Here is a 65670-nt window from a genome sequence, read left to right as displayed (position 1 = left end):
ATATTTCCATGTAAAAAATAACTTTTAGTAAATATTTGTTATTTTTTATTCTTTTTCCAGAGAATCCGAATCTGCTATTAAAATAGGGGTTGGCATCGGGTTTTTTTTAAACCTAGCCTGAAGCAAAATTTTTATCGTATGTTATAGTTGCCAGAAAAGAAGCATTTTATTTGAAAATTGCCTACTCCTTTTGATTTACATCTCGTTGCAAAAACGAAACCTTGTTTACATTTGGTGTTCTAATTGTATTTTACATATTTTAAGTTGTATTTGACACAATTTTTTCTAGTCGTATTTTAAACATTTATTTCTGAGATTAATTATTGATGTGCATTTATTGCAGATTAGCATCGCAAAAGCAATAACAAAAAGTATTGTGAATGATTCTTGATAAAGCAAGTGATTGAATGGAGAAAATAGCAAGGAAAAAAGACAGTATATAATGAATCAAGGAGATATTGAAACTACTTCGTCGATAGATCATTTCATGGACAAGGTCATTTCGTTAAAAGATAATTTTGTCGACAAAAATTCTCTGTCGATAAAGAAAAAAAAATTGTACTTATATAATGTTCTCCCAAAATAAATAATTTGCATTAATACTGTTTAAAATTTAGTGGGGAAAAAAGGAACAAGCTCTAATAATGGTAATGAAACTAAGGCAAAGTTCGATTATTTGTTCGAATAAGCATATTCATTCATCCTGTCCTATTGTTAATGACACTGAATAAAAAATGTAAAATTGCAGTTAAAGTAAAAATTAAGAAGATACTTTTAAGAAGTTTTTTAAGAAGTTACAGACCTGCCATAAGTATGTTTAAGCTGTTTAAATGTAATGGCAGTCAAATTAATTGAAATACTTTTATTTAAACAATAATCTAGTATAATTATAGAAATTTTTCTACCTCATTAAATATAAAAATAAATATAATAGTCAGCAGGTATGCATAGCTATTAATTTTTATGAGGTGAGGTGAAAGTCAAAATTATAGAACTTCTACTTTTTTTTAATTATAATAAACCACAACTATGAACGTTTTTTCATTTAAAAAAATTATTCAAATTATAAAGTAAAAGTATATATATATATATATATATATATATATATATATATATATATATATATATATATATATATATATATATATATATATATATATATATATATATATATATATGTATATGTATATGTATATATATATATATATATATATAATATAAACAACTGTTTTTAAGTAATTTTTTGAATTTCTCAAGAAAAATCTCACTATATTGTAAATTTAGAATTGCTTAGTTCATGCGATTTCTTATACTTAATTAAGTTTAAAGCTGTCAGAGATTTGAGAAACCGACAATAAATTACGTATTTTTGAACACCCTATGACAGAAAATAAAGCAATAAGTTTGTAATTCGCATCAATTACTTTGGTTATTATTGCTAAGTAATTTTTTGTTCTTAATAATTATCAATGGTTTTCCCCAAGTTTTATTCTGCAGTATTGCAAATTACCTTACCTTATAATAACCGGTCAGCAAGAACAAAATTAAATATGTTAAAAAAAACTTTATATATTTCAGCTTTCTTTTAAAAAGTACGAAAATTACTTAAAAAATAGATTGAAACTTTTCACGTTTCCAACATATTTAAATCAAATCTTTTCCATTGGTTACCAGATGCGATTCACGATAAAATTATGAAAAGATAATTTAAAATTTTTTCCGCACATGCGCAGTATGAAAATGACTACTATAAATATATATTGCGCATTAAAAAAAAATTTTTTTTTTCAAATTTCTAAACAATAATTTTATAATTAATTTTAAAATACTTCAAAGAATTTGTATAATCTTACTCAATAAAGCTACAGCAAAAAATCACAAGATAAAAAATTATTTTTTAATGTTTATCTTTATATAAGATAAAAACATAATAATCTAACAAAGTTTTCCATTGTTGTCGGCCGGAAAATTATATGGTAGGATTCAGTTTTCCTACTTTAATTTTCACAATGGTTTGGTTATCATCTGCATAAAATTTATATAAGTCATATAGGTATTACTTTCCTATAAATATTTTTGCATCCCTAATTTAAAGGTATTTACCAGCACTGTTGTAATTACGTTTTTGATTTTGTTTGCTTTCTAAATTAAGAATTTAAAAGGAATGTTTTTATTATTATTAGAATAACGTAATTCTGCGTTACATTAGATAAAGTTATTTAAATCGGGAAATCGTTGCATGAACTTATTAACCTTTTTTAAAATTATTATTTCTTAGTGCAAATAACATTGTAAATTATCGTTAAATGATTTAAAAAAACTTTCAACTTCATGCACAAAGCGATGAATGCAAAAATTGTGTTTAAAATATACATCTGCTCGTTTAGTAAGCAAAAATGTTAAATTACACAGTTATGAATTCACAAAATTTGTTATAACAATATACTTTTAATTTTAAATGTTATTTCAAGAACTGATTACTTAGAAAAATAATTTAAGTTCACGAATGGATCTTAATACAGTACAGAACCCGTTATCCGGAAACCAAAAAACCGGAAAACCAAAAAACCAGAACGATATTCGGTAAATTTTCCCGCCATTTTTAATAAAAGAAATTTTTTTTTCCTCATAAGATTTTAGGATTTTTCATTTTCTTTTTTAAAGATGTTTACCATACCATCATTTTGGAAATAATAATTAGTGTATTACTTCATCGTTTTTTCTTCTGTTTAAGATATTTCCAAATTTTTTTTTCCAGTTGGATTTAACAATAAAAAACGGGTTTTTGTAACGATTCAGAAAACCGGAAAAATCAGTTATCCGGAATAGCGATGGTCCCGATCGTTCCGGATAATCGGTTCCCTACTGTAGTATCATAAGGGAAGTAATGGGACGTGGGAAGTGGTTGGACAAACCACTTCTTCAAACCAAAAGAACAAACATGTTCTTTTTAGTACATACATTTTTAATTGAAACATTTCAACTGTTATATGCCAAGAAACAGCAGTTATTTGCAGCTATGTTATGGCAAATAAAAATCAAAGTATGCATGCATATATATATATATACTGGTATATACTATATATATAGTTTGCTGAGAAAAAATAATTTACAGATTTCTTTGAATGGGAGTACAAAAGCTTTCAGAAAAAGAGTGCAATATAAAATCTATTATTAAATTATAACCAACTAATTTTTGGAAAATTTCATGAAGTTAAAAATACAATAACATTTTGTCAAAATAGAAAAAAAATTACCACCAAAGAGAAATACCATAATAGAAAAATCACCAAGGAAAGACAAATATTGCGAAGAAATCTTGGGGATTGGAGAGCGGCAGCGAACAGGGGGCTTAGCCCCCTAGTATATACTATATATATATGTGTGTGTGTGTGTGTGTGTGTGTATTTTTTTTAAAAAGTTGATTATTTTTTAAAGAAAAGTTGAATGTAGGTCTCCTCTTGATTTCAGTAGCATTTTTATTTTACAATGATAAATTTAAAAAACAATTTATTGAAATTTTATTATGAGTTAAATAATGATTCAGAAAATATAATAATTTGGCAAATATTCTTCATATCCTAATTTTTTTCATTTAATGAAGTTAATATACCCATTACATAATTACATTTACAATGCCTACTCGAAAGAAATGACATCATTTCGAAACATTTTTACGAAATCAATGAAAAAACTAATCTAAATATATATTTATTAAACCTTTAGAACAACTATTAATACTATTTATTACTACAATATTCGTTAAAAATAAGTACTGAAAATGTTTTATAACATAAACGAAATTAATAAGTAAAATTTCAGTCAATATGTGAACACAATTATTTACATTGAAACCAAAATGCATGAAAATCCCAAGCATGTGTAAAACTATGAACTGTTTGGATTAAGTATGGAAAAAAAAAGAAATAAAGGGAGTTAATTCAGTTTATATTAAAAAAAATCGCGAGATTTTAAAGGAGTTATAAAGCTATATTTGTTTGTATTAAATACTAAACATACATTTCAGCCTTTATTAAATACCTTGATACAGCAAACAATAATTCTTCTTGAAGATTTGGCAAAATGATTGGTCAACATTTTGAGTCCTTCAGATTTCATTAATTGTTTCGTTTTTTCTTGCTTTATAGTCATTAGAGATCCAGATTTGAAGTGAAAAGTAGATTAGAAAACACAGTTGTCGCATATTATGTAAAATTATGAACTTTTATAGTTTTGAAGAGAAGGAAACTTAATTTTTGATACATTATTATCATTTTTTAAATATAACAAAAGATATAAAAAAACTTAATTTTGAAAGAAGACAGCAATTTTAATATAATTTTCATTGACATTAGGTAGTGAATGAATTAAAGGGGCATTAAGTCATACAATTCAAAAATACAATGGTATTTTAAATTAAGAAGAAAGGTATTTTAAAACAAAAGTATTTATTTGATAATAAAAATATCTGATAGAAGACAATTATTTACTTTGATTTTTGATTTTACTTTGACAATTATTTACTTTGATTTTTGATTTTACTTTGACAATTATTTACTTTGATTTTTTATTTTACTTTGACAATTACTTACTTTGATTTTTTATTTTACTTTGACAATTATTTACTTTGATTATTTACTGGAAGAAATGTCGGTAGACAATTGTAATAACCGACATTTATGCGCATTCGATTCAAATTATTCGAAAATATGCCAAATGCTTAAACACAAGTCACTAAATGTGTGCGTTTAAATTACGAAACTATAAACATTTAAAAAAAATAGAGATAAGCATAACAAGAGAAGTAAAAAATTATAAAACTTTTCTTAATAAATTCTTATTTAAATAATTAAATTCAGTAAGATTTGGGTCTTATCGAATATAATCGATTTTATTTATTATCTTTGCCTTCGGTGTCCTTGTTTCTTACCTTCCAAGGATTTCTTCAAAATTTGAGGGGAGATTAATCAATATTTTACGATATCGCTAAATATTTACATGACTGGCAGGGCATATAAGGGTAAAAAATGCATATCACGGGCACCAATTTAATTTTCGAGACGTGTTTAAAACAGTATTTCCCAAATAATTTTCAATTTATGCTTTCAAATATAAGGTGCCCGTCACATAAATAAATATAAACTTTAAAAGACTAAAATTTAAAAAAAAAAAACTAAAGGAAAAAATGTCGAATAAACAAAACCCTAATCAATAATAAACAATTAAAAAGAAGAAAAACGAAATTGAAATTACGAGGAACATCAAGACACTCTTCACTTTCATTCATTACACGCTTTTCACTCCATTCTTTATTTTAATTCAAACATTTGGCTAGATTAGTGACTGTTTATATCGTGTTATGAATATTCATAGTTAATTATATCCTTTAATTTTTCCCTTAAGTATAAATAATTGTATATTAATGAGTTTCTCTTATGGAAGGTTTAACTTTTGAGGAGTTTATAATAAACAAATTATTTTTTATGGCGATATTTGTTATATTGAAAGGACACAATTTCCTTTCTTTCTTACCGTCTGCAGGGTTATTCTTTCTGAAATTATTATTATTGATAATGCCTTGCTTTGTTTTGATTTAACATCTGAATTCAAAACATCTACTAATGTTTTATCCTGATAAAATTAATAAGTATACCGATAAAAAAAGTAACTATAAATTTGTAAAATAAAATTTTGTTTTAGTACTAGACATTAATGTTATTAACACAATTTAAATAAGTAATTTTTCTGTAATCTTGAAATAAAAATATTTCACTTACCTTAAAATAAATGCAATTTTTGTAAAAGTGGTAAAAAAAAAAAAAAAAAAGAGCAAATTTTTAAAAAGACTTTTCCTTACGAGCGTTAAATTTCAAATTTTAAATGGAACAAACGATCTTGTTTCGAAAGACCAAATTTATGGAAGAGTACATTACAGAAAATGGGTGTATTTAAGTCTTAATTAGTAATCAACAACCATTTTTACCCTTTTATTAAAATGGACCTATATTCACTTCACCTGCTTTTTCAAACAGCTGCTTTTACCAACACCCACAAGTTAGAAGATGGAACAAAAATACCCTAACAGCTTCTTAAAGCAGACGATTATTAAATCAATAATTTAAAATCTATTTCTCTTTTTCAAAGTGAACTTTTATCTTTGATGAACACATTAGAATAAGCTAAAGTAAGTAAAAAAGAAAAATAATAATAAGCGGGGGAAAATAGTCAAACCCCGCTATATTGAACCTTCAAGGGACCGAAATTTCGGTTCACTATAACCGGGAGTTCACTATATCCGTTACGTGGGCAATTTAACTAGTGGCTCCCAAACTCCTCCCTTTTATTACACATTATTCAAATAAATGACTGAAAAATTTTATGTAGCAGCAAAAAATGTGTTTTTTTTTTTTTTTATTACTCTTCGTTCAGCGTACAAAAAAAAAATAGTAATCTTTAGCTAATGAGCAATCCTCAACATCAGATATGGAAACACTTCCCGACTCTCAGATAATTTTTCCTGAATTTCTATTATTCGGCTTTTTAAACCTGTCTAACCTGCCATTCGAGCACATAAAAGTAGTCTCATAAAATCGATCAGCAAATTCATAGACATCTGTCCAGATACTGGAAGATTGCGGCTTCTTTGAAAGCTGAACCACTTCAGTAATGCTTTTTCAACATCCTTGTGATCTGCTTTTCTCAACTTTTTTCTGCTACAAACTGTAGATTTGGATAGTTTATATTCCCTGCAAATATCAGCTTGATTACATCCATTTTCAATTTTTCTGGTTATGACCATTTTATCATAAATGAAGAACATTTTACGTTTACTGCTCGCTATAGTTAAATTTGAGACACTTGTTTGAAGGCTTTTTTTAGCTGAACTTCAAAAAGTAATTGAAATGAGAGCTTTATCAACACATATTAGTGTCCAACCCTTAGACCAATAATGAATAATTACTCTTTATCTCTGACAGAAAATGCATATTAATCCCACTGACACCTGCATCACTGCCCACTGACAGGTGCATCATCTGCCTGGGTTGGAAACATCTACTTGATTTGTTTTGGGATGGGAAAGTAAGATAAAGGAAGCAGACAGGAAAAAAATGCTTATCGCTACCTTCCCCTCGATAGATGTTTTTAAAAATCGGTATATGTATTTATTGTGAAGTAGAAATTTTAAAATTATTTCAAAAAAATGAAAAAAGAAATCAGTCGAAGACAGAAAAAGTTCATTATATCCAACTTCATCACTTTTTTGGTTCACTATATCCACAAAAAATAACATTATACGGGTATAGCAAGGCACGGGACCGAATATTTCGTTCACTATATCCGGGAGTTCACTATAAACCGTGTTCACTATAGCGGGATTTGGCTGTATAAATAAAAAAATATACAATAGTGGATGTAATAATCTTAATTTTTGCTCAGCTATTAACAAAAGTTTTTTTTTTAATTATGCAAACAACTGCGGAAAAATTTGCATTATAGTAAAATATTCCCTTTGGTCTTATAGTGGTAGTAAATTATGTACCACTTTAGAATTTAGAAATGTGATAGAGTATATGTTTCGATTATAAGAAGAAAAAGAAATAGCATGTAATGGTGGTAGTAAATGTATTAAAATATTGACGTTTGCTTCATTTTCGTCACCACTAAAATTTGTAAGAATTGTGGCTAACCTGATTACAGGGTTGCCACGGACTGAAAAGGACTAAAAATGCAAAAAAATGATGAGTAATGAAATTCAAACTTTTATTGAAAGATATTGAATTTAGCAGCTTTTTATCGAATACTTGTTTCAGATTGCTATTTAAATAAAATGAATATATTGTTTTTGTTTTAAATGTGATTCTTTTGAAAGGTAAGTCACAGTGGTGACTATGATCAGCTAGTTTTAGAGAAAATAAAAAAGAATTGAGTTTCTATCACATTTTTGCATCCATTCTTTTTAACAGCACGCAGCAATCTCAATATCCAATAAAAAAATAAATGTGATAGACAATTCACTTTAAATTAACACACAAACGTTTTAATTATTTAAATATAACAAATGTTTACTTTTATGTTTTAAGTGCTGGCCAGGTGGCCGAGCGGTTAGCGTGTCTGACTGCGAAGCCAATGGTTGCGGGTTCGAATCCAGCTCTGGGCATGGAAATTTCTCTCTATGTGTTGTCCTTTGATGTGTGAATGTGGCTCACCCTATGAACGGGTATTTGTGGCATGGGTAATGTTGCTCGCCTCCGTAACTTAGATTCACAGGTGCCCACTGGGTAACGTTAAATAAGCAACACTTCCGGCATCTTCCAAAGTGAAGAACGAAAGTTCAGTACCTGCCGTGAAAGAAAAAAAATGTTTCAAGTAAAAAAACAAAACAAAAAATATTGTAAATTTTAGAACAATATTTTATTACTTCATGGGCAACGAAAGACTGAAACATACTGAGCTAAAAGTTGGGCGAAAATGCATAGTTAGAGGTAATAAAAGTGAACAATTCATGTAAACAAACTGTCATATATTTTACATAATAATTTAGAGCTATTTTCGAATTTTAATGATGCTTAATTAAAGCAGGAGAGAAAAGAGTTTGTCAACAAATATCAATCTAAAATACGTAGCTCATTGATTCAACCTAAACTTTGTAACTATGCTTTTTTTCTTTTCATTTTCTTAACGTTTTCTTTGATTTTCTTTAAAACTGCTATATCTCCAAACACTAAAATATTTGACCGTGTATATATTACAATCTATGAATTTGTTCGAAGTATTATTTTCAAGTAGCACTAAAAAGTTTAATAAATCAACTATTATACCGGTTTTGATTGTTTTCTAAATTAAAAGTTTAAAACTAAGAGAATTGTTTTTTATTATTATTATTATTCTAACTTAATTCTACTCTTCATATTAAGGTAAAATCATATAAATCCGTCTCTGATCTTATAAACCGTTTATAGTATATACCTGGGGTTTCCCACTTACATGAGGCCGGGGGGCCGCAATTAAAAACACCAGTCAAATGGCGGGCCGCAACTTTATTAAAATTTTATATAGGACTCTTTTACGTTTGAAGGAACATTAAATATTACTGTCAGATTTTTATCAAGTTGTACAAAACAAAAGTATTGAATTACAAATTGAAATAAGTAGATTTTTGGTTGGTTGGTTGGTTCTAATGCCACTTGCCACACGGGCAAGCCTGCTTGGTGAAACCGAGCAAATTTAAGGCAGAGTGTGTGATTCTTGTCTTTTCAGTGGCTCCATCTATGGCCAAGAATTCGACTTCTACCACATCATACGTCACACCTGTTTATAAGGCGGACCCATTCGTTCACCTCAGATCGTTATTACTTTCCTGAATCAGAGAACGATCGATTTCCAATCGAGTACCCCCAGAGGTATTGATTTGTTAAGGGGAACATGGAGGACTTTGCTACTCGACAGAATTTTGTTGTGCATCAGTCGCCAACTGTACGGGGAGTCTTCGGCCGGCGGGGTTCGAACCTGCGCAATCTCGGACATGGGGCCAGCGCCCAACCGACCAGGCTATCCCGGCCCGCCCAGTAGATTTTCAAAAATATTTAATTACATATTATGAAATTCTGGCTACAATAACTTTAGTGTGCACCTATGTATTAAATAATTAATGTGCAACTTTTTGCAATGGTGTAGGGAAATGGTGGTGAATGAAAATGAAAGGGCAATGGTGAATGAAAGGGTACACAAAAGTCATAAGTTTGGGAAACCCTGCTTTAAATGAACAATTTAAACTTTCGTGGAAAAAACGGTCTAATGCCAAGAAATAACAATTATTGGGGGGGGGTGAGCTGCAGCGAACAGTGGGCTTAACCCCCTCAGTTATTCAATAAATTTAATTGTATTTTGAAATACACTTAGAATATTTTCCCGGGTATTAATAATAGTGCATTTGTAAATTTGTAATTTATTTAAAAAACAGAAAAAAGAAATGTATAAAACTTTGATGGGAAACATTATAATATCTAGCTACTTTATGCAGAAAACGTTCGCGTTTAAGAGGTTATACGACAAATCCTTTATAGTTTGAAATATTAGGTGGTTCAACAACACTTAAGTGCATAATTTATCAAAGTTCCTAGTCAATTCCCCGGGTACTTGTTTACGAAGATTAGATTCGGTCGTCGAACTTCACAATTTTAGACAGGTTTATGTCACGTGGATGAGCAAAATTTGTAAAAAAAATAACTGCTAGAGTACGTTATCTTATAGTTTTTAATCACGTCTTTTTTACTATTCAGGAACTTATACTTCATTTTGTTTTGATAAAATTATTTTACAGATTATAGCTGGATAAACTAGTGTAGAGAAATAGAACATTTCTATTATTTATCACTCAATTCTCCAGTAAATTTTGGAATATTGGCAAAACAAGATTATAGTTTCATACGTAGTAACAAAACACTAGATTGTTAAATAGCAAATAAAAAATGAAAATAATATTTTTAAAAACCATGTTTTTGTAGTGTAGAATAATCATTAGAAAACAAAAATTTGAAAAACAAAAAACGTGGGGAGCATGAAATACATAACAGTAACAGTATGTGTGCTCATGAGAATATGTGTATGTATATCTGTAATTGTGTCTGAATGTGGATGTGCATGTGGTTGTGCATGTGTATGAGTAAGAAAATGTGTATATGTATTTGTATATGTACTATTATGTATTTCATGCACCCCACTTTTTTCGTTTTTCAAATTTTTGTTTTTTAATTATTATTCTCCACTACAAAAACGTGGTTTCTAAAAATATTATTTTTATTTATTTTTTTTGTACTCACTTCCAAAATCTCAATTTTTTCACTCACAGTACACAAAACCTTTCAACTGACATGTGACACTAATTTGAAATAATCGAATCGACAATATTAATTTTCTTTCATTTTAATTTTATTTTACTTTTGTATGTCTTTTTTCTCTTCATTTTCATGCATTGTCATCCAATTCAGAACTATGGGCCAAATTTGAAGTCCGTAGCTAGTCGGGAAATTAGTTTAAAATCGATTACAAAATTCCACCCGAACAGACATACACGAAGGCAAGTTGATATAAACGTGGTTAAAAAAAGGATTTTATGATTGAAAAGTAGCTTCGTAATTTTTGCCTTAACTTCAACATAAGGCCTTTTTTATGAATCGTTTTAAATGATGGGAGTTATTACATTGCGAATAAATATGCTTATTGAATATTTTAATCGTCATATTTGATTTGATTTCTTTAATTAATGGATAATGACCTTAAACTAGACCTTATAATTATAAATTTTAAATGGTAGCCAGTGGCTGTTAGACTCTTAGAACTTAGTAGTCACTTTTACCTCAAACCAAATGATTTGGTGATTAATAATCGATAGGTCCTTTCCATTTGATAGCCACTTTTTGAAAATGTTTTATTGCTTGGATTAAATTACATTTTTTATGAAAATTCATGTTTGAAATAATCTACGGCTATAAAAAGTTATGTCAACAATAAAAATAATATAAATGTGAGACAAAATTTAGTTAAACATACTGACTTTAAAAAACTTTCAACTTTGAAAAATGTGAATAGTTCCACATGAATTGATCCAGCGAAAATTGATGAATTCTGAAGGATCAAAATGTTGATTGGAAATTGGCCTTCCAGCAAAAATTTATGGATTCTGAAGGATCAAAATTTTGATTGGAGTTGGATATTTTAATGAAAATTATGTTATCCAGGGTCATTCTGCATTAATGTACTTTTATCATTAAAGGATTTTCGTAAAAAATTTTTTAATCATGTATATGTATATATTTTTTTTGACATGCGTTATGGCTAGTGGATATTTTCAGGTTTACCTTAAAACCAACACATGACTAAAAGCAGGGCAGTCGCTTTTTGTAATTCTTCTGCTAGTAATTAAGCTCATATTTTAATTGTACGATTCTTTGTTTTGTAACTTTGATTTAAAGTTATTTTTCACAACACTGCATGTTGATGATTAGAAAAGCTCATATGAAGTACCGCTTTGTTCCAGATTTTAAGACTTTTAAAAGTTTGGCAAAATTACCAATTAATTTGAAAGTTTTAATTTTAATTGTTTACCAGAGTATAGGATATTTTGAAAAAAATGTAAAAGTTGGCAGCCCTGTAGGCGGAGCTAGTTTGGACAAAAGGAAGTGGGACTGCGATGGACATGTTAATATTATTAGCATTCCAACAATTCTTAAAAAATTAAAAAAAATTTATTAGTAAGTAGTAAGCTCTTGTTTGAGCTAGCTTTTTTTTAAATCTTTCTTTTCTTTTTTAAAAGAAAGATTACATTTTAACAATTAGAGGTCTAGGGCAAAGTTCGCAGACAGACATATTTTTTTAAAAAAAATAATACATAGTAGTTATCATAAGTGTATTAAATGATTAAAAATTGTCTCAGATTTGTTGTCATGATTAGAGTGCAGGACAGCACATTGATTAAGCTTTCCATGTTGCAAATATGAGTTAGTTACTAACACATTATTTGAGTATTTATCTACTAAATTAGATTGTTTTTGTAAAATATTTAATTTATTTATATTTTTTTCTGCATTAAAACTATAAATTTAAAATACTTATTTCAAAATTGCAAATTTAAAAAAAAACTAATGATTTAATGAATTTCCAGATTCAAAATACTGTTTTTTTAGATTATATATAAATTTCCAAATTAAATATGGCATAAATATGGGTTTCCGAAATTCTAATGCCTCTCAGATGAGCCGTCAAACTACTATATAAAATAAAAACCAAATCCAATATAATTATTAAAAAAAATTCTACTAAATAAGTATAAAAAGTACACAACTAGTGTAGTCACTTGCCAATAAAATCGTTTTCTTTTCATTCTTTTTTTTTTGCAAAATCTTTTCTGGAGCTTAAATGAGATGGTTATGTCTGACAATGTTATTTAAACCAGATTTAATTGAATACCTGCAAGCGACGTCACGCGTGCCCGCCGAACCTGATTGGCTAATGAATCGACAAATGCCACAATTTACCAGCGATGACGTGACTTGCAGGTATGCAATGGGAGTGCTGTTCAGATATTAAACTATAAACTTGCTAACTATAAACTATATATTTATAAACTTGAAAAATTATAAAAGACATTGAGGTAAGCGAATTTTATCTAACTTTTTCAGAGCTTAAAATCTTTCACGCAGTAGTATCAGGTCTTACATTTTTGTTTAAATTGTTTTTAAGTCGTGGCAGTTAAAATCATTGTAAATCAATTTTACATTAAACTAAATATTAAATGATGAAGTAAAACATTTGCCGTTACTTTATATATTCAAGAACAATTAGTCGTTAAACCAAGTGAAGTTTGTATTAATGCAAATATTTAGCTTTATCATTAATTAAAATAAACGTTACAAAGATTATTTACTCCGGACAGAATATTTAGACTAAAGATAGTTCTTGTTTGAATTTTTCAGCGTTTTGGTAAGTAATAATAGATTTAATTAGTTTTAAAACCTCTACATGCTTGTCCCGTGATACGGGGCTCAAGTGAACAAAAATAGCTATTTAAAAAGAAAAAGATCATTAGAAATCTATATATTCAATTTAACTTACACCGAAGAGCCATTACATTATGACCACCCTGCTAATAACATGTAGGACCACTTTTAGCCCTCAAAACTGCTAGCACCCGCCGTGGCATTGATTCCACAAGGTCCCGATAGGTAGTCTGAGGTATCTGGTACCAAGCGCTCACCAACTGGTTCTGCAATTCCCTCACATTGCGAGGGGGTAGCGTAGCAGCACGAATTTGGTTTTCCAAGTAGGACCACAAATGCTCCATTGGATTAAGGTCAGGTGAATTTGGGAGCCAAGACATGATTTGAAAGTCACTGGAATGTTTCTCGACGATTCGACCCTTATGACATGGTGCATTATCCTGTTGGTAAACACCATCCCCCGCAGGAAAGACTGTGGCCATGAATGGGTGAATCTGGTCTGCAACTATGTTCAAGTAGCTTACAGACGTCAGGGGTTGTTCTATGAGGATTATGGGTTCTAATGTGCCCCATGAAAACATTGTTCCTGGGCGAGCCCTTTGTTATAGATGGAGGGTGGTCATAATGTAATGGCTCTTCGGTGTATGTGTCAGTCAAAATAAACACAGCCATGCCAATTTTAATAGTTAAATATAAGATATATTCAAATATAGATGTACGCCTGTTTCCTATTGCAGATTCTGATTCTCCAGAAAAAAAAGTAACCCTTTTCGACTAACAGGTTCAAGCATTTTGCTTCACAGATGCATGAACCCAAACCGCGCCTTAACTAAGAAAATGAAATAATAATTAAGCTTTTTTGGCATGTTTGTAAAAACTGTCCACACTAACCTTCTCTCCCCCATATTATTAATAACACGTGTATTAAATTTTTTACTTGGATGCTGTGGATTTTTCGTTTTTCATTTGATTTGCTTCAATTTTAAGTAACATATATTGATGTAGCATTTGCATCTGTTAAACATAGGATATTTTTAAAGTATTAGAATAAAAGGATAATTTATAGAATAAAAAATGTTTCTGCTAACATAATTTATTTTTTATACATACAAAAAAAAAAAGATATACTAAGGATATGTGCTGCACATAAGGAATATGTGCTACACTTAAGCAAACTAAAAAAGTAACTTAAACATACTAAGCGAATTAAGTACAAATGAACGCATGAAAATTAACAAGGCAGTTATGTTTTTAAGTGTTTGTAAAGTAGCTTATTTAATGTAAAAGTTTTAATTAAGTATTATTAAACTAACTACCACTTCGTAAAATCTAAGGCAGTGGTTTCCTACCCCCGGCCAGCTGATAGGTACAGGTTCGTGGATCAAATCGTACTGAGCCGCCCAAGGAACATTAAATTATTTACATTTTATTTATTGTGTGTAATTTCCTCGGGCTTGTATGACTTCCCATGAACGAGAGGTTAACCAGGATCTGATAGACGTCACCCTGAAGTATTCAAAGAGTAAGTAAAGTATTAAGTAAAAAAAAAAAGTATTTTCAGGGGTTTGACAGACATTTTGTGAAAGGTCCGTTTTTGTAAAATTGTGAAAAAATTACTCGTAATCTGTGAATATAAAATAAACGTTAAGTCACATTCTTTCAACCAGGGTCCACTTTTGTGAATTTGTGCAAATAGGGTCCGTTATTGCAAAAAAAAAACTTTTTCAAGGAGTTTTTAAATTGTAAAGACACACAAGATTATGCTCAACACTGTAAAATTATAATTAAAAAAATTAAATTTTAAAAAATAAACTGCAATTGCAGCTACTAAATTAGCGATACAACATGTAAATATTTGGTATTTAGCCTATACTGCTGAACGCAGAATATTCATTTCGGGCGAATAAAGGAAGAAGCGTCTGCCGAAGACAAAATTTAGTTCGTTTACATCTGTCTTTCTTCCCCCTCCCCTTCCTGAGAAGGGTTTATTCGATTAACGAAACAATAATGAAGATAAACAAATTTAAGAAGGGTTCGATTAAAAGATAAATTATTTTGTGAAGGGTCCGGTTTTAAGTTAAAATATTTTGTGAAGGGTCCGTTTTTATGAAAAGATATTTTGTTAACGGACCCAAATTTCTTCTAAACAGATTATAAAACTTCGTTTTCATCCAAATTCAAAAATTTATCAATAATTGATTTTGTAAATTGAAGAAATTTCAATGATGAATAACTGTTTCTCTTAGATTTAAATAACAGCAAATTTAAAAAACTATTGTTTAGAAGTGAGCCGGGCTTCGAAGATTTTTCCGGTATTTCATAACCCATAAGCAAAATATAATATTTTCCCCTTATTTTGACTTAAATTAATACAAAATAATGAAAAATATGTTTAATAAAAATTGTGCGTCAAAGGGTTAACGTCAACTCTTATTTTCTCTGATAGAAAAATTAACAAAAACGCATAAAAAGGGAAAAGAAAAAGAGCACTCAATCAAATTTTAAGGTATAGCCAAGTGGTGCAGAATACTAATGCACTTAAATGTCTCGTTGCAATAGATAATGTCTCCTCTTTTATCAGCGCATAATTCTATTCCCATTGTTTTCTTTAAGGAAAGTATTCATTTATGATGACTCTTGTGACGATACAGAATAATGCCTCAACTCCACAAAACAACACTTAAATCTAGATTCGAATATCGTTGTAAGATAGTATACATATCTGAAAATAATTACATTTTCCTGTTTATAATATTTAAACTAATCTATTAAAAGATTGCTAGGAATTTGGAAATATCTAGAAACGTCAAACTGTCTTCGGTTTAAAAGTTGTTATTAATTATTATACAGGGTGTTCCAAAATTATCTTTACAACTTCAAAAATTCATAACTTCGAACATAAACGAGATATTTATATTCTGTCTTTTGCATGTATTACTGCAACTAATAAAGTTTTTTTTCAATAGGCTGAAAAGTTATAAGTGAGGATGTGGACACCACAACAGAAAGCTCAATGCGTCTCATGGTTCATAGTTACGAAATCAGATACACAGGTTCAACGGAACTCCAGGACAAACTTCCAAAGAGACCCACCATCCAGACCCTCCATCCGTGCACGGCACACAAGCTTCATGAGTACCGGATCAGTATTGCATAAAAATGGAGCCGGACGACCCAGCACAAGTCCAGAAAATGTGGAGCGAATACGGCCATGAGACGCATTGAGCTTTCTGTTGTGGTGTCCCATAGAGTAATAAATAGGAGGAGACGGCATACCCGTAAACTCGTGAAGCCTTAACCGCAACCGCGGCGCCATATTGGTACAACCAAAACAAATCGAACTTCGTTGAACTAGAGCTGTACGTGTTTAAACATTCTTCAAACTGAGTAATAGATTTTATTTTAGCAATTAGTCCATTGTTGAAAATGATATTAAATCAAATAGAAATTTAAATAATACAGTCTGAAAAGATCAATTTTTCAAATATAGTTGCATACTTTATATATTAATAAACAGGTTATAATTATTAATTCATACGTTTAAAAAAATTGAAAAGAAACAGTTTTTTTTTTTTACTAAGTGATACATTAGCAAATTTAAACAGTTTTATTTTCTGACTTTAAATAAGTAAGCTAAAACTTTTTATTAGAGAACTTTTCAAAATTATTTATCTAAAAATGAAATCATTTCCTTTATCATTTTCTTTCTTCATTTATTTGTCCCGCAGCGGACTGATCGTTAAGACATGGTTCCCAGCAGATCACCGAAGTCAAGCATCGCTGGCTGCGGTCAGTGTGCGGGTGGGTGACCACTTGGATCAGCCTGCGTAGGGACCGAGGGTGTGCGGTATTGGTCCTCGTTAAACTGTTCTACCGTAAAGTGCTCGACTTCGCGTGCAGGCCGTCGGGCTACCGAAGCGGGGGAGCCATCCCCTCCGCAGAGGATCAAAATTGTGATGGCATGTCTTCGGATCATCCTCAAGGATGTTTCCCAGACCGTCGCCAATAGCCCATTGTGCAGCTCTAGTGCGACGTAAATGAACAACAACAACTCTTCATTTATTTGAAAAAAATGGGACAAGTACCTGATACTCTTTATAATTATACGTAATTTTAATTTAACTTTCTATTAATATTATTATAAGAACAAGGAAGACCATTAAATATTTATTTCAGTTTTTTATTAAAGTCAAAAGTCAGATGAAATTTTAGTTTTTACTGATTAAACTAGAAGAATTTAGAAATTATTAGAATTAGAATTTAGAACTTAGAAATATTTACAGATTATAATTTTATAATATACATATATATATATATATATATATATATATATATATATATATATATATATATATATATATATATATATATATATATATATATATATATATATATATATGTTTAATAAATATAGTAAATAAATGTGTGTAAAAACAAAAAGATTCATAAACTTGTTCCTTTTATATTACTGCATTTATATTTTACAATGCTTGAGTTAAAAATTGTGAAACATTATGTACTTAACACTAAAGAATATTCAAACATATATTAGTGATAATGCGCTATTTAAACTTAACATAAAATACATATAACAAAATTAAAGTAACTTTTTGGATATATTTCTATTTTTAAGCTTATACGACACTTTTTAATAAAAATATTTACACAGAAAAAAAAAACAATTTTCCCCGGGGTTTTTTAATAAAACCCAGACGGGTTGGTTTTTTTCAAACCCTGATAAAAGCATAAAGTAATTATATATTTACTCATTGTATTTTCAAAGTGTTGACATTTAAATCTAGTACTTCCCAGGATTTCTATGTGCCTTAAAAAGGCTTTAGTATTCATTTTATCTTTTAAAGTTCCTTAAAAGCCTTAAAATTTGTTTCATCTGAGCCTCCACCTTCCTCTACTAACGTTTCAATTGCTGTGTCAAAGCTATAATTTATTATAGAGCATTCATTATAGATAATAATGCCTGGGCATTTATTATAGAGCATTTATTTGCTCACCACTTCATGTATTTTGTGAATGAGATAGAACATTTCATGAGTGGAGTTTAAACCTCAATTGGAAAATAAATATTCCTATATATTAAATACTCTGGGTATTTACCTCTAAAAATAAATACACAGTTATTTTACGTTGCTATTTGTAAATTACAGTATTGCACATTTCATATGATCAAGTGCTTTACAAAAAAAAAAAAAAAAAAAGAAAAAAAAAAAAGAAATTAGACTTCTCTGCTTAGTAATAAAAAGTATGTTATGGACTAGTTTTATTACCCAAGTGTTTACTCAAATGGCTTAATGTTGATTATTGCTATTCTTTTAGCACAAACCAATATTTTTCCCTTTAAATATTCTAACTTTAAAGAAAAGTGCGTTTCATATTATTTTGTTTATATTCTAGATAGTGTGGTTTGAATGTGATATTCTTTGAATAAATTTTTAATTGGAAAGCTGCCCCCTTAAATAACGATAATATATTACTTTTAATGCCTACATAAAATATAAAGGAACCTAAGTTCCAGAAAACTGCTGTAAAGTTCTTTTTTTAATTCAGTTGTAAAATAGAGCTATCTTAAAACGTTATTTTTTGGGAAGAAGAAAAGAAACTAATGTTGAAAAATTGAATGAAAAAAGGTGTTATGTATTAACAACAAAACTATTTCAATCTCGTTTTCGAAATTTTCCAATCATAAGAGAAAATATCAAAATCAACATAACTCTTCCTCTTGAAACCTGAGCGGCACCGCCGCTACTTGACAGTTACTTCACTCGCGCCAATAGGGAACGAGAGGAATGCCCACTCCTTCTTATTTATAACTCTATGTGGTGTCCACATCCTCACTTAAAACTTTTCAGCCTATTGAAAAAAAAACTTTATTAATTGCAGTAATACATGCAAAAGACAGAATATAAATATCTTGTTTATGTTCGAAGTTATGAATTTTTGAAGTTGAAAAGATAATTTTGGAACACCCTGTATTTCATAATTGATAATACTACGATATACAGCGATATATCGTAGTATGACATACCTGTATGATATACTACGATGTTCTAATAATACTGCGTTGGGTGCCACATTAGTCATCAGTGATTGGCAGTGTACAATATGATTTAAAACCAAAAAATTTATGATGTTTTATTGCAACGCAATTATATACTGGGAATTTTAGTTAATTTTACTAACATTGAGAACTCAGTGAGATAACTACAGCCTGGAAATATATAAAAACTTGTATAAAAATATCATCGAAACAAAATGTGTTAACTAATTCCCATATCCTATCTACTAAAAAGTATTTACAAATTAAAAAATTTGTTTTAAAATCAACAAAACTTTTAAAAATAAAATGAAATTAACCTTTTGCTCTCCGTTGTCGCCTCTGATGAGAAACTAAAAATCACCATCTAAAATTCAAAATTCTTATATCTTAATAATTTTGTAACCACACTATTTTATGAATTTTAACTGTTCTATAAAATTTTTGTATTATGCAGTTCGAAATCATTTAGATCGGTATTGCAGTGATTGTCGACCGGCCTGTGTAGGGGCCAGGGAACTGGCCTTACATTAAAAATGTTCTGGGTTCAAATCCCGGATAAGACATGAATGTTCTTTCATTCTCTGTAGTATCTGTCCATAATGTGGGAGCAACGTTGGCCCACCAAATATGGTGCCCCTGAAAGAGTGGTCAACAAATCTGCCCTTCAGATGCCTGTACGACGAAAGGTCATTCTCCAGATGGCCATTGGAAAAATAAAGTATTACAGTGATTTACATTAGTTCAAACAGCTCATTGAAATACTCGGACTGCAAAGGGTTAAAACTTATAAAATTTTCATCCGCCTCGTGAAATATTATCTTCTACTTTTTAAAATATTTTCAGGCAGAGGCCACCCTGTAACTGGTATAAGGTGGCGTTTGATATGAGTTTTCGAATTACATTGTTTTTTGAACAAATGTTTTTTTTTAAATCTGTAACATGAAATTTTAAGCAGATCTTGAATACTTTCGCATCGCGAATTTCAAATCTGAAATCTCTCTCTCTACAAGCTACTATTTTTATATAATCGAGTTATATATTCCTATCTAGAATATTTAAAATTCAATCGAGTCAATACCAAGTGTCCCCACTCCTCTAGTTGTTGTTGTCGTCACCGACCATTAAGGCAGAGGGGGTACGATTGTTCTTGTTTTCCAGTGGCGCCATCTATGGCCAAGAATTCGACTTCTGTCACACCCATACGTCTCACCCGTTTATAGGGCGCACCCATTCATTCGTCCACATATCGTAATTTTTACCTGAACCAGAGAAGAATCAATCTCCAATTTAGTACCTCTAGAGGTATTGATTTGTTATGGGAACATGGAAGACTTTGTGATCCGACAGATTTAACATGCACCAGTCACAATTTACTACACGGGAAGTCTTCGGCCAGCTGAATTCAATATCCTGTTCTCACAAACCTGAGTCCAGCGCCCTGCCAAACAGGCTATCCCGGCCCACTCCTCTCGTAGGTATAGGAAGTAATAGGAAGACGGAGATAATACATTTCCGTTTATGATTGTCACGTTTTTTGTCTTAAGTATGTTCAAAGTAGCAGACAAGTGTTTATGTATGTATAAAAACGTATTCGTTTTTTATAAACTTCATTGAGACAGAAAATAAGCTAAACTAAAAACATAATTTTGAAAAAAATCAGCTGTCATCAACTAATTTCCGATTTGAAATTCTCACACCTGTCTATTCGGTGAAATCAAGTACTTGTATAAATACAACAAAAAATTAGTTCCCCTGTGTTATTCATGTAGGGTGTGAACCTAGTTGCAAAACTCCAACAGCAAGCTCTGCAGATTTATAAAAGAAACAGCAGATTAATTTCCACATCAGATATATAAAAGAAGAAAAAACAGTGAGGGGAGAAGAAATTGCTAGCATTAAACACCGAGATCAAGTAAAAATTAAAGGCAAAACCAAAAAGAAAAGAATTTTCTATCTTCAATATGGAAATGTTTTTTCTTTTTTGAAAATTTGATTCCAGAAAAAGAAATTTGATGTTCTTTTTTCTGTTTATTAATAAACAAAATAAATATTATAATAAATATAAAAGTATTTATAAATAAAACAATTGTTTTATTTCCCTGAAAGTACCTAGGTTATGAATTTCATTTGAAGAAAAAGGCACAAATCAGAACACCATACATTACAATTGTTAATTTTTTTCTTTAAAATGATTTTATTTTGATATCTTCTGCAAGCTAAGGCTTTTTTTTTCCTGTTTTCTATGTTGGACTTAGTATAAGCATTTTTTTTTTTTTCTTCTCCTTTGATCAAAGCTAAAGTATGATTGCATAAAATTCAAATAAAATGTCAACAAAATAAAGTTTCAGTGTATAACTTTATTAGATATTTTAAATCATAATAATGAAACGCTTAGGTTACCACTCGTCCCCCCAGATAAAAAAAAAAAAAACTTACCTAAAAGGCCACTACTATACAACATTCGTCTGGGCTGTTTGACTAACAAAAAAAGTGGCAGTAAAACTATTTCATTCTTATATTTCATAAAAATTGAAAGCTTATACTATTTTTAAGAACTGTCCACCACTTTTTATTTTTTTCCCCAAATAAACAGTCTTGTTTATACATTAAACTTCATAATAAATCTTGATAGTCGGAATATTTTACTTTTTCAGTAAAACAATGCTGTTTTTTAATTTTAGAGTTCCCAGGTCCAAGTAGCATTTTCTGGGAGATTTTGGAGTTAAAGAGTGATGTAAGTGCATTTAGTTTTAAACAGTCAACAATTTTCCTCAGAAAACCTGCTTTATGACAACAAACTAAAATGATAAGAATAGAAATATGTATAAAGGATTTATAGATTTCACCATTAGAAATTTAAAAGCTCATTTATTTCAGATCATTAGGTTATTAATATCTGATTAAGAAAACATGCTTAAAATGTAAAACTACGATACTATTAAGTTTTTAAAAAAACCAATTCACTATGTAACTATTATTTTCCTTTATATCAAAAATAATGTGAATGCTTAATAAAAAAAACTTTCCCAACCAACAGAAATTAGTACTTTTGCATGTGACTAAAGAAATAAAATCAAAATTCATTAATATTTTTAAGCAGATCAGCTCTAATAAGGTGTCAAGATGTTAAATATGACTCTTTCTGTACTACATACATAGTTACTAGCTTTTTTTCTAGCTAACAACACAATGCTTTTTTAGGTAGTTATCTAGATCACTAAATATTGTGCTTTTATTATTTAGATGCGTTCTGCTCATCTAAATAGAAAAAAAAATTGCTTATCTAATATAACGCAGATGATTTATATACCTCAGACGGCACATCTGTATTAACAAAGGAAAAGTTAGCATCTCTTTTGTAACTCCAAAACTGTTAGTTGGATCAGAGGTTTTCAATTTTTTTCGGCTCTGGAATCCTAAATAATCAATCTTCTTTCGGTGGAACACCGACTTAATAAATATTCAAGTTAATTGTAAATGTTATAATTTATAAAAGACTATTTTTAGATATTTAATTAGATGTATGAAGATTTTTAATTGTTTTATCATTAATAATCTTGTATATCCGACAGTTGAATTTGTAGTTCTTGTGCTGTTTCTAACCTAGTTATTTGTTTTTAATGTATACAAAAAATCTGAAAATTCGAAATGAAAACTTAAAACAGAACTGCTATAAACGTTAAAAATGGCAAGTAAGGAAACATATTTCTTTATTAAGGACGTAAATTTTATTTGGATTTGAAAAGTGTGACAAATTATCAATACAATATTTTATAAAAGTTAGTTCTTGTCATAATTTGTTCAATATATTTTTATTCGAAATAATAGATGACATTTCCATTTTTTTGGCATTTTGATTGAAATAATTTCATCATAAAGGCAACCGTAAGATAAAATAAAATATGAATTACAGGTTGGGTCTAAATCTAATCTTGAAGTTTCAAAACTCATCATTGGTTACAAAAAGTACTCTCAGAACTCTTTAACCCTATATGATGATACATAAATAGATTTAATAACGGCTAGTGCTTTTATTTTCTACATAATTTTAAAACACACAAGAATTGAATGTTTTCTTTTTTTAAAATTAATGTTATTCGTATCAAATATTATTAATTTTGTAGGGTTAACATAATTAAAATAGCTTGTTAGATTAAACTTCGTATTTAAAAAAAATCTAATTATTAAATCTGTTTATTATTGTATTTAAATAGATCACAATATAAATATACGTAGGTTTGTTCCTACTTAAGGTGCAATTTAACATTTGAAATATTTATATTTACTTAGTTAAAACCTGAGGCCCAAGTATGTGTAATTAAAATTATTGGCAGTATAATTCATATTTTGTTTATCTTACGATTTATGGTAGTAAAGTAGAAATTCGAAACTGTAAAATATTTTTTTGGTATATTACTTTACATTTGAGTAGTGAAGAGGTTAAAGCTCAATTTAAACAGAAACTAACTTCCCTTAAGAGTACATTGCAATTTTTTTACTATTTAATTTTTAAATTACTGTCAGGTAAGCAAGTAAAAATCAATGTTTATGGCTTGTGGAAGTAATATTAATAAATTAGAATTTTGTTACCTTATACCAAGAAATTTTATTTATAGTAGTAAAGCTTCTGCGGTGTGCTTCTAAATCTAAAAAATTTAAAGCCAACAATAATTTAAATGATACAAAACAACAAAAATTGTGTACTAAAGTGCCAATTCAAAAAGATCATTGCTTTATAAAAGTAAAACTTTATTTTGTAAAGTTAAATTATATTTAAATGAGCTGAATTTCTTATTCTAACAATCTATAATATCCAGAAAAAGCAATCAGCAATATTAAAAATGATAAATTTGAAATTATTTAAATTTTTAACCATCTTAGCATTTGCTTTTCAGTTTTGTGCAAGATTATAGAAATTCATTATTCGTTTACGATTCCTCCCTGCCCCTAGTAAAGAAAAGATGTTTAGCTAATTATAAATAAGAAAAGAACTTGAAATTAAAAAAGAAATATTAACAATACATTGAACACTAAAAACAATTAACAGAAAATTTTATTTTGTTAGCGGAATATACAATTTTCTGAAGTCTGAAAAAAGAACATAAAAATAACACGGATTTAACAACACAAAAGGCCAAGTGAATAACACATATCTAGTACAGATAATATATTAAACCATCTAATAGCTTAATGAATTTCTACTGAAATAATACATATCTAACATGTGTGCCAAACACATAATGAGTCACTGGTTAAAATGGTTCACTGGTAAGGTGAAGACCTTGCATGAGAGTTGGAAGATTTATGACCACCACCAAGTCCATGCTTGCGTTTGTGCTTATTGCTTTTCTTCTTAATAGGTTGCTGTGGCTGTTCAGTGCTTTAAAAAAAAAAAAAAAAAAAGAAATATTCAGTACAATAACAAAAATATTATCAGCTGTTATTTATTCAATCTGCACTTTTATACTGAAAAACCTACCATTTAAAAAAAAAAAGCATAGTTATAAATTTTAAACCCATACTTTAATGATGGCATATTAATTGTAATAGACAAAATATCAGGGTTTCTAGTTGTCCTTCTAATTGGCTTTATTAAATAAAAAAACACTGTTTTATCAAATTAGAAATTATATTAAAAATCATCCTTTTACTTATTGAAAAGCACTTAAACTTTAAGGAAAAATATTCAACAATAGACATTTAATTTTCACAGCGTGCATAGCCAAATTTTTCAACAAAAAATAAGCACCTTTTAAGCATTCAAAAAATATTTTTAAGCACTTGTACAATTAGGATCTGTGCATTATTAAAAAGGCTTTCGCCCTATTGTAGAAAGTTCTTCATAGATACATTAACAAAAGGCAAAATAACTTTCAAAGGCTTCACATAAAAATAAAATAACTAGTTTCTGACAAAGAACTCTTTTCTTGATATTAGCCACGATAAAAATAATTTATACACAAATTTTAATATACTCAATATTGTGTAGCTCCTACTATTTTTTAAATTAATAATTAATTTTTTTAATTCTGCAAAAAGCTTCACTTCAAAATTCTAATTAATTTAACTGTTGTTATAAAAGGTTATTGTGCGTTTTCTTTTAAATTTAAATAAATATTATTTATAATACCATATTCAATGAAACATCAACAAGATTAATATTATTGATCATACTGAATTTATAAAAATGTGTAAGGAATTAGGCAAATTAAGAAAACTTTAATAAATTCGTGTTAACAAATGTAAATTAGTGAATGGCCCCAAATAAATTTTGATTAAAATTCATTACTTGGTTCAGTATTTCTTTAATGAAATGATAAAAAAAATTTAATTATTTTGAAATGTAAATACAATAATGAGTATTGAAGCTAATATTTTTGTCAGACGTAAATTACTATTATGGTGTTATTAACAAATTAACAAATCTGAGACAATTAAATTTTTTACTTCAATTGTTTTTAAATCAAATCATTAAGAGATGAATTAAATTATTTTGGAATGACAAACTTGAATAACATAAGATTTTTTGCTGCATTTAAATTATGGAAAGCTCCACTTTACTTTTCTAAAATCTTGCTTCTAAACATTAAGTTTTTTTTCTAATACAAATTAAGAGCCCAGAAAATTTTAAAAGTAATAATACAATAAAAAGTTAAAAAATAGTAAATAAAGTAATAAAGTACAATAAATTTTTTAAAAAACATTGTGCAATTGGAGGACGCTCCCTCATGTAAAAAAATTTATATTTAAAAATCTCAGTTTATTTTTTTAAAATTAAATGAATAAAAAGGGAAATGGTAATTTTGAGGTGATGAGGCTTTGTGACTCTTGACTTCTCTGACATGAAAATATGTACTCAGTGAATGGTCTGAAATCAAATTCAAAGATTAAGGTACTGATCTATAAATAGAATAGCACAAGAAGGCCATTAGCTTGTCATTGACGAAGACGCTTCACCAACGATTAAATTAACAAAAGAAATAAAATTTTTGATTGCTATTAAAATTTGGCAATGTTTAGTCGGTCCCCATGATCAGCGAAAATTCGAGATTTTTCAGTTTGATTTCAGAGAGCTAAAAATAAAGTCTGAAAGAGGGTCATATACTTTGCAAAATGAAACTGAGTTGCACAAAAAAATGCACAATTCCTTCCCAAAGAATCCAGCTCAGTATATAGGCATATGCAGACCTGCAAGTATTTCACCAAACATGTAAAATGATCAGAGCTTTCATACGCTACGAACCGACAGTACGCCGCAATGGATTGAGGTTGAATGAATAGTGAAAAATAAGCACCTTTAAGCAGTTTTTAAAAACGCTATGGACCCTATTTTAATATTAACAAAAATTGCCCCCCATTAACCCTTTAACGGGCCCTTTATTTTTAGTAAAGGAAAATTAAAGTATTTTTGGAATTGAAATTGTTTTAAGAACAGTAATTGATATATATATATAAAAAACTAATTTAGTTTATAAAAATGGCATTTTTTTTGTGATAAATATATTTAAGATGACCTATTAGGAACTTACTGACTTTTATTTTTCTTTATTTATAAAATAAATTCCTTAAATGCTACAAACTTCAAAAGGAATCATGTATTTTATGACTTTTATACGTTTTTTGAAAGTGACAAATGGTTACCAATTTTATTCAAACTCACTTCAAGAAAGCTGAAGTTATTGAAAAATGGAAACCTAAATTAAAAGTGGTAAAACGCGGTGGTAAGTATACTTACCATGGCCTTCAAAAGGGTTAAAAAAAGGTAATTTTAAAAATCAAGTGCTTTAAATTATTAATTTTTGCAATTAAATCAACAGAAAAAAAATCAGTATGTGACAAAAGTAAACAGGTGTTTCAAACTATCAATATAAATTTAAGACACATGAATCATAATTTTTACCAATAACTAACAGCTGAGCTACCTGATTACACAATTAAGAGTTCAATTTCAAATTGGTAAAGCAGAAGACTTAATGACTTACATACATGCAAAAATTTATCTAATGTATGCCAATAAGAATAGTAACATACTAACTTCAAGGTGATAAATGTAGAAACTAGAGTAAATAAGAAAATTGATGGACTATGAAAATAAACATAATATTCAAATGAACAAATAAAATAATGCATGTTAGTAAACTGGCAACAATTTCTAAAGTTAGAATTAAAGTGAATTAGTATGAAATAAGAGCTATTAATATTCAATATAAAATTTTGCGAGATTGTGATATGAAGTGATAGATAACTATTTGTCTTGTCATATAGTTCAGTTATCATTTTTTGAGATGTAAGACAAAAACAGAATGATTAATTTATTTTCTATTAATTAACCAAAAATAATAAACAATTCTGAACGAAACAGCTCTATTGCCTTTCATTTTAAAATTGTTTAAAAATCAATATAAACATAGAGTTTAAATTTGTTTTAAAGTTTTAGAAAAATGGTTTCAGCATTCACCTGCAAAAATATGGTTTCAATTTCGAAAACTATCAAAATTTAAATAATTTGTGTGATATGAAGTGATAGATAACTATTTGTCTTGTCATATAGTTCAGTTATCATTTTATGAGATGTAAGACAAAAACAGAATGATTAATTTATTTTCTATTAATTAACCAAAAATAATAAACAATTCTGAACGAAACAGCTCTATTGCCTTTCATTTTAAAATTGTTTAAAAATCAATATAAACATAGAGTTTAAATTTGTTTTAAAGTTTTAGAAAAATGGTTTCAGCATTCACCTGCAAAAATATGGTTTCAATTTCGAAAGCTATCAAAATTTAAATAATCACGGACTCTGGTTAATTTAAAAACATACATTTAAATATTAAAATATTAGATACAAGTTCATTTATATTTCTGCCTTCTGTGGTAAAATTTCAGAAAATATATTGAGTTAGTTTTGATAAAATAAAGATATTCATATACATAAAGTAATAACGAACAAGCTTCATATTGGGTCAAAGGAAAAATCAGGGTATTTAAAAAAAAAGGGACTAAATGGGGACATTTTTTGGAACAGTATAGATGTATATCAGGCTACTTTCACAAACAGTAAATTAAAAAAATATTAATTGCTCTACTTAAGTGTAATATGAGTAAATTTTATTGCTAAAAAATAAAATATATTATTTTTAAATTTCAGAATTACTTCGTTTAAAAGAGAAAATTTTAAATGTATCCAGCATAATTTTATCAACATAGGGAAATTTTTATAATAATGTTGCATTAAAAAATAACTAGTATCAATTAATATCCCCTCATACCAAGATATAATTAAAATTTGTATTTGAGTTCAAATAATTTTTAAGTAGAGTTTTAAATATCTGAAAATGAAAACAGTGGATGATCTCTCAATTCATCATTTAAAGATTCTATGATATGATTACTGCATTGTTGATTGGAATCTAACATTTTTAAATCAGATGAAAGAGATGAATCAATAACTGAAATTACAAAATTCCACCCTACAATATTTATTACTGCATTTGTTTAAAATAATATAATAAAAATGTGATACTAATATAAAATTGTTTTTAGAGTTTTTCTTCAATAAATTTCTATAATTAAACCAAAATGAAACCTGAGGGTAAAGCTACATGCTTGAACATGCATTAGACTGTTCCTAAATAGGTACTAACATTATAAATTAAAATAAAACGATTGATTGATTCATCAAATCACTTTAAAAATTCGTATTTATTTTCTTGGAAAATTGGATGTACTAAAAACAACCAAAAATAGAAATATCGTGACAAAATATTTTTATTTTTCTGAAAAATCAGGACAACTAGAAACCCTATAAAAAATTGAAATATTTTAAATATCGAATGATATAAACATTAAATATAATAATATAGCACATCTTTCTATCAGAGGGAATAAAAGATTTAAATTAAGAAAAAAAAAATAGGTTGAGAGTAAAATATTTTTTTACTAAGCCATTGGTTTCAGTTAAAAATATTTTATATACTATTAAATATTTATTAAAATTTTAAAAGACATTATTAAATGAATCTTAAGATTATGGTTTTTATAATCTTTATTCATCACATTTAACAAAATAACATAGCATCAACATAACAGATAGCTTCTTTTCAATCACAGTGCTCGGTGGTGAAATTTTTAATTTCAAATACTATCATTTATGCACAATACAATAATTTAAAACCTTACGTATTATTTGTTTTAAACTCTTTACTGCAAGAAAAAAAAGTTTTCTAAAAATTTTTTAAAGCAAGTTTTTTAAATTGCTATCAACTTCATTTAGAACAAAACATCTTTCAATCAACGTGAAATTTTTGCTTGTTTTTATAATAATGCACAATTTTAAAATAAATACCTTGATCCATCAGTAATCGCAAGAACTTCAGGCTCTGGGCTATGCGTCCTACGATGAGAATTATAACCGATCATTGGTCGCATAGGCTGAGGGTTAAAAGTTTGCGCTCTTTGTTGCCACTCTTGATTGAACTGGTCAGCATCATCTAAAAAATAATTTTACAAACAAAATTATTATTTTTAAAAAATTTTGTATGCTAAAAATATAATATTTCATGGAAAATATTCAGTAAATATAATTAAGAAATTCAGAATTAATAAAAGACCAACTAATTTTAACTTTACAAAAGAAAAGCTTTCATGTGATCTTTAAACTTAGGTAAATTAGTAATTTTTGATGAGGAAAGCAGTATAAATACCAGAATTAAACACTTAAAAACAAAAAAATAAATAAATAAAATTGGAGCAGTGTTCATAATAAGGTAGACAAAAACCCACATTTCTGTACAAAAATCAAACCTGCCTGGTTCTTCACATACATTTTATTTTTATTGTACAATTTGTTTTTGGATGTCATATGATACACAAGTTATGGTCCATTAATAAAATTTTTGTTTATAGCAGCTATATTTCATTTAAATTAAGGACAGAGTTGTAGGTAGCCCTTTTTCAAAATGTTTTCATATTTATAAATAAATAGAGAAATGAAAAATTTAATTAATAAGCAACATACAATTTTATAATGCATCTTCATTGCACTAAAATGAAAAGTGTTTTAAATAGATAAATAACTAAATAGAATCATACAGTTAGTATTTAAATTACATAAGTAACTTATGTAATTTAAATACATGACATAATTGAAATGCATACACATTTAAAACTGCCGATAGCAGTTTGAAATAAAAATACACTTCATTCAACAGAATGTATTTTTATTTGATTAATCAAGTATTTATAAATAAACTTTTATTTTGCTTATTATTCTGTTATCAGGACTAGACAAGTCATTGCAAGAAAAGGAGTGAAAAGTGATTGAATTTTTTAAAAAGAAATAGTAACCTACATTAAAAAGAATATAAATGTTAAGCACTTAATGCTGATTTTAAAAAGTATTTTTTATAGCTGTTAATTCATTTTCAAAACAGATTCTCCTCAAAACAATCGTGAAATTTTAACTGCTCAAAATTCTCTAATTATCTTTAAAGCCATTTACTTACTGTTTGCCAATACGCAATAATCATTAGTTTAATTGTTATTTGTAAGAGTTTATAGACTTTTCTACAGAACAATAAGAAAATGACAGAAAGGACGCTGATAGAAAAGTTTCAGGTGTATAGCTAGATTATGCATTCAAACTTGCCTTATTTGGAATTAACTATCACAAGCTTAAGTAACATAACTATGTCATCTGTTTTGTGTACTATCATTCAAAATTATAGTTCCGTTATAATTATGTTCCAGTCTCACTTCAACGATTTAATTTTATAGCGAATGAAATTAAAAAAACAAATTTGCATATTTCACTATCAGAATTGAATTTGCTTATGTTATAATTCTACAATTTTGTCAGGCAAAGTGCAGTGACAAAGGAAAATTGTTAACGGCGATTCTACTAGACTTGAGGCTACTACTACTAGACTGACTACTAGGCTTGCTTATCTTACAAATTTCTTGCTTCTTTTTTACTAAAAGTCAGAACCAATTTAGATAACTATAAATCCATAGGGTGACCTGGGTAATTCCTGATCAAAAAATGCAAACATCTATTTTGTGAAAAACTATTCAAGATAGAATTTTAATATTTACTGGAAGTTTAAGGCTGTATGAGATGAGTCCTATGCTACCTTCTTTTGTTTGAAAATCTAATTAGAATTTAAAAGATTTTAAATTTTAAGTGATCAGGAATTACCCCTTCTCCTGATCAATTCTGGGGTAAATCCTGATCATTTCTGGGGTAATTATTGATCACCAGTTTTTATAGTAAATGGGCTGTTTAAAAATAATTATACAATGGTAATTAACAAATAAGACATTAAGATCAAACAAATAAACCAAAAAGATATGTTTAAGCAGCTAATAAACCGTTTTATTTAAAATCAGGAATAAAGAGACACTTCAGCTCTGGCAACAGCTCTCACACTGAAATTTTCATTTTCAATCATTAAAAGAAATTCACTATTTTTGCTTTCTAGAAGCTTAATATCCGTTTTAAGCTTATAATTTCTCACCATATTTATATTAGGTTAATTTATCAACTTAAAAATTATTTTAACAATGTACACACATAAAATTAAGATAGAAGCAAGGTAAGACAAGCTAGAAATGGTGAGAACACATTTTTCTTGTATTCAGTTAAAAACAAATGTTGTGATTATAGTTAAAATATATTTTATAGTTGCTCCACTTAATAAATATGAACTGTTATTTAAGAAAAGACAATTAACTATTTATTAGCTACTTTTTATACTATTTATAAGAAGAGAAGACAATGATCAGCAATTACCCCATCTGTAGGGGGCAACATTTGATAGAGTTTCCTATAATCAATTATAATGTTTACAGCAGATGTGAAATAATTAAGCAAAAGCCTACACTATTTTTATATCAAAGAAAAAGAAAGTAACTCAAAATATTTATTATTAAAAAAGAAGGGGGATCTTTGTAGAAATGTGCACATTTTGAAACCCATCTTTGAAATGGAAAATACAGAAAGCATTTTAAAAGATACTTGTTTTGTTAGATTAAACAAAAAACTATTATTAAGTAAATGTAGTTATACTTTAGTAAAGTGTACAAGCATTCTTGCCCATGTCTCAAATTTAAAAAAAATTTTATTTTTTTCAATAAAACTTAGGTGATCATTATTTACCCCAGAAACAGAGTGATCGTGAATTACCCCGGGTCACCCTACTAGAAAGATATACATAAAAGGTAAATATTTATATTTAGGACACAATTGTGATTAATAAAGAAGAAAAAGAAATGTGTTTTAGTTTGGGTATACTTTTTCCTACATAAATCTGTTGGCAAGATAATTTTTATTATTTTACACAATGGAGAATTACTTGTCATGAAAGCATAACTTTTGCGTGCATCCCATTCAAATTTTTATTTTCTGATTAAACTCTTTTCCTGATTATATTAGTCACCATAAAAACAATTTTAACACAATTCTAAAGATTTTCAATATTACGTGGCTCATTCTATTTTTAAATTAATAATTATTTAATTAATTATGTAAAAAAAGTTTAATTAAAAATTATAAATGTAACTATTATTTAAAAAGGTTATTGAGTGTATTATTTAGATTTAAATAAAGGTTATTTATAAAAGCATATTCAACAAACCATTAACTAAATTAATATTTCTGATCATACTGAATTTATAAAGATATATATAAAGAATTAAGCAAACTAAGAAAATTAATACATTTATATTACAAACGTAAATTAGTGAATGGCTAAAAAAATTTGCATTCTTATTTGTTACTTGGTTCAGTATTTTCTTCAATGAAATGATTAAAAAAATAGAATAATTTTGAATTGTAAATTATTGAAGCTAAACATTTTGTCAGAAGTAAATTATTATATGGTCTCTACATTCGTAACATTTAATAAATCTGAGATAATTGAATTTTATTTCAATTATTTGTAAATAAAATCATTAAGAGATAAATTAAAGTTTTTTGGAATGGCAAATCTGAATTTTTTTACAAAACCAAACATAAAATTTTTTGCTGCATTTTAAGTATTAAAAGATCACTTCATACTATTTAAAATCTTGCTTCTATACATCATTAAATTATCACATAAAACAACTTGAGAGTACTGAAAATTTCAAAAGTAATAATCCAATACTTAATTTAAAAAGAGCAATTAAGTCCAATAAAAGTTTACAAAAATTTTAAAGCAATTGGTGGATGGTCCCTCAGGTAAAAATATTACTTTTTGAAGTTACAATTAATTCTAAAATTTAACGAATAAAAGAGATGGAAATTTTGAGATGATGAAGCTTAGGGATTCTTGATTGCTCTGGGGTACCACATTAAAATGTATAATTAGGAAATGATTCCCAAGTCAAGTTCAAAGATTTTTGAACTGTTCCATAAATAGAATATTGCAAAAAGGACAATAGCTTGCCAGTGACGAAGATGATTCACCAACGATGAAATTAACAAGAGAAATAAAAATTTCTGTCGCTACTAGGAAGAAAAAAAATTGACAATGTTTAGTTAGTCCCTGTAATTAGCGAAAATTCGAGATTTTTTGGTTTGATTTCAGAGAGCGGAAAATGAAGCCTGAAATTGAGAATCTCTCGTGAAATGCATCAGACTTGTACATGAGAGGGCAAAAATTCTTCACACTGAATCCAGCTAATGCGGACTAGCAAGTATTTCATTAAACATATAAAACGATTATAGTTTTCATAAGCTACGAGCCAACGATATGCTGACAAAGATTGGAGTTGAGTTATTTGTGAAAACATTGCATAGAAGAATGTGAAGGTCGTTTCACATGATTAATTCATGGAGAAAATCAACATGGTAAAGAAGATATCTCATTTTAGAAAAGGGAAAATTAAGCACTTTTTAAAAACATCCATTGAAAAAAGCACCTTTAAGGGCTTTTAAAAAACAAAAATTGAAAATAAACACATTTAAGCTCTTTTTAAAAACGCTACGCACTCTGATGTTGTATATTTTACCCCAGAAGTAGAAATGTTGAATAATTATAACCGTAACCAAGTTTTTCAACTAAATTCTTTAACTGAAACTTAATTTGTTAAATTTTTATTTTAGGTGTTTTTCGTCACAAATTTTCCAGTTGTATACTTCCCCTGTAAGTCTTATATCAGGACACCTTATTACAATCAAACACATCTTTTTTAAAAAAAATAAAAACAAATTAACTATTAGAAATTTCATGTAAGAACATTTTTTTTAAAATCCACTTGGCGCAGTTTTAAATTAATATAGCTTTCATATGCTAAATAACTTAAAGAGTTGTTGAAAATTCAAAAACAATTAAAAATTAGTGCAGTTAACTAGAGTGGCAACAATTTTCTTTAAAGTTCTTAATTGATTGGAAGAATTATAATTTTTTTATTCCATCAGAAGTCATAAAAAAGATAAAACTACATAATATATAAGAATATACATGCTAAAATGAAACTGTTTCAATCAAAATTGTTTGCAAATATTCAAAATTAATGAAAAATATCAGTTTTAAAAACAATATCAGAATAAGTACTTGCACCTATGATAGGTTGGTATAGAATATAGATGGTTTTGTATCAGTTTAAATGGTAATTTGTACTTAGTACTTGAAAATATCTAGTACTTTAAATGAAATACATCATAAAATTAACACGAACATAATGTATAAATTCATTTCAGAATTATCAGATTTCACTAAACCCTTGCAAAAAAATAATAACTTAATAATTTTTTTTATATTCTACCTTTTAATATTAAAACTATACCTTATAACTTTGTATTTTGTAACTACCAAGAAACAGTATTCATTTAGACTATTTTGAGGAAATAGGTCCAGCAACAGTTCAACTTGCATGAGTTAGAAAGCGCTAACAAGAAAGAAACAATTACTTTGGACCTAGTTCAATAAACTCATTAATAATCTATAGGCTCATTTAAGATTTGTTCCCAATCGGACCATTTTTCAAACTAAAACGAGAGAGTTCACAACTTAAAATTGACGTTACTTTGACCTGCATTGTTAATATATCGTCCATATTTTTCTGCTTTAATAATAATACATCATATTTAATAATTTTTCCATCCAGGTTGCACAATTATTCTTAAGTCTGTAGTTCAAGCAAATAAAAATTCAACAAAACTATATTTAATAAAAATAATTGAAGCTCAACTTTATGATTTTCATACTTTTCATTAAGATAAATAACAGGTGCCAAAATTATAAAATTTTTGTGACAGATTTCCAGATGGTTTTATAAATTTCTATTTCAACAATATATTGCTGACAAGATTTTAGCAGATATATAGTGAGAATGAAGCAAGTTTAAAAGCGCCATACTAAATGTCATTATGACAGAACACAAGAAACTAATAGCCTGAGGAATGCAAGATTTGAAAGGAGCACATAATTCAATTGTTCGGCAAGATAATCAGCTATAAAGTGCAAAACTAATTTATTAAAACGACTACTAAATGAAAAATATTCATAATTACCATCCTCTAAGTTAATAAATTCATGGTTTTCTTCTTCATCGCCTGTGTATCTATTTTTCTTTTTTTCTACTACATGACCTCTCTCATGAAGGTGATGTCCAATAGCCATTTCTTGTAATCCAGTTCGGCTATCTTGAACTGAGCGCATTGTTTCTTTAACCTATGAAATAAATTTACTTTACATCAATAATTGAAAATTTAAAAGTAGAAACTAGGTGATTTAAAAAAAATATTTACACAGAAGTAAAAAAAAAAAAAAAAAAAAACTCTTCAATTTCAATGGAATTTAAAGAAACAAAATGTATAAAAAATGTACCATCCTGTTCCAGGCTCAGCCCCAATACTTTTTTTTTTCCACAACATTTTTGCCCCATTGCATAATGAAGTTTACTTTGCAAAGAAATTTTTGCAACAACTTTATCAAATAGCTTAGCCAATACTTTGAAAACATGTTGGGTAAAAGTTAAGGTACTAATTTCTCAGTGATTTGTTTTTAATTCCTTTTTCTACTTCCTTATTCACTGCTACATTTTTAACTACTTTGACTGATAAGGAGCTTTAGCTCTTGATAACAACTAGTAGTAACATAGAAACAATATTTAAAGCACAACTAAAGATGTTACAATCACATTAAATCATTCACAAGAAATGCATGTGACTAAAACCAAAATAAAAATTTTACTTCCAAAAAAAAAAAAAAAAAAACATTCTTTCAAACTGCAAAGAAAGATTTGGTAGGCAAAACATGTGTCCAAGTCCTTACTAAGCAGGGTTCGTGATTTTTTTGATTATTTTAAAAGAAATCAGATTATTTTGATTTTTATTCAAATACACTATAAGAGTTTTAATTTATGATTAAAAAAACTTTATAAATGCTTAATCAAAATTAAATTAATATTAAAACTATATTATAACAATATTTTAGAAGCTCCAACTGACTAAAATAATTTTTCATTATAATGCATAGCGACCATTTTGATACAAAGGCATGATTGAAATTAAAAGACAAGATAAAATAGATAATTTAAAGAATACTACTTTAAATAGTAACACAAAGTTTCCAATAGCACACCATAATTTTAATTTAAAATTGTGATCTCTTTTTTTTTTCTTCTCATGATTTATAAAATGGCAAAATAAATGCAACATATTGTGTTTCTAAATGTTGTCATTCATCAAAAAATAAATATTCAATCTATATATTTTTATGTTAAAATATTCATTTTTAATCCTATATCAAAATACATAAGTTAAGCTAAAAAACATTTTAAAAAAATCTATGCACTCATTGGAATTTTTTTTCACAAAAGAAAATCTGATAATTTCAAAGATACCATAAACATATTATGAGGGGAAAAAAATACCAGTTAATAACCCTACTGCTTCAAATAGACTTTGAAAGGGAAGAATGACACTATATCAGGAAAAAAATATCTGAACTCAGATTTATTTTTGTTTTCTATTTTTGACATATTAAGGTAATTTCTTTTTAATATAACCTCAAGCTTTAGAAATATAGAAATTTCCATCAATAAACTATAATGTAGATTTGAATTTCATGCTTTTTTAATCAAAAGGTAGAATTTTAATTAACATTTGCTTTTTTTCTTTTCGAAAAAAAATCATGTTTATTTACTTTCTACAGCTATGCAAGTCCATATTAAGACAGCATTAAATATTTACTTTAATCTGTTCTTTCAATATTAAGAATCAAAAGATTTTTAAACATGTAATTTCAAATGTGTTTAACACACACCAAGAAAGAAAGTAATTTCATTAACTAAAATTAATTAATTCAGCAATTTATTTAAAATAAATTTTAAAACTAAGAAAAGAAAATTAAAAGTATCAATAATTTAAAGCACTGTTTTTTAACTTTTAAAATCAATATAATATGTATATATCAGGGATGCTACTCGCAAAATATCAAATTGTCTCACCAGAAATTGCATTTCGTCTCAGTTAAAATCTCTTTTTGGCTCAGTTTGTCTCAGCTAAAATTATTTTTTCACTCAGTTTATCTCAGCTAAAATGATTATTAATCAGTTTGATAACAATATAAAGATAATTTTCAGGATCCATAAAACCATTAATAGCATACTAGGAGTACTACAATTATACATACATTCACTATTGCTAGGATTTTAAAAAACCTGCATATGATTGATTATAAGAGTCCACAAAATTGTTTTACGGACTCTGTTGTTTTCATATATATTGCATTTATCATTTATGCGCCAATGAATAGTATCTGTTCCAGAATTTTACAAAGTAAATTTTAACTTTCTTATTTTTTAAAATATAATGGTGTTAACTTTCTAAAAAGAAATATCTATTTAGTTTCAGTAATTCAAAAGGGAAAATACCCATTTTATTTTGAGCTCAAATTTCATCTCAAAATATATAACTATTCAGTTACAATGAAAGGTCTACAGATTTCAATAATTAAAAGAGAAATTCAGTAATTAAATAATGAGAGTTTAAGAAAATGCAAATAACACAAAAAAACACTCTTTGATAGAATTCAGGAGGTGCAGTGAAATTTTGAAATATTTTAGGTAGGAATTTTTCAAGAAAATTTTAGGGAGCACTTAATAGCCAAAAATTAGCATATATACATTTTTATATCAAAACAGAAATATATAAAAACTATTATAAACAATTTAAAAAGACACATATAAATATAATTTTCTTTCTAAAATGACTTGCATCCTTTATTAAGTATAAAAGTAAACTTTTTAGTTATTTGGCATTGACTAGTAGATTGTACTTTCTTGCATTCACAAGATCAGTTAGTTGACTATGTTCTTTTAATTTATATAGCTAAATATACAATCATAAAATGTGATTATGAATGCACTTAGTAATTTTTTAAATGCAACAACTGTAGAAAAATATATCACATCTTTACAATTCAAAAAAAAACTTAATTCTACTTCTTTCTAGAATCGTGATACTGGATTTTAAAATTGCGTGAATATGAATTGCGATTTTGGGTTTTAAAATCGCGTGAATATGAATCGCGATATTGTATTACAAAATCGTGTGAATATGAATCACGATATTGGATTTTAAAATAGCGTGTATATGAATCGCGATTTTGGATTTTAAAATTGCGTGAATATGAATCGCGATATTGGATTTCAAAATCGCGTGAATATGAATCACGATATTGGATTTTAAAATCGATTGAACATGAATCGCGATTTTTGATTTTAAAATCGCGTGAATATGAATCACGATATCGGATTTTAAAATCACGTGAATATGAATCGTGCGGTTGGATTTTAAAATCGCGTGAATATGAATCGCGATTTTGGATTACAAAATCATGTGAATATGAATCACGCTGTTGGATTTTAAAAACACGAAAATACAAATCACGATATTGGATTTTGAAATCGCGTGAATATGAATCACGATTTTGGATTTTAAAATCACGTGAATATGAATCACGATTTTGAATTTTAAAATCACGTGAATAAGAATAGCGCTGTTGGATTTTAAAAACGCGAAAATACAAATAGCGATATTGAATTTTTAAATCGCGTAAATAAGAATCACGATGAATAATTTTTAGATCACGTGAATACGAATCGCAATGAGTTTTTAAATAGCGTACAAATACGAAAAACGAGATCTGATATTACAACTCCGTGATAACGAATCGCAATATTGGATTTAAAAATGCGTGAATACGAATCGCGACGTTGGATTTTAAACTCGCGAAAATACAGATCGCGATATTGAATTTTTAAATTGAGTGAATAGGAATTGCTAGTACGATTTTTAAACAGCGTAAAAAAAAATCGCAACACATAAGTTTTAAATCAGTTAAATACGAAAATCGATGATTGATATTAAAATCGTCTGATTAAAAATCGCGATTTTAGCATATTCCAGCGCAGTTCCTAATATTTAAAATTCCGAAAATCAGCCAAACGAAGAAAAAAAAATCAATTACCGGTGGTCGAAACGAAACGCTTAGACTCCTTTCCACTCTATAGCGGAAGTCGCGAGAATCCGACTATCGTTCCGGCGGCTTGGGTTTCTCTAATTGGACTCCCTAAAAATTTTAGTTTTTGGAACATGGTCGAAAATTTTAAAAATTGGGAGAAAAAAGCGGATTTCCGCTTTTTCGCGGAAGTCGTTCATCCCGTGGAGACGTGAACGGCAAAATGATCTCCAATGACTCACGGCGATGCGGATTAATATTTGAAACTGAATTCAGGTTTGCCAAATTTTGGACGTTTTGTCTCAGAATGGCGCAGCTTTGGCAGAAACTGAGCTGAATGTCGCAAAATGGCGCAGTTATGCCATTTTGTCTCAGTTAGTCGCAAATGGCGCAGGCGTAGCATCCCTGATATATATAAAAATCAGTTGATTTAAATCAATGATTTTTTTAAAAAAATCATTTGATTTTAATCATGATTTAAATCAAGCTGATTAAAATCATTCGTTGATTTAAATCAAGCTGATTTAAATCAATGAACCCTGTTACTAAGGGGTGAAAATATTTATATGACTAATTAATAAATGAAGTAGGGAAGGAACCTTTAATTTTTTGTAGAAAGATTGTCTCAGGAAAAAGTAAACCTTTCTTTATTTTTATAAAAATATTTTGTAGGGAAAAATCTAATTAATTAATTCAATTAATTTTTAATATTTTTAAACAATATTCTAGAAACCAAGCAAAATATTCAAATTAGCCCAATTTGACTGATTTCTACTATTCAATTAAACAAAAAAATAATAGAAAATTAAATAGTGAAATATTTTTATTCTTTACTTATAGCTAATAAGCTATACTTACTCCCCCTGGAGCCATTCTAGTAGATGCAGATGCTTGATAAACTTGAGGACGACCAGTTTCATCTGTAGTGTAGGTCATCACAGAGGAAGAAGAAAAACTATGACAATTGGGATTGGTCATTTGGTTCTAGAAGAGAAAAAAATAATTAAGCAAAGCAGATAAAAAGTAAATCAAAAAATTAATACTCAATTAATTTAATATTTTACCCATTAGTACTTATGCTGTTATAAGCCACAGAAAAAAGTAAAACTTAATAATTTTTTGTTTTTATAATATAAATAGCCCTTAACTTTAAGGCATGTCAGGCGATGGTATCTACATGTAAAAATGCATCAATAAAGTGAATATCAGGCAATGGCAATACCAGAGTTCTTTTGCTTTTCAAAAGCATTTTAAACACAAATGCAAATTTAAATTTTACTTGCAACTATTATTACAAGTTGATGGAAGTGAAAAAAATGTCAACAAAAGATTGTGGTTGGATGCTGTCAAATCAGTGCCGATTACATAACAAAACACTGTAATTATTATTACATAACAAAACACTGTAATATTCTTCCTCTAAATATCATTAAAATGTTTAAAAAAATTTTTTTTTGTTTTTTAGTTACTATTACTCGATCAAAAATTAAGCTTAAGATAATGGTACTAGAAAATTTTGATGAATGTTTATAACATTAGCACTTAGGTAAACTTTTATGAATCGCAGCTAGTCTACCAATTTCTAGCTTAATAGTTAACATTAAAAAATCTTTAGAATTTGAAGCAATTCTTAAGACATTGCATATGATGCTATTGTCACGCACCCTCACAGAACTATAGCATGCTTGTGTGTTTTTCATTATTATTATTTTTTTTTTTTACTTAAATAGGGTTTGGGGTTTGTTTAACAATGCAATATGAACTATAGATTAAACAAATTTTATAAATAAATTTATATAAGTGGAATATTATTAAAAACTTGTAACATTACGTTTGAAGCTATATTACAGCATTAAAAATTATCTTACAGTGATATATATTGCAAGCAAATACACCATTCAAATTTATTGAAAATGTAATTAGCATTCATAACTAAAAAATGGGCCCAATTAAAAAATTAATTTCGCAGATTTTTATTAAAATTATGAAGATTTGACGATTGTGTTTTAATCCTCGGAACTGATAAAATTTTTGCTGATGCTCCGATTTTTTCAGAAAAAAAAAACATATGTAGTAATTACTTTTTACAGATGTATAAAAACTGAATTAAACTTTTCAGGGCCTTTACTTCAAATAAAAGAATTTTAAGATTTTTTTTAAAATTATCATTTCAAAAGTACTAATGTATTTTCTCTAATTGAAATTTTTTAATAAAGCAATGTATTACATTAAAACTATGAAAAGAAGAAAAAAAATTCGCAATGCTTTGCCAATTTTAAAAAATAATTTCTTAAAAAAAAATTTTAAAAAACATTTGCTTTAAATCAACAAACATCACAAAAAGCATTATTGATTTTTAGAGCAGCCATATGCTAAGTAACCAAGCTTAATAAACATATATACTTGAACTTTACATGTAAGGTGCATAATTACGGAAGTGATATTCATTAGAAAAAACATAGATATTCATAATACATTATTATACTGTAGCTCCATTGACCAGATGAATTAATAAATAATAGAAGCATCTTAAAATTATGCTTAAATTTAAAAGTAAAAAAAAAAAAAAAAAAAAAAAAAATTAATGATAGAAGAAGAGATTCAAGTGAAAAGAAATCATTTAATTAAACTGATAAAATCATAAAATAATTTTCAGGGTAGCCCACTGCATTAATTGATTTATCACCGGACAGACTTAGAAAAAATGAAAAACTTTCTGCGAACACAAATTTTCAATTAAGGAACTTCTTGTGTGTATTGACAGACTCTTGTAGATAGCTTCAACCCTTTTCGTCATCACCTAATTTTGGAGAATTTGTTTGAAAATCGCTGATTTTTTTAAAAAAAAAATTAAGCAACTATATTGATTTAACCACACACATTAGATTGGTAAAAAAATCGAAAAAACTAACACTAAAAATCTGAAAATGATATGCGTAAAAACAAACTAATGTGCATAACTTATGCAACGAAAGCGATGCCAATAAAAATGTGCTATAAGTAACTGTCAGAGAAAGGAAGGGAAAAAAAAAATCGCAGAAAATCTGGTGCAGATGCATAAAAAATCAGTTAAAATTTTAATAAAACAATACTTTTACTTACAAAGCCAGCAAACATATCGTCCATATTAGGAAATAGACTACCACCAAATCCAAATGGCATTAACATGCTATTATGAGAAGAACTCCTATTCAGCTGTTGTCCATGAGGATCAAAACCTCTGTGTCTTCCAAATAAACCAAATGGGGACATCATATTATCCATCATAGATTCCATTCTTCTCATGGATTCCATTGGTCCACTAAAAAATTAAAAACTTTATTAAAAATTTACAATAATAAAGTTGAGTTCATAAAAAATTTATAATTAACATTTTCAGTATAATAGATTTTGCAAAACTTCTTTTCTAACTATTTATGCTTTGTTTAACCACTTTAAATAAATTTTAAAAAATTTACTGTTTGAAAATATTAATTTTACTAAAATTTATAACAGATTGCTAATACTAAAATAAATTTTTTAAGTGTTTACATTTTTGGTTGAATTAGAATATCTTCAAATTGTCAATGACAGACTTAGTATAGTCTTACTCCAACTACAAGCAGAAGGAACTTAATTAAAATTATTTAATTTAATTTAATTAAAATTAAAACAAATGTCTATTTCATTTAAATTTTAAATATACAAAAATTCATTTTTCCTAACGTTGCAAACAGGGTTGGCAGGTTTTTGACATGTGACAGTTTTTGACAGTTTAAACCATGGTTTAAACCGTCACGTCAAAAACCTCACTGTCAAAAATGTCGAAAATGTCAAAAACCTATATTCATATGTGAAATTTACTTAATACATAAAATTTATATATTTTTTATAAAGGATAGTGTTTCTAAATATGTTCTAGAAAAAACAAATTTAAAATTTTGAAGAAACACTTATATTTTGAATAGTAACTGAAATCTTGTACTTTTGAAAGCTCGCATCTTTTGTAATATTATGTATTCATTTTCATGTGTTATTGAAAATCTGCAGTGATATTATTAAGAAATTTATTTATAACCAAATTTAGTGTATAGTATAGATTATACTAAAAATTAGACATTTTTAAAGATAAACATTAGCAGTTTTGTACATTAGACATCTTTTAAAGAAAAATCTTTTTAATATTCTTTTAAATCTTCTTAATAATCTTTTTAACATAAGACAATACAAATTTAAGTGCTTTCTGTTAAATACACAGAGTAGTTAGTGTCGATTTACAGTATATTCAGCCTATTCATTTACTATGCTGAAAATTTAGTTTATCCAAATACTTGTGAATTTCATTTTGCTGAATACTATATACATAGTTTTGTTGAATATCTAAATATTCAGCTGTTGAATAATTACTTCTTGCTTTCAAGATATGCATTATTTGTATTCTTAATACAAGTGGGGGAAACAAATTAAGAGGTAAAAATTGTTTTAAAATGGTAAGTGTAATAATTATAAATAAATATAATAAACAATATGAATTATATTTATCATTATTCCCAAATATAACTACTTTTAAATTCAAATTAACATACTGGATAATAAAGATATTCGGTATAACATTAAAATTTTTTTTCATACACTTGTATCAAGTTTGTATTTATACAACATAACTTGTAAGTTCCTTATAAATATTAGTTATATGTTCCTTATATGTCAAAAATGCATAGTAATAAACTTTTAATTTTCTTAAGTATCAAAAAAAAAATTTTTTTTTTCAAAATATAAATATTTAAAAAAATTTTGTGCAAAATTTTTCTGTACATGCATTTGAATATAAATTTCTAAGATTTTAAATCTGTTATTTTACCTTAATTTTAATTAAAAAATATCTTAAAACCTGCTGATTACCTATAGTATAATTAAATTTCAATATAATGCATGGCAACTGTTGGTAGTTTTGAAGTTTATATATTTTTTTGGCAAACTTTAGTTTTTGACATTTTTGACGGGTTTTTGACGGTTTAAACCAGTATTATACCCTTGTCATGTCAAAAACCTCTTTTTGACGTCAAAAACCCAACCCTGGTTGCAAATCTTAAAAAGATCTTTAATGATAAAATGGTTAAAATTGAAACACATGGAAAAAAATTACAGAAAGATTTCCATATAAGTATCGATCTTAAAATGATTGGACAAGTTTTTGAACCATCTGGACAATGGTCCGTAAGAAACTAATAAAAAAATCACAGATTTTTTTATTAGTTTCATGCGGGCCATTGGCAACTCTACCAACTCGTAGCCACCACATAGGCAAATCTCTAAAAATATATCTTTTCAAATTTTTTTTACAAGTTTAAAATACCTTTGACACACTAGCTATTACATTTGCAGGAGTAATTGTGACACAAAATGAAAAACCCTGAAAATTTTATGGACAAAAAATTGATATCAAGATAACAATTTACAAACTAAAATTTTTACATATTTTAACATAATTTTTTAAACTAACCTTTATAATTTAATTATCTACCAATAAAGAATATCACATCTTTGTAACTAATTCAAAAAAATACTTCTTACAAGAACTGCGATTTTGTATTTTAAAATTGCGTGAATATGAATTGCAAAATTGGATTTAAAAATCGTGTGAATTGAGATATTGGACGCCATAAATACAAATTGCGATATTGAAAATGCATGAATATGAATTACACTATTGGATTTTTAAACTGTGTGAACAGGAATCTTGATGTATGATTTTTATATTGAGTGAATATGAATTGCAACGCCTAACTTTTTAGTCAGGTAAATACAAATATCGATTTTGATATTAAAAATTGTGACATCACAGTTCCAAATATTCAAAACAGCAAAAATTAGCCAAACCAAAAGAATCAAATTGGCAGAAGAATCACGTGATACATCTCTAACAGGATTTAGCATAAGTTTTTTTGTTGCAGTCGGATTAGAAGTTTTTGGATTCTTGGAAGTTCGCAAAATAATTTTCTTGAGATATGAGGCGATACTCAAAATCTTTGTGGAAAAATTACATGCCCCGCTTTTAGTTTTTAGGCACAGAAGAATTCGGAATTTCAGGGTACATCTGGAATACAATCACCTTTGTATTTGGTGCAAACAGGTACCAATATGGAAACATATCCCTAAAAATCACAATATCATAAATTATTTTCTTGACATACGATGCAATAGTCAAAATCTTTGAGGAAAAATTACATGCCCTGCTTCTAGTTTTTAGGCACAGAAGAATTCGGAATTCCGGGGTACAATCACCTTTGTATTTGGTGCAAACAGACACCAATATAGAAACATATCCCTAAAAATCACAATAATATCATAAATACTAACATAATGTTTAACACCATTAGCTTGAAACCTCAACAAGGAGAAGAGCGAAAGAAAAAAATCAAACTAGATTTAACATGAACTTTTGTTAACACAAAAGAAATCATAAACCAGGAATTAATGCATTGTAACTAGTTAAAAAATGTAGAGTTTAGTTAACGTTGATTACAAATAATAAATTTTGAACACATTTCACACAAAAGTTATTTTCAATTTATCAGGCTTCAATTTTACATCAAAATCAAACTACGATTCTTAGGACATCTTTCAATTGCACGCCAAACATTTTTAAAACTAATAATTATGAAAGTATATAATTTTGATACCTAATTTTGATTATTATTATAACAATCACTTCTCAATTATGTTAAATCCACAAAAATAAATGTTTCCCTCAACATACAACATTTATATCAAGGTAGCTGGCAGCTGATCCACTTGACCAAAGTTGACTTAATTGTATCTTGTAAAAATATACGTAAACAAGGAAATCTTTTATACCAGTACTTGCTTGCTTTAATTGATATAGCCAAATAAAACTGCCCTATTTAAAAAATAGAAATAAATTTTTAAGAAATATAATAATTTTTTTTCTCCTGTGGTGAAGAATTACGTTTACTAGATGAAGTAACATAACTTATTCATCGTGTTTCCTCCACTATTTATGGAGAATTTACGCGTTTTAACGCGTTAGCGGAATCACTAATATGTCAACGAAAAAAATTTAATGGAGTTCAGATAATTATGCAAATTTATATTAAAGTTTCAACAATAAATTTTAAAGCAATGAATATTAAGAGAAAAATAGAATCTAAATTAAATAAAAAGTGCCATTACTAATGAAATGAAGACTTCGAACATTCATTAGATTATAACACAAGCATACAGCTATTTAGAAGCTATAGAAAAAAAGATTTCAACAAATAGCTCAACAATGATATCTGCTAAACATTAAAATCTCAAACAAAAAGATTAATTTTTCACATCATTTTTAACATAGCACATTTTAAGATTAATTGTAAACAATTTGAAGAGTAACCCATATTTTTTTTTTCTTTTTACCTGAAGAAAGGATCGTCATCAAAACCTCGCAACATAATGCAAATTTTAAACACTACCAAAGAATTTAAGTAAAATCAACTTCTTCAATTAAAAAATTTTCAAAATTTACAATATTAGTACAGATTACAGTAATAACAAATATATATTTTAAAATAATATCTAACTCAATGAAGCAGACGCAATCGAACACCTTCGTAATTATTCTAAAAATTGACCAACAATCTGCCAGAATGCCAATTCTGCTAGATGCTAGAAATTTCTGTGTTTTCTGACGTCATCATGCGCATGAAGATAAACAAATGAAATCGAAAGAAAAAAGACAGAACCTCAAAAATTTATAACATTTTCAACAAGAAAATATTATTATAATATTTTACATGTTCTCAAACATATTTTTATCACAAAAGACAAACATTGCCTTTAAAAAAGAATTTTATCAAAAATATGTTTTTCTGGAGTTATAAAGAATTTTAAACAAAATGTTTAATTTTTTTATAAACTCTAGTCATTCAAAATTTTAAAAATTATATGTTAAAAGTTTATAATTTCATAATTGATTTAAGATGAATAATGGTGGCATAAGTAAATAACAAAAGTAAATAAACAAATCAGGCAAATGGAGGCCTACTTGAATTTTCAACGAATTTAAAAACTAGCTCAATATCTCTATAATTTTCTATGTATTAATTATTTTATCATGAATATATCTTAAATTTTTTGAATACTGAATATTGTTCTGAAATTCAAAATGGGGGACAGGGAACAAAGAGCAGAGCAAAATAAATCTGGTAATAATTTTTTATTTTATTCTTAATTAAGAAATTTCTGGCAAATCTTGTAGTTCAATTTTGTAAACAATTTTTTTATTCAATTAACTCTATGGGGAAATTTCCATGTGGAGAAATCACCATTATGGTTTAACTTGCAAAATTTTAAAAAACAAATGTATTGGTTACCTAGGGATTGACGGGTGACAAGGTATACCCTTCAAGTTCGTCCTCTTTTGTGATGATTTTCGTTTCTTTCTTTTTTTCTCTTATCCGACTGTCACTAAAATTTATTGTCTTTCATGTCCTTTTTTTCAAAATTATTCATCCAGCTTTTAATTTTTGCAGCTGTGAGTTGGTAAATAAAGATGGTTTCAAAAAATAACAGCTGTTTATTTAATTTGCTCATAAACAAGAGTAACCAGGCACATCACTGTACACCTTTTAATCATAGAAATTTTTAGGTATTTAAAAATTAAGATAAGTTTCTACAGTATGTAATTTAATTGATAATTTTTTTCAAACTTCGTGCAACATTTGCCTATATTACTAACCGAACTGCATTTACCTATTCATTATTATTTCTTTTACTTCTTCTTCATAAAGGAAGAGTGAGGGAGTTTATGAATATGACCTCATAGGGACATCTTATCTCTCAATTTCTGATGAAACTGGTTCATTAGCTTTCGGAAGTAAGAGCTAGCGAGTGATTCAAAAATGGGTTCGAAGTCATGGAGAAAAATAAATTTGTTGAGGAAGATATAAGAATGGTTCTTAAATGATACCTGTGCCTATTTTTTTCACCGTAATTTAAAAATCTAAATAATGAGGTAATATTGTCTATTTTTATTTGAAGAAGAAAAAAAGAGAGAGAAAGTGAAGTTTTGTAAAAATTCCGAATTGTCTGACAAAATTTACAGAGTAGTGAAAATCCGAATAGTGAATGCCACCTCCCGTGACATCCCGACTGATCTGCTTACTCTCTCAATTGCAAATCTGAACAAATGCTTAGAGCAACATAAAAAGGAAAGATTTCCTTATTGGTACCTGTGCCAAAAAGCCGCTAAATTCTGGTAGGACTTAAGAAATCACAAAAGGGAACCAACTCGAAGGGTATAGCTTGTAGCCACACCAGGCTAACCACTACTTTTCTTAAAAAATTTTGCAAGCACAAAGACTTTTTTGCACCTTGGTGATGGTGGTTTGTAAAAACAGGTATTAGTATGGGAATATTCCTTCAAAAAAAATACGCAAAGATTTTTTCTGGTATTACAAAAAATGACTGATAGTAAGTTATAATGATAAGACAACTAACTTAAGTTTTTGTTTTTATCAAGATAAGTATGTTTAAGCTTTTGATGATAGCTGATACAACTGGTGTCTCAAAATAACGGGAGTTAGTATACTAAGCTTTGTAACTAAAATGTTGAAACTAAAATAAAATACAGTACAGAACACGTTATCCGGAAATCAGAAAACCAAAAAACCGGAACGAAATTCGATTAGTTTTCCCGCCATTTTTAAAAAATTTTTTTCTCATAAGATTTTAGGATTTTTCGTTCTGTTTTGAAAGATGTTACCTTACCATCATTTTGGAAATAATCATTAGTGTATTACTTCATCGTTTTTTCTTCTTTTTAAGATTATTTTTAAATATTTTTTTTTAGTTGGGTTTAACTATAAAAAAAACGGCATTTTGTAGCGATTCAGAAAACCGGAAAAATCAGTTATCCGGAATATTGATGGTCCCGATCGTTCCGGATAATCGGTTCCCTACTGTAGCTTCCTATTGCTCAAAGTGCAGGCAATTATTGAATGCATAACAAGTTGTTCATTGAACTTGATCTGTACTATTCCATAGTAATTGTAGAAAACAATTCTCTCTTTTCTTTTAATATTTAAATTATGAAAATTTTTTCAGGAATAAAAACTATGCAACTAAATGACCAGAAAGCTGGTATGCAAGGTTTGGATAAGGAAATGATTAATAAGATTATATATGAAGCATCGAAGGGAACACCCTATTTTACTTTTCAAGAAAAAAGACAAAAATCAATTGATTCTAAGGTGACTGAAATGAATTTAACTTTGGAAAGAGCCACTGCTCAAGAAAGAAAGACTTCGCTTCAAAAGGTGATTTTTTTGTCACATTTTCGACCATCATACAATGTTACATTTTCTGTTTTTAGTTTAGAAATATTGTTTCTTATTTCCCTGCGTAATATAAGTAAAAAAATCAAATTTTCTTTTTTTTTAAAAAAAAAAGAATTTATTAAAATTTAAAGTAAGTTTAAAATGTTAAAGTAAATAGTTTACAAATTTAAATTAAGTGCTTGAAATAAATGTATTTCATAATATTTTGTTATGCTATTTGTTGAATTTTATTTTAAAACCCAATTTAGTTAAATTTCATAAATTTTAAATATTTTTTTGTGGTTATTTTGGATTTCTTCCAAAAGAATGTCTAATCTTGCCTAGATTGTAAGAGTATTGTATTATTTCTTATTTTCCTTATGTCATGTGAAATTATAAAAATTGCTTTGAAAGGGTTGAAAAAATCTAAAATTATTAGTAAGTCAGGAGTATGAAGAAGAAATATTTTTTAAAGTAGTATAATGTTGCGTGATATTCCATGAGATATGATTTCTAGATTTGATAATTTTTTGCAATGTTATATTAAGAAGTGGTTCCGGATTTACAAAAATGTCCCAATTATATTTGTATTTGGCAATTTTTTTTTTAAAATCATCTTAAATTATACCAAACCCAGCTCTGTTGCAATGGTGAGTCCAAACATTTTTGTGTAAGGTCTTGTTTTGGAAAAATTATGAAATATCCTACTCAAAATTGTGTGAATTTCTGAAAAATGAGGTCCTGTTTTTGTAAAGAACTAGTAATCTGTGTAGATTATTTCGGAAAAGTCCTATTTGGGCAAATGTTTGAAAAATCTAGTCATTATTTTTGAATCTAAAATTGTCATAGAATCAAATTCTTTCTGCCACTGTTAATTCATTAATATCGAAAATAAGATTTCTGTGAAACAACGCAAGAATCATAGCCTCAGAGGAGTTTTTTTAAAATTATGAATTAAAAATGTTATCAGCTCTTCTTTTTAAACCAAATATACTGGGAAGAGGCTATTTTTAAGGTAACTTATTTTGTGAAAGAGCTAGTTTTTTTTAAAGTTTTTTTTTATAAAATTTTGGGTGATGATTCTGTTTACTAGCAAATATTGTGAAGGATCCATTTACAGACTCAAATTTTTCCTAAAACTTCCCCTGTAGTGTAAAAAGTATCATGAAAAATATATCTATTATTCGAAAAAAAAAAAACTGTTTTAAAATTCAAGCTGATTAAACCATTTATTAAATTGCTTAGTGTACTCATTTCAGATGACCAAACTTGCCTCAATGTTTGAAATTGAGAGAGACCTCTCACATTCTATTGTTCATATTGACATGGATGCATTCTATGCTGCTGTTGAAATGGAAGACGATCCATCTCTAAGAGAAAAACCTATGGCAGTTGGTACTTCCTCTATGTTGGTAAAAAATTTGTCTCCTCATTTACTATTATTATCTAACTTTTTTATACTTATTTGAAAGCGTTCGAAGCATTTAAATTCTAAACTTATTGATCTTATTTTAGCGAATACTCCAATCAAGTTTTCATTACATGAAAATTTTTGTCACAAATTAAGACCATGCTTAACGCTAGAAAACTGGGTCATTTACCATGGCAACCAAAAATGAGTTTATTCATGAATTTATTCAAGCTTATTGAGTCTAGCAATTTTCACTATTTTGTATTTTTAAAATTTTTATATTGTTACAATATTATTCAATTGTAGTTGATACACAACATGTTTTTATGTTTGATATTTTATAGTTGTTATTGCAATCGGAGTTACTTTCTTCTTTTCGGAAAAACTTTATAATTACCACAAGGCATTTTGTAACAACTTTTAGAAATCATTATAATGTACTTTGAAAAAATACCAAAATTATAACATTAAAATTTCAAAGTATCGAAATCAAGGTGTCAAGAGAGAAAAATCTTTTAGCAAATAAATTTTTATTAAAAAAAAATTTTCTTAACCAAAGCATATATTCTAAGGATTTTTGAATAAATTAGAGATATAATTAATTTAGAAACAGTGGAAAAAAATAATTCTATTAAAGAAGAATTCAAATCGATTTTTATATTGAAAATATACTTATCTTTTGAGACAAATCGATGCTCCTCTTATTACAGAGTGAAAATTTAGTAATATCCTTAGTGTAAAAAGTCACATTTTATAAAATTTACTTCAATGCAGCCAAAAAAGTAAGTTTTTTTTCCTTGCTGGTCTTTTCTGGAAAAAAACTTTTTAAGTTTGACTTTTTTGAAATAAATTTGCTTTTACATTTCAATTTGTTTTACTTTTCCTACTTTTATTTTACAGTCTACATCAAATTACCTGGCAAGAAAATTTGGAGTTCGGGCTGCTATGCCAGGCTTTATTGCTAAAAAACTTTGCCCTAAGCTCATCATTGTACCATGCAACTTTGAAAAGTACCGAAAAGTGAGCAAAATGGTCAGAAATGTAATTAAAAACTATGACCCAGACTATAGCTCTTCTGGTTTAGATGAATTTTACCTGGATTTAACTGAATATATTAAACTTGAGCATAAAAGGCAACAACATAAGAACTTTTGCATCACAAATAGTCAGTGCAGCTCTGTCTCTAAAGAAGAAGATAATGGTGATGAAGAAACTGATTCGTATAAAGAATGCTTGACTTGTTCTCAGTCGATGAATGTTCAAGAACGAGACCAGCAATCTTACGATATTGTGAATGAGATAAGGAGGAAAATTCAAGAAGCTACAAATTTAACTGCTAGTGCTGGTAGGACTCTTTAATAAGAATAATTTTTCAACTTGATATTATTTATTCATCCTAATAACTTTGAAGTGTGTTTATTATTGATATTAGGAATATAAAATCTGAATAAATTGAAAAAGTCTAAAAATGCAAAAGTCAACTCTTTATGGTTATGTGTTGTACTTCGTTGTTTCATGAAATGTGTTATCTCAATGCTCACATAAAGACGTTAAATGTAAATGATGTTAAGTTCATCATTTACTTTTGATTTTTGCACATTTGCTTTGTTTTTGCAAGCCTATTGTGTTCATAAAAAATATGTAATGCATATTATTTCACAGGAATTGCCCCTAACACAATGCTTGCAAAAGTATGTTCGGATCAGAATAAACCAAACGGGCAGTATCAAATACCATCTACACTTGAAGCTGTGCAAAGTTTTATATCTACATTACCAGTCAAAAAGGTATGTCTTTATATCTTTATAAAAAATTAAGTTATAGTTTTAGAATAAATATTATTTTTATTGAATTATAATTTTAGATGTGATGCCATATGAAAAATCAGTAGTTTGTTGCTATTCCTGGCAAGTACTTTTAACATTAGTTTAGTAAAAAAAAAAAAAGTTCAAATGCAACTAATTTTTCAAATCTGATTGGTAAAAATATACGTGGGTTCAATGGATGTAATGAGAATACCACTGTGGCCAAGCATTAATAAGAATTATGTATAACTAATAATTAAACTAGTCATTGTAAATAATAGCTAATTTATCAGTTTGACCCCTCTTTCAAATGTTAATATACACTCATGAAACATTTATAATAAGTCCATCTCATCCTCATCTAAAGTATAAATTGGGAAAATTTTCGGAAATAAATACTTTCGGATTTAATACTATTTTTTATGTTTAAGAGGAAAGTCTTATGAATATTTGCTATCATCTCAAAAAGTATTTTCTCCTGAGTATTTTGAGCTTTGAATCTTTATGAAGATGACATCATAGTAAATATAAGCTTTATAAAGATGACATCATAGTGAATGGGGAATAAATTTTCCCCATTTTCTGCGTCATGAATTTTTCTAAATATTTATTTATAAGAACACTTACTTTTACCTGTCAGCTGGTTTGTGGATGGTTTATGATATTACAGTCTATAGCTTAAAATTGGGAAAGAACTTTGGGATGGGAATTGAACTTTGATTTGTATGTGCATAGATATCAGGATACATCATAATATTCTATAATGTAACTAGATGCTATATGCAAATAACAATGAGTTTTTACTGATATTGATGCATATGACTTTTAATTTCTCTTGTTTTTTAGATTTTATTTGTATTTTCTATCCACCAATATTATTTTTTAGAATTGCTCATTTGGATAATTGAGGAAAATTCAGGCAATTTTTTTTTCCAGATACTATATTTATAAATATAAACCCTTGTAACGTAAAAAATATCTGGTAATTGTCTAAACTTTTTTTTCAAATATTTCTCATTCTGATGTAAAATAAATGGCTGTGGATTATTCATGTGTATTTCAAAGCTAAAAAATTGCAAATATTTTTATTAAAAATTTTCTTGCCATCTACTTTTGTTTTAAACAATATTTTTAATAGGTTTCCGGCATTGGACCAGTTCAAGGACAAATTTTGAATGCTTTAGGTATTTTTACCTGCGTTGATTTGTGGACTAATCGTGACATTGTAGGCTTATTATTTTCTCCCTCTACAATTGATTTTTATATAAGAGTTGCTATTGGTCTTGGGAGCACCACTGTGAAAAGGTAATCACAATTAGGTAAAATTTGTATGAATGATGTACATGTCCTTAGACTAATTAAAAAATCCAGCTCTTTGTAAGCTGCCAAAATCATTTGTTAGGTTTATTGCAGTGAGCTTTGGACGTGCTTTGCAAAGTGAAGTTCTCAGTCTGCAAAAAGCTGGATTTTCATATTAGCCTAAGGCATAAACATAAACGAGTGACATTTTTTTTACATCTCTTTGTTTCTCTCTTTCATTCTGTGGTTTGATATTGTGTAAGGTGCATTGTATTTATATTCATTGTAAATAGAATAAGTGTCTCAAGGTTTCACGATTTTCCTACTCTCCACACTTCCCCTCTCCATTACCAAGATATCTGCACTAATCTTACTTTTTCCTCACTTCAGTGTGAGTTTCATGCTTAAATGAACTGCTGTAAAGAAGGAGCGAGATTTTACCCTTCTTAGTAACAGAAAGGGGGGAAATGTAGAGGGTGGGAAAATCATGTAACCTTGAAACTCCCATTGTATTTACAAAGAGTAGAGAAAATTATTGTATTGCTGTTTTTGTGATGTTACTTGTGCTTTCATGATGTTATTTCCACTTTATATATCAAAAAAATAATCCTTTCTTTTTTTTTTCTTCCTTATAACCTAGCTCAGTTTTCATCTGTTTGAAAATTTAAGACAAATCTATAATAATAAAATGGCGAGTTTATCTGTGTGTGTCCCTTGAATAACTCCATGTTGTCCTGTCTTATTCCATGTTGTTCTGTTCATAAGTCCTTTTAAACATACCAAATGTGTCTCTAACACATGTTGCTGCTGCAGCATTCTGGAAAAAATATTGTGCATCTCTTGCAGTAGTATTGATTGCACATATATAATATGGGTGGAAATATACTTTATATAAATTGATTTTGAAATTTTTTTACTGTCTTTTTATATTTTGTACAATTTGAAATCTACTTCCAGCAATGCTGCATAGCTTTTACAAACTTGTGTTCTTATGAGATTTTTAATTATTTTTGTATGTTTGCCTTATTGCTCCCTCTTAAAACACCCTGCATGTTAAATAATGGCAGATGCTCTCACTGACTTGAACTATGTTTCTTATTTTAGTGATTATGTAAGGAAGAGTATTGGGACAGAGCATACATTTAGAGAGATGAGTCATCGTGACGAATTACTTGAAAAATGCCAAGAAATATGTGAAGAAGTGGTTGAAGATATGGTTCATCGTAATATGTTGGTATTGTAAAACTTGATTATATTTTACTTGCTTTTATTTTTTCCCCTTTTAAAAAGTTGAAAGAATATTTTTTAATGCACAATTTCTGATAAATTATTAAATTTTACTAATCTTAATTTTACCCTTGAAAGTGATAGTAGTTTTTCTTGTTTATGGTGCATTCCGTATTATTTTACTTGTTGTGAATGTTTTTTTTTTTAAAAAATATTGGAATAATGCAGTAGAATACATTTAATTTTTTTTTGTTGTATTTTTCATAGCGAAAAAATTTTAATATTTCACAATGCTATTGAAATATCCTGTGTGTAACACAAATTGCATAACCAGTCATCATTACTGGCATTCGATGTGATATGATGATATTGTAATAAAACCTTTTGTTTCTACAGAAAAGTTTTTATGATCCCAGAGCTCTTGAGAGGAAAGTTGCAAATACTATGCAAGTTGGTCTAATATGTTTTGAAAGAAGTAGAGACCCACAAAATATGATTTTAATTGTTTTTAATTTACCACCATGGACCTTTTGACAGCTTTTAAGTTATATTTGCATGGCCAGTTTTATAAATTGTGCGACCTGTAATCATGGTTTCCTCTAATATAATGATAGAGTAATCAAAGCTGATTTTAGCTGAACAAATTCTATGTTGCCAGAGTTCAAACTCATAAGAGAATAGTTGAAAATACTATGCAAGATATTTTGAAAGAAATCAATATCAAGGAACTATGATTTAAGTTGTCTTCAATTTAATACCATGCACATTTGGACCGCTTTAAAGTTATATTTCTGTGAGAATATTAAGTTATGTATAAATGTAATGACTGTCCTTAACTCTGTAAATGATGTTTTTTTGCCTAGCTGTACATTATAGAAACTCAGTGGTAGTTGCAAGAGACCAATTAGCAGGTGGGTTGTGTTCATTATAGTATCAGGTTCAGCTATTAAGATTAATAAGCTCATATTAGAAACTTAGGTTGCACGGACATGTGCTACAAGAGACTGGTTTATGAGATTCCCTGCATTTACAAATTGATACTTACAGTTACAAAAGCTGTTTAAAAAATTTAAATTGTATGCACTTAAACTATACATGCTTTAAAAGTTATAGTTTTTATGAAGCAATAAGAAATACTTGATAGATGTTTAACAAATTTTTATTTTAAACCCTTTCTAAGGCCGTGGTAAGTATATTTACCACCACTATAACTTTGGTATGCCATTCGTTATTAACTTCAGCTTTGATGAAGTGATATTGAATAAAAGTGGTTACAATATGCCTGTTTTTAGGGAATGTAAAATAAGTCATAACATATAATTCCTTTTTCAGTTTGGAGTATTTATAAAATTTATTTTATAAATGTAAAGAAATCAAGACGTTAAGTTTCTTACTTTTTTATAACACCTGTTGGGTAGTAGTAAACATACTTACTACAAAAAATGTTGTTAAAATTCAAATTAAATTTTATCAGCTAATATAAATGAGTTTTTTCATCTAAATTGAAAAAGCATTTTAATGTAACCTTACTAGAAATAAATAGTAACTTACTAGAAATTACATTTCAGTTATCACATTAGACAGATTCTTGATTACTTATGGTTTAATTATCACATGATTTGATTTTTCCCCCAATTACTAGTTTCTGAGAGCTTATCTGTGTTTCACACTCTTTTGTGTGGGTATGTTCTTAAAATAAATGTAGGTTCTATAACAATATGATAGTTTTAGTAACTATTTACTCTTTTTTCCCCTTTAAGTGTTGCATCAGTCATAGTTTCTTGTTCAGGTCTAATTTTTGCTTCTGAATGGCTGAATAAAAAACAATTGATATATTGTGATTCATATGGTGGTATGTGATTCATATGGTGTGATTCATATGGTCTATCATAGATGGAGTGATATACATAATAATTTGTTTCATTGTGTTAAAAATTGCTAAACGCATTATATGAACTACCTCTAACTTATTATTTGTATGCAAGATTATATTTACTATTGCACTGGGTGTCAATTCGAGTTTAGGTATTGAATAAAGTTTTGCTTTTTTTTATTTTAATAAGTATCTTTTTTTATCTAGGGAAAAGTCATAGTTTTGAAGTATAAAACGACTAATTTTGTTTCCCACACAAGGAATCATTCGCTCTCTTTTTACACTTCTGATAAGGATATTATAATGAAAGCTGCCAAAAAGCTACTTGATGCAGAAATTGCTTCAGTTGCACCTAAACCATTACAGTTAAGACTCATGGGTACAGTATCAATTTTTTTAATTTTTTTTTTATCATAGATCTAGTTGGAAGCTCTCTATAAAATAATGCAAATTTTTAAAACCATTTTTATCTTAGATTTAATTTAATATGCAATACGACTATTGTCATTAATCGTTAAATTGAAGTACCGAAACCTGCTATGTAAATACTTTCCTTAAATAATATTCTATGCTTGGTTAAAATGCTAGAAAAAGTTTTTTTATAATCCAGTCTTAAGGTAAAAAGTTTTACTGATTAATTAACAGTTAAAAATTAAAGAATCTAAATTAATCCTCATTTTACTTGGTAAGAATGAAAAAAAGTTTCTCCGTTATCTCACGCTAAAAAGAAGTATATACAAGATATATTTTTTTAACCAAAAAAAAAATTATGTAGTTTTCATCTATAACTGTTGAATGTCACTTAAAGCTTCTGACAAGCATTTATTTTTGCTTCATAAAGAATTTACAAATCATTTGTTCTAAAAAAAGTAGATTAATACATCTATGCATAAACTTTCAGTTTCTTTTAATTTTCTTATAAAGAAAATACTTCTTTGATTATCATTTCTGAATATTTCTGGTCATTTACGTAAAAAATACATTTTTTATTTATGAAGCACAATAAATTTTTTAATTCTTGGTTTTCATTAAAAAATATCTTGAATTTAAATTTAAAAAAATACACATTTTAAGGTTTAAAAGAACTGCTGTTTATTAATAGATGGTTTTAGTATTTTTCATAGTTTCTTAATTTAGCTTACACTTTTTAAAAGTGATAGAGATATTTTGCATCTCTTTCTACCTGATTGATTCATATTACACAAGAATTAATTAATTATTTGCTAGTTAAGGAGTAAGTAATTTGAGCCAGTGTTCTATTGAAGTAAAAATAGAGAACCAGTCAGAAAAGAATGCAAAATCTTTCTAATGATAGCATATTTCTGAATTAAAACTCCTTTTTTTTACCAAGTGCTAATTTCTATAACCCTTTCTGTAAACAATATTTTTGTTTACAATAATTAAGAAATAATTTTAACCTACAAATACTGAAGCATAAAAATGATTGACATCAAAATTATAACATTCAAAGTTTCTTACTTTAGCTTAATAGAGAGATTTTGCATATCTTTGCATATCTTATCTTATTTTGCATATCTTATTGATCCATATTGAACTAGAATGAAGTAATTATACGCTAATTATAGCTCAGGTTAATAGAACTGATGATCTAATAGTCAGAGGATGTTAAAGAAGTTAACAGGGTTAAAAAGGCTACAAAATTTCTCTAATTATAACATGTTTCCAAAATAAAATTTTTTAAGAGCTTACTCTATGACATTCTTGTTAAACAATATATTTTACTTAAAATAAATAAGAAATAATTTATTGTAAATACTATACTAATGCTGAAAAATGATACTAAAAAGTATTTTAAAATTAATATTTTTAAATGTTTGTCTTTTAAATTTATAAACGCAACTACAGATCGTTTTTATAGTTTCTAGTGTATTCTAAACAGTAAAATGTTTGTAAAGACTGAAAATGAATCATTTTCAGGCAATGTTAAATTTATAGATGTAATTACATTTTATCCAATTTTTATACTTTTTAAACCCTTTTTGTACTTATAAATGTTTTCTTACTGGTAATCTCATTTTTTTCTTTTTTTTGAAAATTTATGTGTCTATTTTAATTTCAATTAAAACTTAAATTGTTTGTTTGTAGGCATAAGAATAGCTAATTTGATATTTGAAGGTGAGTTACCAAGTACTGAAAAACATTTAGTGAAAATAAAAGAATTTTTGAAGCCTTGTTGTTCAACTAGTGCTGATACTGAAATAGACTCTGAAATCACAGAAACTGAATCCCTTGGGAATTCTTCAATTTTTGTGAACAATAAATTGAACCCTCCTGTTGAATTAAACAGTGAGCAACAAAAAACACACTCTGACGATTCTATAAATAACAACTGCCCTAGTCCTCCAATAGAGAAAGCAGTGGACTTAAGTCCTCAAAAAGCTACATACACATGTCCTATTTGCAATTTGAATCAAAATGTTAAAGATTTAACTGAATTGAATACACACATAGATAACTGTTTGAACAAAGTTGAAATCAGAAAGATTCTTGCTGAGGAACAAGTTTCTGACAGAAAAAGGTAAACAAGCTTAGCACTATTATTATTTCATAAAAGTGTATTTTATTTTATAATTTCTATATACAGGGTGCAGCAAAAACAGAAATTTTTTAACATAGCTTTATTAAAAATGAATAATTAACAACAAATAACAATAAGAGTATATTAATTAATAAATTTAATCGGTTTTTAAAGTGACTGCCTTTTGCAGCGATGTGGAGGCAAAAAAGCTTATTGGAATTTTCAGCAATGGGCCGCAAGTATTCTACCCTTAATCTATCCATTCCCGCCAAAGTAACTGTTTTAGAGAATCCAAGAACTTTTTTATTTAATGATTGTGAACTGAGCAAATGAATGATTTCACACCATCGTTTTCCATGCTTAAGCGAGTTTAAAATAGCAAATCTTTGGCTTGCATAACTCATCATCAACAAACATCATAACTAACATCAACTAAGATATATATTGTAAAATATTTTATAATTAAATTGGTAAACAAAAAGAAAGGAATGCAAATTAAAAAGAAATTAGTCACCTTCTATTTTATAATGGAATTTTGTTCAAATTTTTTTTTCTGAACCCTGTAAAATCTTCTGTAATTTTCAAATTACAGAAGATTTTTTAGTGGATTAATAATAGAATTATTATAAAAAATTTTTGGTGTGAGAAAAATTTTAGCACATAATTTTATTTTATAACAATTTTGATTGTGTTTATCTTAAAATTGAAGTATTGTGCATGTGAGTTTTATTAAAATCTTTAAGGTATAAAATATGTTATATCTCAAGTTTTACTGAAATTTTTTATGTATAAATTATGTTATATCTCATGTTTAAAATGTTAGTATTTCAAAGATCATATTTCAAGTTAGTATTTTAACTTTTATTGAAATCTTTAAGCTTTAAAATATGTTATTTCTTAAGTTTAAAATTTCAGTTGAATCAATGACTTAAATAATAAAATTCTTAATAATATGAATATTACATAGCTGCCAACCCTTCCGCATTTTGCAGAAGCTTTCTGCATTTTTCTTATTTTAGCTATTTTTTTCCGCTTTTATGCGCAGAAGAGAAGATCTTCCGCATTTTACCCGGCTGCCTGATAGCTAGTATTTTCTTTAAGTCAGACATCGCTACTCTTCTTGTAACAGCCTTAGGCAGGGCCGTAACTAAGTTTTTAGTCAAGAATTAATAAATTAATATTGTACCATCAAGTAACTGGTCAAAAGTTTTTTTAAAAAATATTTCCTTTTTTGTTTTAAAAAAAGGTGAGCATTGCATTTTTATGCTCATATTAAGTGGATTTATAAATAAATAATTAATTAAAATCCGCTTCTTTTATAAATTTATTGGTAATTCGTATGCAGTTTAGGCATTTCTTCTGCATTTTTTTGTCTATCTTCTGCATTTTTGTAACTAGAGGTTGGAAGCTATGATATTCAAATAATAAGGTAAGCTAAACAGTTTACTCTATTATTTAAAAAAAAAATTATAAACATTTATAAATTTAAATAATTTTCAATCAGAAATTTTAAGTTAAAAAAAATTGTGAAATAGTGGGGTATTCTTTACCTTGAAAAATGTGAGGAGCTTAAAAAAATCTAACACACTCCTTACTAATTTGTTTTTAACTGAAAATTGTATTAAAATTTTATTTCTCCTTTCTGCCACGCTTATAATAAAAGAATGTCTTATAGAAAGGTTTCTTTTTAATTTAATTTCAGACTAAGTTCTCTCTTTTTCAGTTATCCTTGTAATATACCACGTACTAGTTTCATATTTTTTTAACTTTAGATATTTGCTTCAAAATTGATCTTTTAAAGTTCTATTAAATAAAAATAGTTACCTTCAATACTTCAGCTTATATATCAGTATTTTATCCTTTTTTTATAGTTTCTTTACCATGCTACTTATATAAGAGGCCGTTTAAATATTGTGTAAGTGCCTAATGGGGGCAGGGTTTTTGTAATTTGTTTATTTTTGCTGACAAGGGTATAAGCTAGGCTTGCATAAGATATTAATATCCCTTATTTTCAAAATTCTTTTTAAAAGCAAAATTGAACATGTTGGTTGAAATGTGCTACATTGGATGGAAAGGCTTTCTAGGTGAACTTGCATCTTATCCTGAATCCAAAGCACCATTAAGTTCTTTAGCACTATTTCACAATTATGGTTTTCAACTTACATGCTTCTTCGTGCACATTCTTCATTATTGTACAGTGAATGTCTACTGGTCTCAGTTCTATGGCAACCTAAAAGATAACCACACATTAACCATGTTTGGACGCATTTGGTTAAAATATTGCTCATAATTCCTTACACATACTTAGGAAATAAATGAATGCCACTTTAATATCGCATGCTTAAATATCTGAGCAAGCACATTATATTGTGCCAATGAGTTTTTAAATCTGAGAACAGATCGTAAATGCATGTTTACGAAAATGAACATGACTCAAAATACTTGTTTACGAAAATGTATACACCCTGAATTGCATTGTCTATCTTCATAAACACGCATTTTGAATTGTGTTCATTTTTGAAAACACGCATTTGAAACTATATTCAGATTTATAAACTCACCGAAGATTGGCAACTTATTAATTTGTGTATATACCCTTCCGCATCGCCCTCAAATAGAAACTTTTTGATTGTGCCCTGTAATTTCCAATGTTATCTGGTAATTTTATTTTCCTCAAATCTATATTTTCAGCTTTTTTCTTATTCCAGTATTTTTATGTATTTAACTGCTTTTTACAGAATAAAATTTTAAAATTCCATATTTTTTTTACCTGTAATCAATCTTATTACAAATTAAAACACTATAATAACACATAATTGTTTTAGTATAATTTATTAATTTGTAATATGGTTATTTAGTATCTTAAAATTTAACTGCATATCTGTGTTTTAAAATGACTAATTCTGAAATCTAATAAACTTATCTTACAATGTAATCCTATGGTAATTCATTTTTTACAGTTTTCATTTTAATTCTTATTTTGTTTAAAAAGAATAACTTTCCTTATTTTACTGAATTTAAAATATTTTAAATGTTTTTTGGATGTTTCACGGATGTTTTTTTTTTTTTTTTTTTTTTGGCACAGAGCTAATTTTCAATAAGATAATAAATAATTCAATAAGATGTATTTAACTATTTTTTCAAGGTTAAAAATAACTTTATTATTGTGGTTAATTAAACTAAAATTATAAGTTAACTAATTTGAAAACCTTCTGGAAATATGTCAAATTGATCTTTTCTTCTTGATTGTTACTCAAAGTAATTTGCTCTAATCTAAATTAAATTAAGAAAGAGTTTCATAGCTTGATATTAATAAGTTTTTTATGTATTTCTTTTTATTTTTGTAAGCTGCACGTTATCATTGATTAAAATTTTTTTTATCATTTGTTATAGGAAGTTGCAGCACAATGATAAACACTGCAAGAAACCAAAAACTTCTCAAAAAACTTCAAGAAGAATAGATGAATATTTTCATTAAAATATTAAACTAAAAAATGTATTTTTCTATACTTCCAAAAAAAAAATAAATCTGAATGTATTAAAAGTTTTTATCACACATTAAAAACTGAACTTATCAATTTACAAAAGAAGACTAAGACAAAAAATTTTGTAAGGAAACCGTTTCTTATAGCCAAAACAAAAAAGTTCTTTAAAATTTTGGCACTTAATATAATGGTATTAATATATAAGCGTAATAATGGTTGTATAATTGCTTTTTACCAGTATGTGCATTTAAACTTTTAGTCTGTTTAAATCCAAATTCAATGAGTTTCTTTGATGAGTATTTAGAATAGTTATCGAGTTTGTAGTTTTCTCATTAAAAAAATTGCACAGATAGGAGTAAAAAAATGAATTTTGGCTAAAATCAAAATGATTTAAATGTGAAAATTAAATATTTATTTTATTATCATTATAAAAAATTGAAACTGGTGCATATATGGACCACTATGTTGTGTAGCATTAATCAAACATTCTATTACTTTCAGAGTGATATCCTAAGCTTTAAATCAGATATTTATTTTTTTTTCAATTATGAGAAACCTATCAACCTTTTGTGTTGGAGCTTGTCTTATTCAGTGCAATAACCATTTAACTGCTCTGGGAAAATTTAATGTTCTTTTATAAAGTCACTACACAAAACCTTAATAGAAATTGTAAAAACCATAATAAATTGTAAATCTCAATTTGAACTTAATGATCGATGACATTTGGCTAGAGGAAATAAATGAGTCCACAAGGTTTTACAGAAAAATGACACATCCAGTATAAGCCACTTTCAGAAGATTTGATTGGTTAAATTTACCAAATTGCAGCGATGTTGATTTTAGCAATTTATCTACTGTTCCAACATGATTTTTTATGGGGTTCTAATAAGGGGATTCTACAAGCCAATTAAAATATGTGAAAGTGTTCATAAAACGATTCACATATTTTTACATAATATTTGACTTCTTGAAAAATAGAAGAATCCACCAATTTTCATTGAGAAGATGCTGAATGAATGACAACTTGTGATCATTCAAAACGTTAAAAAAAAACATGTCGGTTCATGTTAGTTGTCAGCATTCCCAATTCATAATACATAAAAGTTTCCCAAAATTACTCAGGTTGAAATATGAAAACTAATGCTTAAATTTTTAATTGTTTTAGATTCATACAATGTGTTATGTAACAGTAATTGATATGTGAATTAAATAACAACTTTCAAAAAGTTGTATATGTATTCATATTTGATTATGACCCTTTATAATGCATGTGTTTGTGTAAAGTAAGATTTTAGAAAATTTTTATTAAACAGATTAGTCATGGCTTTTAAAAAAAAACTCCTTCGACCTGCAATGCAGTTTTTCCCCTCCTAAGGCAAAGTTAGAGACGTTTTAAAATTTAAAGCTACTATTTTAACTTTCCTTAAAGATTCTTCTGTAATTTTATATTTTAAACAAACTTGTTTAATCTTATCATATGTTATTCTTGTCTTAGTAAATATTCAACTATATCAGAAGCGCTCCATGTATAAAAGGACATCAATCACTGGCATTCAAACTGTCTTTTCCAGTTTAAAAGATATCTAGGTTTGTCTAAAAAATAAAATTAAGTTAATTTTAAAGAAATTTAAATAAAAAATATTTTGTATTTTTTCAAAAGGTAAATTTTGAAAAAATAAATCGTGTGTCGTAAAAACTACATTAAAATAGTAAAGTGCCTAAACCTGAACAT

General features: G+C 27.6%; 2 protein-coding genes across 6 annotated transcripts; one reads left to right on the top strand and one right to left on the bottom strand.

Annotated features, from left to right (window-relative positions):
- Positions 1-24586: 24586 nt before the first annotated feature.
- Mlf (myeloid leukemia factor) lies at positions 24587-47991 on the bottom strand. Of its 3 annotated transcripts, none has more exons than XM_071187190.1 (6): positions 47564-47991; positions 43104-43302; positions 40860-40985; positions 36047-36206; positions 29897-30041; positions 24587-24931 (listed from the first exon to the last, which is right to left on the bottom strand). In XM_071187190.1, exons 2-6 carry the CDS (start codon positions 43293-43295, stop codon positions 24814-24816), a joined length of 741 nt encoding a protein of 246 aa, XP_071043291.1. In that variant the 5' UTR covers positions 43296-43302; positions 47564-47991; the 3' UTR covers positions 24587-24813. The 3 variants fall into 3 exon arrangements, with proteins under 3 accessions (XP_071043291.1, XP_015907594.1, XP_071043292.1); XM_016052108.4 differs by having other exon boundaries at positions 47400-47801; XM_071187191.1 differs by lacking the exon at positions 47564-47991 and adding an exon at positions 47175-47380.
- Positions 47862-63981, top strand: LOC107439479 (DNA polymerase kappa). 3 transcript variants are annotated; one of them, XM_016052107.3, is made up of 10 exons: positions 47862-48187; positions 50088-50299; positions 51559-51711; positions 52611-53055; positions 53373-53497; positions 54654-54820; positions 55919-56048; positions 58122-58293; positions 60021-60453; positions 63847-63981. In XM_016052107.3, exons 1-10 carry the CDS (start codon positions 48148-48150, stop codon positions 63929-63931), a joined length of 1962 nt encoding a protein of 653 aa, XP_015907593.1. In that variant the 5' UTR covers positions 47862-48147; the 3' UTR covers positions 63932-63981. The 3 variants fall into 3 exon arrangements, with proteins under 3 accessions (XP_015907593.1, XP_087007803.1, XP_042908307.1); XM_087151677.1 differs by lacking the exon at positions 60021-60453 and having other exon boundaries at positions 47994-48187; XM_043052373.2 differs by lacking the exon at positions 50088-50299 and having other exon boundaries at positions 48047-48187.
- Positions 63982-65670: the final 1689 nt, after the last annotated feature.

Source organism: Parasteatoda tepidariorum, chromosome 9 (assembly GCF_982258835.1).
Source record: "Parasteatoda tepidariorum strain Cologne lab strain chromosome 9, Ptep-v5.0, whole genome shotgun sequence".
Taxonomy (NCBI): domain Eukaryota; kingdom Metazoa; phylum Arthropoda; class Arachnida; order Araneae; family Theridiidae; genus Parasteatoda; species Parasteatoda tepidariorum.
Note: the sequence above shows the minus strand (reverse complement) of the source record. Positions and strands in the feature narration are given on the sequence as shown.

What these genes read in the sequence shown, in the direction of transcription:
- Mlf (XM_016052108.4), bottom strand. Translation starts at nt 47,434, where the DNA reads ATGTTGCGAGGTTTTGATGACGATCCTTTCTTCAG. An exon ending in ACGATATGTTTGCTGGCTTT is followed by an intron (nt 40,986 to 43,103) that starts GTAAGTAAAAGT and finishes TTTCTCTTCTAG; the next exon opens with AACCAAATGACCAATCCCAA. An exon ending in ATTTATTAACTTAGAGGATG is followed by an intron (nt 30,042 to 36,046) that starts GTAATTATGAAT and finishes ATTATTTTTTAG; the next exon opens with ATGATGCTGACCAGTTCAAT.
- LOC107439479 (XM_016052107.3), top strand. Translation starts at nt 48,148, where the DNA reads ATGGGGGACAGGGAACAAAGAGCAGAGCAAAATAAATCTG. An exon ending in AAATTTAACTGCTAGTGCTG is followed by an intron (nt 53,056 to 53,372) that starts GTAGGACTCTTT and finishes ATTATTTCACAG; the next exon opens with GAATTGCCCCTAACACAATG. An exon ending in CAAGTTTCTGACAGAAAAAG is followed by an intron (nt 60,454 to 63,846) that starts GTAAACAAGCTT and finishes CATTTGTTATAG; the next exon opens with GAAGTTGCAGCACAATGATA.